The 72,089-nt window shown below is 38.3% G+C and overlaps 2 long non-coding RNA genes and 2 pseudogenes across 2 annotated transcripts; 2 read left to right on the forward strand and 2 right to left on the reverse strand.

Annotated features, from left to right (window-relative positions):
- Window positions 1-17,154: 17,154 nt before the first annotated feature.
- On the reverse strand, window positions 17,155-44,615 carry LOC108172969 (uncharacterized). Its single transcript, XR_011572521.1, has 2 exons — window positions 44,371-44,615; window positions 17,155-17,835 (listed from the first exon to the last, which is right to left on the reverse strand). It is a non-coding gene; the product is annotated as an uncharacterized lncRNA (long non-coding RNA).
- Window positions 44,616-44,667: 52 nt separating this feature from the next.
- Window positions 44,668-46,467, forward strand: LOC139189046 (uncharacterized). The gene is made up of 2 exons (XR_011572522.1): window positions 44,668-45,744; window positions 45,923-46,467. It is a non-coding gene; the product is annotated as an uncharacterized lncRNA (long non-coding RNA).
- A 10,404-nt stretch (window positions 46,468-56,871) lies between these two features.
- Window positions 56,872-58,075, forward strand: LOC103439237 (aspartate aminotransferase, cytoplasmic-like; annotated as a pseudogene).
- Window positions 58,076-59,902: 1,827 nt separating this feature from the next.
- LOC103439179 (probable carboxylesterase 12) lies at window positions 59,903-61,135 on the reverse strand (annotated as a pseudogene).
- Window positions 61,136-72,089: the final 10,954 nt, after the last annotated feature.

A 72,089-nucleotide genomic window follows, 5' to 3' on the forward strand; every position in this document is an offset into this window, starting at 1 on the left:
AAGACCTAGGAAAACTTTGGAAGAGACCCTAAGAAAAGACTTAGAGTACTTGGATCTAACGGAGGACATGACACAGGACAGAACACAATGGCGTTCTAAGATTCATATAGCCGATCCCACTCAGTGACTTGGATTTTCCAAGTCTCCAACCGAGAAGTTTTCCTCACTCGGGAAATTAAGGGAACACTACCTCAACCTATTTGCTCCACTCACAAAGCTTCAACATACAAGCTTCAACAAAAGAAAATTCAAAGAACTTAGCGAAGAAGGCTTTGGTGTATTTAACACAATACGTTGAAATGAAGGAAAGCTTATTTATTGATATCCCCGATAAGTTACAAATATGTACATATACTTGAGTCAAAATAAACAAACAAGAGGGAGCCTTCACAAAGGTTGCTTAGGAGAAGTCTCAGCAGTCGGTAGAGCCCCAGAAAGAGAAGGCACCGGAGGGGGATCATTCGGAGCCTCAGTACTGGACAAAACCCTAGAAGGAGGAGGCATCAGAGATTGATCATTTGGAGCTTCATTACGCGGTACAGCCCCAGAAGACGAAGGCAATAAATGCCTTTGGAACAAACCCACAAATCTCTGATGATCAAGTAAAACCTGACCATCAGATTCCTTCATCTGGTCAAGCTTCCTCTTCATGTTTGTAGCATAGTCATGTGCGAGCCGGTGCAACTGTTTATTCTCATGCTTGAGCCCTCTAATCTCCTGTTTGAGACTCATCACTTCAGCCGCCAATGATTCAACTTGGCGAGTTCGAGCAAATAGACGTTGGGCCATATTAGACACAGAACCTGCACACTGAACACTGAGAGCCAGAGAATCCTTAACAGACAACTCATCAGACCGTTTGGAAAGTAGTCTGTTATCTTTGGGAGTGAGAAGGTTCCTGGCCACTACCGCAGCGGTAATATCATTCTTCATCACGAAATCCCCAACGGTAAGAGGACCAGTAGGGGAGACGAAGGATGGGCGCCATATGTTGTCTGGAGAAGGCGGGGCTGCCTCTTCAACAAGGTTCAAGTCAAAACGACGGTCGGAGGGGCCAGACATTTTCAAAGGTGTTGAAGAGAGAAGAGGTCGGACAAATCAAGATCTTAGAAGTGCAAGAATGGAGCTTCTACTGGTGGATATTCAAGTGTGCTTTGGAACTTAATGTCAGCCCCTATAAAAATCTGCACTCGACGAAGCTTCAGAAATCGAAAAGGTGCCTGCTCAGAAATCGAAAAGGCGTTTGCTTTCTCAAAAGCTGGGCTGCTCAGAGACCACGAGGGTCGATCTCAGAAATCGAAGAGGTGTTTGCTTTCTCAAAAGCTGGGCTGCTCAAAGACCACAAAGGCCGATCTCAGAAATCGAAGAGGCTTGCTTTCTCAAAAGCTGGGCTGATCAGAGACCACGAGGGCCGATTTCAGAAATCGAAGAGGCACCTACTTTTCCAGCCTTGTCAGCACCTGTCACACGCACACTCAGCTTTGCGAAAATTATGGGCATTCTGTCAAAGATTTCTGGCGAAGTAGAAAGCACATGAATCGTACTGTTCAATCACCCACTTCCCACACGCAACAGTAGCTCATGGGTACCACAGATAACTTTTGCCAAAGTTCTCTGACAAAGTTGAGACACGTGAAGCTTGCAGCTCCCACTACATCGCTCTGACCAAGAAGGGTAAAAGAATTGCAAAGAAACAACACTAACAAAGTTTAGACACATAAATTTTGAAGGTCTAGCTACCATATTATTACCCACAAGGGTAAAGTAACAGTACCACTGCTGGATAATTGGAAAGTCCCGGTGTGTCAACCTCTGTGCTTCGTGGCAAGGTAGACTAGCAAACATGCCCAACCTTTACTCACATTCGAGAAAACACTCCTAACAAGATTGCTTGCTCCAAAATCGAAGAGGCACCGCCCTCCGAATCTCGAGAGCCAGACTCCCAACATGATTACTTTCTCAAAAATCGAAGAGAGGGTAAAGGAACAGTACCACTGCTGGATAATTGGAAAGTCCCGGTGTGTCAACCTTTGTGCTTCGTGGCAAGGTAGACTAGCAAACATGCCCAACCTTTACTCACATTCGAGAAAACACTCCCAACAAGATTGCTTGCTCCAAAATCGAAGAGGCACCGCCCTCCGAATCTCGAGAGCCAGACTCCCAACATGATTACTTTCTCAAAAATCGAAGAGACACCGCTCTCCGAATCTCGAGAGCCAGACCCTCAGCAGGATTGCTTTCTCAAAAATCGAAGAGGCATCATTCTCCGAATCTCGAGAGCCAGACCCCCGACAGGTCTGTAATTTTCACACGCAACATCAACTTTCCAGATACCACAAACCACTTTTTCAAAGTGCTCTGACAGAGTTAAAACATGTGAAGCTGGCAGCTCCCACTACCGTGCTATAACCAAGCAGGGTAAAGGAATAGCATTATTACTTGATGTTAGGGATACTCCTATATATGTCGACTTCCATCCCTAACGGACAGGCAGACCTGCAAAAATGCTCAACCCTTTCTCTTATCTGAGAGGGCACTCCCAACAAAGCCTTTCGAAATATTCAGCTTTCTTTCCCCCCGATAATACCTCTGTAAACAAGCTATACTAGAGCAAGAATATCTCATATCATCAGGGTTAAAAGCAAGAGTATCCCATATCATGCTTTTTCCCTATCTTTTCCTTTGGCCTTGTTCTTACCTGCAAGACAAGGAGAAAGAGAGCAATCAGTCAGCACTTGGAATCAAGCTTCCAGCCAGGAACTGACTGCCTGGAACCCCTTACCTGATTACTTACCTGGCATTGCTCTCGAGTACTCATCTTCAACATCTTATGCTTCCCGGGAAGATACCGCATCTGCCTGAGGAACAGATAGGGCAAGTGAGAAGGATACAAGGAAGCATGTGGAGACAAGCGTAACAGCACACGTGCCGATACATCCACTACTCTATCAAAAGCAAAAGTATCCCATATCAGCAGGGTCGAACGTACTCTAGATTTGATGGACTTGTTTTGACCCTCAAATTCTTCAGTCGGCCTTATACTCTGGAGGAAACCAGAAAACCCTCCAGCCCAGTTCAAGAATAAACCTGTGGAAAGTTACTTCTTCAAAAGCAAAAGTATCCCATATCATCTCTCCTCATTTTTCTTCTCTTTATCCTTCATGCTGCCTGCAAGATAGGGAGAATGTGAACAATCAGCCGGAGCTCTGATTGCTTACCTTGTCTGTCACCTCTTTCAGCAGATCCCCCAGCTCGGCAACTTGGGGGACTCCTACTACATGGTTTGTATCTCGCTTGACCAAGCATGAAACTACAAGTAAGCTTCAAGTGAAATTGATACATTACCTTGTGCATCTCCACCAGTTACAGATACCACCCCTGGATGGAGGAAGAGTACTTCCAAAGAAGATGCCACATCTACCTATGAGACAGATAAAGGCAAGTCAAGACGATACCACACTCCGGTCTTTAGAAGTTTCGTGGCTACGAGATCATTCTCCCACAATATTTCCTAATGTCATTTGTACTAAATCATTCACTTGTACTCACTAAAGGAGAGCTTGAACCTATGTACTTGTGTAAACCCTTCACAATTAATGAGAACTCCTCTATTCGTTGGACGTAGCCAATCTGGGTGAACCACGTACATCTTGTGTTTGCTTTCCTATCTATATCCATTTATATACTTATCCACACTAATGACCGGAGCAATCTAGCGAAGATCACAAAAAGTGACCGTTTTCGCTACCTAGGATCTATCTTGCAAGAGAACGGAGAATTAGATGGAGATCTCAACCATAGAATACAAGCTGGATGGATGAAGTGTAAGAGTGCATCCGGCGTGTTGTGTGACCGTCGTAGGCCACTAAAGTTCAAGGGAAAATTTTATAGGACGGCAATAAGGCCAGCGATGTTGTATGGCACAGACTGTTGGGCGGTGAAGCATCAACGTACACAAAATGGGTGTAGCGGAGATGAGGATGCTTCGTGGGATGTATGGGCACACGAGAAAGGATAAGATTGGGAATTAGGTTATCCGAGGTAAAGTAGGAGTAGCCAAAATTAAAGGAAATATGAGAGAAAATCGGTTCCGGTGGTTTGGACATGTGCAAAGAAGGCCTACTGACGCTCCGGTTCGAAAATATGACTACGGGACAGAGGTTCGGGACCGAAGGGGTAGAGGAAGACCTAGGAAAACTTTGGAAGAGACCCTAAGAAAAGACTTGAGTACTTGGATCTAACGGAGGACATGACACAAATGAGCGCAATGGCGTTCTAGGATTCATATAGCCGACCCCACTTAGTGGGAAAAGGCTTTGTTGTTGTTGTTGTTGTTTGAATTGGACACGTTTGAAACGAGTCAGGTTAGGTTCCGTTTTCAAACTCAAAATTCCTATACCCGGCCCGGCCTGCTCCGTTACATTTTAAAACGGATAGGGTCCGGTTCCTTTAAATTTGGGCTTGGCCAGGCTCATGCCCAGCCCTAGATTAATATGATTAGTTAATTAATGAAGGGGTGATTATGAACCTAACATCATTGCTTTCTTAAGGTCCTCATTTTGAAGACCTGTGAAAGACTAACTTATCCTAACAGTCAGATCAATCTAACAGTTAAAATTATTTTATGATTTAATCAAATGCATTACACATGATTAAGAAAAAAAACCGAAAAACCCAGCAATCCAATGAAACTCTCGTCGCATCACAGTTACTTTCGTCTCACTTCCATAGCCAGAACATTTGGTGGGGGTGGAGCGTTGGAAACCCTAATTGGCTTGATTAATTAAATGGGTGTTGAGCCATTTCTTTGTTGCAGCGCACAAATCGGGGACTGGAAAGTGAAAATCTTTATTTAATTTGATTAATATTTTTCCAAAATCAGATTGGATTCTTGGAGTGATTGAATCCTTGAACATCTTGGAGTGATCTATTGAAAGTTTCAGTTCAATATCTGGGTTTTATACTTTTATTAGGGCTTCAAATCATCTAGAAAACTAAGTTTTGAAAAATGGAAAACTAACCAAAACCTCCCAAGAACTTTCATTTTAACCATAAGGACAAAACATTTCAATAATACTCAAAATGGGCATGCAAAAGAAGACAAGGGAGAGAGCATTTTAAGGGAGAAAACATTTCAGGATATCACATGCAAAAAATTGTTCACCAGGAAACAAATTATGCAGCAAATTCACATGCAAAAGAAAATGTGGCAAACACTGCAACAACCAAAACAATATGAATTCACATGCAAAAGAAAATGTGGCAAACATTGCAGGAACCAAGACAAAATAAATTCACATGACATTCAAGCAAAGACAAGACAACCAGTTTTCAGAAACATTGCTGACAACTTTCAGAAACAATGTGTTATCACTATCCAAAAAGTTGTAAATATTGGAACATTATTCTATTTTAGGATTTGTATATATGAGAGCTTTTCCTCCCATACAGAGCACCACTACCTCAACCACTCAACATCTAAAAACCCTACTCTCATACTCACACGATCTTCATACTCTCAAGCATCTGTAGTCTTTATAGAATCCTTGTAAATACTTCCTTGTAAACACTTTCTTGTAAACAACTATCTTTGTAAACATTCCATATATCAGTAAAAGTTCAAGTGTACATATTCAAGCAATCTCCAAGTCTTAAGTAAGCTTTCTTTACTTTCTTTAGTGTGTTTGTTAAATTAGGCTTCTATTCCAAAACAGGGAAACACTATTGTAGTTATATTATTAACCTGTTAAACTAACGATCATACTTTGTTTGAGCACTCTGTTATAGTTGAATGCTTGCCATACAAATAATTGGACATTAACTAGGGTACCTCTGAGTTCTTTGTACCTTTGAGTTCAATCTTTAAAGCCTTATACTTGTACTGTGAGTGGCCATTATGATGAAACATGTCGAGTTCCATGTGCAAGGTTTTATGTCTAGTTGTTATAATGGTCATCCGACTATTTAACCGGGCTTGCGTTGCGAATTTGGTATCAAAGCCAAATTTAACATTTTAATAGTATAATTATAATAGTAAAGTACCTTGAGGACGGAAGTCATTAATACAACTGATATCACACTTATTTATTTTGTATGAACAACATATATTATTGTCCTTGTAGACCTTGTCAGCCATAACCACCAAGTATTTATTGTCCCAGACATCCAACTATAAATAGCATAAAGAGAAGATTAGCAAATATATCCAAAAGAATTACCAGTACTTTGAAGAAGCAGAAGTTTTATCTTGGTTATCTTGAACATCCTTCACTTATTCATAAATATAATAATACAGAAGTTCAGCATAAAGTTTTAGAAGCAAAAAAAACAACATATCAAGTTTTAGAGACCGTGAGAGAAGAAAGAGAGTTTCTAAGAAACCAATTAGCTGTAACTTTAGAGAAAGGTAGATTGTAGTTTATGATAGACTATCTTAATTTAGAAATTAGTGAACCTCAAAAAAGAAAAATAACCTTAGATCAAAATAGTTTAGTTAGTTATTTTCCATTCAGAAAGCATAATCATATTTTGCATAGTGAAGAAAATCCACAAGCCAATAGTATTGTAGATCTTATTATTAGTCAAGCAGAAAACATAAAATAATAAGCATAATTATTTGTTAAACCAGTTGTTAGGGCATTTTCAGAAAAATTCCATAAAAATAATTAGACAAAATTTAGATTATATTACACCTCAGTTAGAAGATAATAATAAAAATATTCAAAGGTTTCCTAGCAAAAGAGAGATAAAAAAAGCTTGTTGATCTCATAGATAGTAAGCCGAAGCAAGTATAACCTAGATCATTAGAAATAGTTGAGCAGCTAAAATTAGAAGCTCAAAAAATTCAATTAGTACAAAAAGAGTTAAGTGAACAAGTAGATAAGTTACATAATAAAATAGATAAATTATTAGTTTAATGACTGATTCTAGAACTAGCAAAAAATATATCCAAGCTTTGAAATTAGTAAGTTAGATAAAGAACCAGTAGGTTTACTAGATTTTTCAACACAAGTATCCAGTGGTAATATTCCCATTAGGCAAAATAATTTGATTATTCAATTAGTTTTAAGTTTGGCTGAAAAATTAGATTAAGTTGAAGAACAAATAGCAGAAATAAATTAAGTTTTACATAACACATCTTCATCACTTCCACTGTCACAACCCGTCCCGAAAATTCAGTTATCATAGATGTGATTTGACAGAATTGCCTTTAAAGGTTACTAAGGTATGTGTGACTTGTTTATTTGAATAATTCATACATTCCTAAGTTTTTGGAAAAATTGAGTTGGATTAAAAAAAATTGGTTTGCATTTTGTGTGGTTAGGGGAAGGACACACACTCAAAACAAACCTCACACTCTCTCCCCTCACCCCGTGCCCTCTCTCTCTTCCCTCTCAGTTCACTCTTCCTCTCTCCCTCTCGAACTCGTACGGACAAGAACCAAAAACCCTCAAATCTTCACGGATCGACGTCAAAAAGGTGAGTTCCTTCATCATTGCAAGCTTGTGAGTTGATTGGTACCATTTTTAGAACTTAGAACATTCGAAAACTCCTGAAATCCGAAACCCCAGTTTTGAGTACTGTTCATGCACACGTGAAATGTTGATTTTCAGGGAATTCTAAGCTTACAGGGAGCTTAGTGAGGTCCCAAGGAAGCTCGGAGTACTTAATTTGAAGGTTTTGGACGTCGGGATCATAGGGTTTGAAGTTGGTCGGTTTTCTTGGATTTTCTCCGGTGAGATTTCGTGTGTTTTTTAGCCTTAAATTAGTATAACGTGATTCTACATGCTTAGGGCTTCATTTTGATGTAAAATGCGTAAAAAATGGTTGAGAATTGACGGAGAAAATGGAGTTTGAAAAATCTCCAGTTTTCCGACGCTGGCGAAACCAGTCCGGCGACTGGAGGTAGGGACGACGCGCGTGGGGGCGCGTAGGTCCGTACCATTCCTGGCGCGTGGCAAGTCAAAAAAAATTTCTAAAAATTTTTGTGATGATCTTGAGGTTGTGTAGATCACTGTGGTATATTCATATACCCAAATTGAGCATCGTATGAGAAGTTATTACGTATTGTTGGTTATATGCTTTAAATAACGTTTTTATAGTTGTTTTGCATATAGGTGAGACCTATCCCGAGGACAAGCGTGTTCAAGGGCGTCACGAGGGTTACGACCCTTCGACATACAAGTGAGTGGGCAGTTATTTTTTGTTTATACCTATATACTACTGATTTTCCCAGAAATTGAATATAAATGAAATTATGTTTTAAAATGCCGTGCATGCATATTATATGAAATATATGAGTTAGTATTTGATGCATATATGTGAAATGGTGTTGTGGACGCACATGTGAGTATTAGGTGAGTTTTATGTTCATATGGTTTATTGATGATGTGAATTGTGTTGAGAGCTCATAACCTACACCCTTGGTGTTAGTGTTTATATTATTCACCCTGCACCACACGCTCACCTTGGATCCAAGTAGGTACATGTCGTACAGATCACTAGAGATGATTCCGACATGTCGTACAGACCATTAGAGGTGGTTCCGACTTGTAGGTGACTTTAGATTATTATACAGTTGTTGATGAGAGAAGCACTAGAGCGTATTCTTACACCATTCTTGTCGTACAGACTACTTCAGGTAGTTCCGATTTATGTGCAGAGTAGTGCCGTATAGGTCACTGTGGTGACTCCGGTTGGTTGGATATTGAGCTATAGAATTAACCATACATGACAGCTGCAGGGTCTCCAGTTGATTCATTATTTCACCTGTTTTATTGATGCATCCTTATCATGTTTTAATTCATGGCATGGCATATTCTTGAAAAGTGTTAAAGACTTGTGATTTGAGTTTTGTTGTGATATATGATTATGTATATACTATTTTTCTGGGAAAGTATACAAGTTTTACAGTGAAGGGTTAGAAGTGTTGTTAAATGAAATATTTTTGAAAAGCTTTGTTTTACTGACCCACTCAATCTTGTTTTGCGCCCCTCTAGGTTCTAGTTAGCAGTGTTGGAGGCTCACGAGGATTCCCACGACATTCTGACAGACTACTTAAATGTAGGACTCACCTTCAGGTGTTGTAATTTAGTTATGGTCCTACTTGACTACACTTAGTATTTATGCTCTGAATATGTGTGTTTCACACTTAAAACTTACTCTAGCATGTTAGTTGGATATTATTGCTAGTAGTTGGTTTTTATTCCTTTGTATTTCTTTTATCCTTTGCTTTCGCATCGCACTTTTGGTTACGTCACGCCCACGTGACGGCCAGCATACCTTGATTCTAGGATCGGGGTGTGTCATCCACCATCTTTGCTAGATAAATTAGAAAATTTAACTTTAAGTGCAAATAATAATATTAGAAGACCTAAGCTAAATCCTTTTGATAATAGAAAGTGGAATTCTTTAGGAAAAAAGGAATAGAAGTAGTTAGAGCTAAGATATTTATCCAAATAAAGAAGAAGCACAAGAATTTACTCGAAGAGGTTTTGAGAGAACACAGAAAAATAAATATAACTTGTATCAATTAGGTTTATTTGAAAACAGAAGTAAAATTGTAAGTAGCATCAGTCAACATGAAGTTAGCCGTAATGATAAAGAAGTCACACTTAATCTAATTAGTAAAGAAGCAGTTACTCATTTGAAAAAATCACATTTTAGTCAAATTCATATAGAAAAAATATTAATTGGAATAACATGATTAACTAGAGCACAAGTAGGCACAAAAGCATTAGTATACATATATGATGATAGATGGGATAATCACCAACAAGCAACAATAACAACAACTGAAGTAGACTTAAGTTCAAACTTAGCAGTTATAGGTTGTGTTCCAAATTTTGTTATGACGATTAATGAATTTAGTAAATATATTAAAGTGAGCATAAGAACAAAAAATTATAATATGAAAGGAGTATAAAAATTTGTGTATTAGCTTAATATATATAGGTAAAGTGTCTGATAGATATAATCATAAGTTTAATTTAGAGTTTCAAAATTTAGTTCAAACATTTGATAGTACACATGTAAATATGATAGAAGCAAAACCCGTAAATAATAATTTTTTAGAAGGAACTCAGTGGACATTGCTTAATTTACAAGTAACAACAAATATACAACCAGATAAAGTATAAATATATGAAACTAATACATGTCAAGCAACAATTAGGTTTAGTAATTATAAGCAACTAGAAAAAATAGAAGAGGATGAGAGTATACATATGCCTTTTGATAATTTAGATATTAATTTAGTTGAGCAAAATTTTGATCATATTGTAGATAATCTTATAGAAGATATTGATCATTTAGATGAAGAACAATATTTGGAAAAATATAATCTAGGACAACATAGAATTTCAGATGAAGAGAAGAAAAAAATTAATCTTAGAAATAGGAGTAAAACATATTTTAGGATCAAAAGAATATAATAATTTATTAGAATTGAAAGCAGAATGTAATCCAGCAAAAGAAAGTAGTACATCAGGAGTAGAAAATCCAGGACACGCAAGTAGAACTGATCAACAATTTTTAAGACTAACTAATGAACAATATAATGAAAAAGCAAAAGTAGATTATATAGAAGAAAGTATGATAAAACCTAGAAAAAATAGGATTCCATATTTGAGAGGGTTAGGACAAAGTAATATAGCTGGTAATATATTAAATTTAGATAGTGTGGATCCACAAGATTGAGAAAGAACGATTGAGAGATGGGAAAAAGGCTGCGTACATGCAACATTAATGTTAGATTTTAGTAATTCACAAAATATGTTATTACTTTGAGTATACTTTGGATGGTTTAGTTTTTTATTATTTCTAGTCATGGAAAGTCCAAAATCCAGAACAACATCAGGCAGCTAAAACACATTTGTGATTTACAGAGGCGAACAAGAGTTTTTAGATCATAATAGGTTAGATGGCAGAGGCGAACAAGAACAAATAAGAGCAATTAGAAATTTAGAACAATTACAAATTTGTGATTTACAGTATATAGCTGAGTATACCACATATTTGTTTAAATATTTAGGAAGAACATGTAGAATTAGTGATATTAATTTATTAGATACTTACATGACAAAAATAAAAGGACCAATAGGAGTAAAGATTTGGAATGAATGGCAAAAGCACCCAAAGAAAATTGATATTGCAATAGGACCTAGAATTCAACATTTGTATGATATACTTAGATAAGAGTGTAGTCAAATAAAAGCTAAGAGACAAATTAGGAAGCAATTTTACATGAGTTGTAAAAATATAGATTTACCACAACAGTATGGTTGTCATAAGAAAAATAAGCATAAGAAAATATACAAAAAGAAATATAAGTCATATAAACACTACAAACAACATAAGAATTTCAGTATAAGACTTTCAAGAACATATAGGAAAAGAAAATATATTCCAAAACAATTTAGAAAAAGAAATGGCAGACCTTGGATTAGAAAATATAAAGCGCCAAAAGATAATAGTTGTAAATGTTATTCAAGTGGAGAAGCTGGACATATTAGACCTAAATGTCCAAAATTAGGTAAACAGTCAAAAGAAAAAGTACATTTGATGGAGTTGTTTAAGTTAGAAGAAGATTAGAATATTCAGTCAATATACAGTTTAGATGATTTAAGTGATAATGAGAGTATTTATAGTATAGAGAGTATTAACATGATAGATTCGGACTCGGATTCAAGTAGCACAAATAGTGATCTAGAAGAGTATATGTGTGCATTCATAGAAGAACATCATGAAGAAGAATATAAATACATTAATTTAGGTTGGCCAGAAAAATGTCATAAGTGTAGTAAATTAGTTGTAAATAAATACTATAATACATATTCAATATTATGTGAAAAGTGTTATAATAATAGGTTATTAGAAGTTAATTCAGCAGAATCACAAGAAAGTAATGAAATATTAGGAAATATTGTTCATAGTATAGAAAAACCAAAAAATAGTTCTTTAATTATCATATATTGTGAAATAGAATTAGCAAAAGAACATAAGATACAAACAACAGCTATGATAGATACAGGGAGTACAAAGAGTGTCATAAGAGAAGAGTTAGTACCAAAAAAATATAGATAAAAATTAGCAAAACTAGTGAGAATAACACAATTTGATGAGAGACCAGTTTACTTAACACATTATATAAATAATGATTTATTAAAGTAGAAAAACAACAATTTAATTTACCATTAACATTTGTTTAACAAGTAGGATCATATCCATTCATTTTATGTTTCAACTTTTTGAAAAGTTTACAAGGTTTTTTATTTATGAACTCTAACATAACATTTTTCAAAAGAGACATTACAATAACTGACCAAAGTAATATTGTAGAAGCATACAAAAGCATAAGTATAGAATAGTCTAGTGACCAAGATAGTTATCATTTAGAAAACTCAAAAGAAAATGATAAGCATAATAACGTAGAAGAATTTGATGACGACATATTTGAACATGAATATCCGATTTTAGAATAAGGAAATCGTATAGAAATACTACAGTTGAGTAAACCAAGGAGTTTAGAAGAATTATTACAATTAGCAGAACAAACTAGAATTATAGGAGAAGACCTACAGTTACATTGGAGTAAAAATAAAATACTAGCAAAATTAGATATAATTAACCCAGATTTAACCATTAAGACGACTGATATACCCTGTAGTTTAATAGATAAACAAGAGCTTGAGCAGCAAATACAAGAGTTGTTAAATTTAAAAGTAATTAGACCATCTAAGTCTAGACATAGATCAGTAACATTTATTGTGAGAAAACATTCAGAATTAAAGAGAGGTAAGGCTAGAATAGTTTATAATTACAAGAGATTAAATGATAATACATATGAAGATAGTTATAAGTTACCAAATAAGGATGAGTTTATAAATAAAATTCAAGAGAGTAAATATTTTAACAAATTTGATTGTAAATCGGGATTTTGGCAAATACGATTAGTGGAAGAATCAATTGAGTTGACAACTTTTACTTGTCTAGAAGGACAATTTGAGTGGCTAGTTATGCCATTTGGACTTAAAAATGCTCCTTCAATCTTTGAAAGAAAGATGGATCAAATTTTCAAAATATATGATAATTTTTGTAGTGTTTATGTAGATGATATTTTAGTACATAGTAAAAATAAAAATGAACATAGGAAACATTTAGAGATAGTATTACAAGAATTTATCAATAATGGAATTGTGATTAGCAAAAATAAAATAGCATTAGAAAAGTAAGATATAGAATTTTTAGGAATGTATATCAAGTCAAGTACAATACAATTACAAGATCATATAGCTAAAAATGTGTTAGAATTTCCAGACAAATTAGAAGATAAGAAATAGTTACAAGCATTTTTCGGATTGTTAAATTATGCAAGAAATTTTATCCCTAATTTAGGAAGAAAAATAGCAGTATTAAATAGTAAAACTAGCAAAACAAGACAAAAATATTTTAATAGTGAAGATATAAAATTAGTTCAAAATATAAAGGAAGAAATTACTCAATTTAAACCATTAACATTACCATTAGATGATAGTTACAAGATAGTTGAAACAGATGCTTCATCATTAGGATGGGCATGTATACTATACCAGAAAAAACATAAGGAGTCACCAAAGTCTGACTAACAAGTTTGTAGATAATCGTCAGGAAAATTTAGTGATGTACTATCAAGATTACCATCAATAGATTTAGAAATTTTAGGGATAATTAATTCACTTGAAGTATTTTCTTTATTTTTACATAATGAAGTATTTACGATTAGAACATATTGTCAAAATATAGTTTCTCATTATAACAAGATACATGCTAATAAACAGGCAGCCCGAAGATGGGTTAATTTTGTTGATTCAATTACAGGAAATGGTTTTAAACTAATTTTTGAACATATAAAAGGTAATGACAATACATTGCCGATATCTTATCAAGATTAATTTATTGAACATGTATGAAATATCGTGGACTATCATCCTCAAATAGCTTAAGACCACAAGGCAGAAGAGCATCTTTCAGTAGCATAATGATGCACCATCAACCTCCACCATTTAGTGGATTCCAAAATAGCATAAGCAGACCAACATCACCACCAGTACCTACTTTCAACTTTAATGGCAAGAGCACCAGGGCTTTCTGATATGCAACATGTTCTTTTAGATAATTTTTGGAATATCCAAATCAAGCAGCCAAGCATGAGGTTAGGTCATGAAAAATTAATTATAGCCTTGGAACAAGAGTTTGATAGTTTTAATTTTAATTTACATCAAAGCCAGCATCATATTCATTCTCTTGAGCACAACCTTCAAGTCCTCTTTAGGGACCATGAGTCATTACTTGGTAAGTTTACCAAAATGAACCAAGAACTCCAATCTCTTAGAATGCAGCAAAAGGCAAGTGACACCTTGAAAAGAGAATTGAAGATAGGTTTAGAAATTGATCAGCATAAGTATAAAGGAAAAGAGGTTATTAAACCCATAGAACAAGAGGCTAATGAGCCCGTAGAAGAAATTAAGATTGAGCTCTTAGAAAAAGACATTGAAATGGAGCAACATCAAAATAATGAGCAGCATTAGATTCTGAGTGACAAAGAAAAACAAGAAAAATATGAAAGTTTTCTTAGGAATATATCTTAAGACTTAATATTAGATGATATTTTATTAGAAGAAATTTCAAAAGCAAAATTGAGAATAATCCACCAGATATGCAAAATGAGATCTTGAGCAGAGCATCATAGTCTATGAAGGAGTTACAATTACAATTAGAATGTGCTTTGTATCAGTCCATCTTTGATCCAAAACCAGAGATAGATATTATTACAAAGATGTATCCACCATGTCTTTGTGATAGTACAAAGAATTGTATTTGTAAGCCAGAGGTTAACATAACTGTGGCCATGATTAACATGAGAGATTTTAGACCATGGCATTTTAGTTATGAGCATCAGAAAAAATATAATGTGGTAGAAGTTACCCCTGCCTTACTATTAAAGTTAGGCTATCTTGATAAAATATTCATTAACCATATTTCCCAATTAGAATCATTTCCTGAAAAGCTTATAAAAGTAGCAGAAGATTATCTAGAAAAGTGGAAAGAAATTTGCATAAGTTTTATTAGTAGCCCTCCAGATTGGTATGTACATATGCATAAGGAGAAAGCTAGGCATAGCCATGATTAATGAAGAGTCCTTTAGACTATCCCCTATCTCTCCACACAAGTGGACTCCTTCATACAGAAGTATTCTAAAATTTCGAGGGATCCAAATGTTTGTCTTAGATGAGTTTGAAGACTTTAGGTATGATATGGTATTAGTAGCAAAAGAAGAAGAAAGGTATATTTACAGCAAGACAAGGATCAGTTATCAGCTCTATTGGAAGCCTTAAAATTTCAAAGAAGAAACAGCAGAAATGTACTACAGGGTGAAAGAAAATAGAGAAAGAGATGCTGAGCTGGTAGAAGAAGATGAACAGTACTGGAACAATTTGACAGAAGAAGAGCTGCATAACATCGACAACATGATGGAAGCATGAGAAGATGGTAGCAAAATAGTATAAGTTGAATAGCATCATGTAAAATAATGTATTTCTAGACGGAAATGTCAACATCATTGTGGACCCCACTATAATAATAAAAATGGCATAAGAGTAAGTAAAGAAAACAGTTTGATCCATTATGGACTTTTCATACACAAAATGTCCTTTTGATTAAGAATGAATAGTGCCAAACCCTTTTCGTTAAAACTCCATTTGAAAAATCCTTCCATGTAAAACAAGTTTTCCTAATCCACTAGAAAACTATCATCTTGTTCTCCTCCATTGAAGATGACCTATCTAGTGTTTTAGTAGGGTGTGTGAAAAGGTGGGGTAGGAGAAAGAATAGAGCTTTGCCGTCAAACAATGCACAAAGTTCTTTTGTTTTTAATCGAGTGTAATGTGTTAAAATAAGTTACTAAGAATCTCAACCGATTGATTAATCTAACAGCTACGATAAATTAGTCCCTCACGAGACATCAAAAAGTGGTCCTTAGGAGAGCATCCTTGATTAACCTAAACCACGATAATTGAGCTTTGTAGTTGGCCGTCAATCAAAATTGTTTGAACCATAGAAATGTGTAGTTGTGGTTTTGGGTGTAATTTGATTAGATCAAGTATGTTGTGAAAGGGCATAAGCTTTTCTTTACTTTATATACTCTTTTAATGTTTTATTTGATATGCATGCAAATTAGAGTAGTTGGGTTCAACACCAAATAGGGAGACACAGTTTTATTTGATTAAAAAAGTAATTAAAATCAATCAATCTCTCTAGACTGAGATCCAACACTAGGCTTATGCTTGATCAAATCAAATGTTCATAATCATCTAAGGCCCTAAGGCAACTATATAAGTGGCCATAAGGCAACTATATAAGTCCATCATAGAATGCAAAGCTTTCATTAGTAGTACTATATACTCTCGCTTCAAAATCCATTTTACATAAATAAGGGGAGTATCATGATAGGGATTTTACCACTTGAAAAAGTAGGGATAAAAACACTTTAAAATACTTGCGAGATTACAAGGTTATCGTAGTATAGCAGCTCAAGCAAGGTCGATCTCCACATGGATTGAATGAATAATTTATGCTAAAACCAAATCTTAATTAACTATTTGAAAACAAAGTTTGGAAGAGGGTGGTTTTATGACCTAAAATATTAAAAACGAATTTAATTAAAAACAATTAAATAAATTAGCAACATAATAAAAAAGCAAAAGAAAATAGTTTTGAAAATAAATTTGAGCACTAGGGTTCCGCCGTCACCTTAACAATCCTACGCAGTTTTTCCAATTACTTATGAATTACACATGCATATTTGAAGGTTAGGTTTTCCTAAAGTATACCCTACTTGGAACCTACAACATAGAACGTATATCTAACATGCAACCCGTCCGTGGCGTCCAGATCGAATGTGAACATGCAAAACTCATTCAGTTTTGTGAAATCCTTTTGAAAAACTATACAACCCTTAAGACGTGTCGTCCATCCTAAGAAGTTACACATATTAATCACAAGAAGCCAGCGCCAATTTCAGCGACAACCCTCCGCCAAAATTGTATGAAATTACTTTTCTAAATACCCTAATGGTGGCCAATCATCAAGACAATTAGATAGTTTAAAGTACAGTAATTAATAATTCAAAACTTTCATGCATAATATCATAAGTAAATTGAAAAGAAACTACATATTCTTGCTAAGGCTTGTGGCCTCGCCCTAGCAAACAAAACTAGTTACGAACAATCATAAAACAAAATATTATTAAAGACATGGATAGAAAACACCTTGAAAATAAACTTGAATCCTCCAAAGTAGTGTGTGCGTTTTCCTCCTTTTTCCCCCTTTAACCTAATGGCTAAATATCTTACTTATACTAATACAAAATAAAACCCTAAAAGGTCTTAGAATAAAACTAGGAAACATAATAAAATAATAAAACAGAAAATAAATGGTTTCCTATTTAAACTGAAATTCGGACTTCTCAGAAAATAAATCTTTTGACCGACCACATCAACTCCAATTTGGTCCCAAAAGATCTCTTTTAAAAGCTGAAGAAGTCCCCTACAAATCCTCAAAAGGAATCTTAATCAAAATATGCTCTCTTGACCTTTCAAATACCCAAAACGTCTAGTAACGTCAATCTGGGAAAGCTGTGCGCTAAGCCTTAATTTCATCACCACGGTCAAACGGCTAAGTAGAAAAATTTGAAACTTTGACACAATCATCTTAAAAGACTCACAAACATCCTCCAATTAGAATCACTCCAAAATTCATCCGTTTGGTTACTTTTTGCTCCAGAGGAAGTCGAATGTCCTATGTTAAAAATATAAAGCAAAATATCAAAATCATACCAAAATAACCAATAAATTATTACTAATATTAGGATAAAATATATAATAAAATATTGACTCATCATATCATATGCTACTAAATCAATCACATCGCCCAATAGTTGTGATAGGACCAAATTGTTTTAATGCGATTAAAATGCAAGCTTATATGTGGTGAGACAAAAAACCCTCAACCAAACTAAAAGTAAGTTGACAAACGTGAAGGTGCTTTGAACACTCTTTGGTTGCCTTCCACCATCGGTAGCCCTCTTACGAAGGTTAGATGGTGCATAGTGCTTCACCCAATGATGGGGAACACATGGTATCACACTTACTGAAAGAGTCTACTATTATACATTTGATGTTGTGAAGGTAGGCAACAGTTATGGCCAATATGATATTATTCTTAGGTCATTCTCGAACCCCTATAGAAACTAGCATGGTGAAAATGACTTAACTAAGTGAAACAATGCCAATATGATATTATTTTGAGGCATATATTCTCTAGATGCCAAATAAGATGGATACTTAGAAGAGATGTAATGAGCAAGAGTTACTCTCTCATTATTATTAATGATAGCCAATAAGATATTATTCTGAGGCGGGCTTAGTAATGGTGAGCCTACCATACCCTACTAAGAGTTTCCTCCAAAACTCTCAAATTCCAAGTGAGGGATATGGAATTTGCCAAAATAGTGAGCAGTGCTATTTTATTTAACCCCTATACCCTGCTAAGAGTTTCCTCCAAAACTCTCAAATTCCAATTAAGGGATATGAAATTTTCCAAAATAGTGGGCAATGCTATTTTATTTAAACCTAGATCAAATGGCTTAAATCAATCAATTTATATTCATTATGTAATTGTTTACCGATATATTTGCAAACGCTATCCAAAACTTGACAAAGAAAAGCCGAAGACTAATGTTTCCTAACTTGGTATAACCATCCCATAAATTGTCTTGAAAGGATTGTAAATGTACTCAAGTAGTCTCATTCTCACCATCTTTATAGTGATAATGTATCTATGGAAGAACATGTTAGATATATCTAATATAAGGTGTTAAATAATTAAGTGTTGAAGTGTTAAATAATTAACTTCATAAAAACCATCACAATGATATTTGTTAGATATATCTAACATAAGATGTTAAATAATTAAGTGTTGAAATGTTAAATAATTAACATCATAACACCATCACAATGATATTCATATAATAACAAACTCCTTCACTCCAATATATATGTGACGAAATGCAATATTTATCCATAATAGAAACATCCTATGCCAACACCAAGAGTTAAATAATTAACTTCATAAACACCATCACAATGATATCCATCAAGGATATCAATTCATAATTCAATAATATAGTATAAGCAAATTACTCAATCAATAATAGAAACATAAGTACACGAATTTATCAATGTAAGTAAATAATTAACTTATATCGTTCTACTTAATTATTAATCTCTAAATCCCCTACCTTGACTCCAGACAAGCTAAAATATCTTCCTTAGCTTTCCCAAGCTCTAAGGCACCGACGAGTCTAAAGCTGAACGTTAGAGTAAAAGGACATGACAAACAAACCAAACATTTATGTTGAGAGATGAAATGTGAGAGACAAGTTGTCCTACATTGGTGAAGGACAAAATTTGCTATGGGCTTATATGGTCTTTGGTTACTCCCCATATTGCCAATTGGTTTAATGGTGGAATCGCAATTTCATCATGCTATCAGAGCAGGTTATTTCTCGTGTGAAAGCTCAAGGCCCACACGTGCTCATGCATCATCCAGTTGTTGTTCACGTGTAGGTTTAAAAATCGGCCACACGTGCGAGGGCATGTTGAGAGTTGAAATGTGAGAGACAAGTTGTCCCACGTCGGTGAGGGATAAAGTTTGCTATAGGCTTATATGATCTTGGGCTACTTCTTATATTGTCAATTGGCTTAATGGTGGAACCCCAATTTCATTAATTTAGTAGTAAGATAAAATCACTTTTCAACTTCCCTAACAAAAAGAAACTGCAGAAAACAAAAGTTTGTTTTAGTTTGTGGACACAAAACGAGCAGCTTTTTTCCTAATCAAATCTCGGTGAAAATTTATGAATTTATACTCGTTTTAAAGCTTCAAGAAGAATCTTTCCAACGCTGTAAAGTTTGTTAAAAGCCGAGCTCCGAAGTTGAGAGATAAGTTCGGAATTCGACCTTTCCTTATACGCGAGTCATGGACAGAAGTCATGAGTTAAAACAGAAGTATGTGCAGAAAAAGAAAAATTGCACCAGTTCACGGGTTCAAAGACACCTTTTTGAACATGGTTTTGACTCGTCACATCTCAATGAAAATCTACGGGTAAATACTGGATTTAAAGCTTATGATTCTGTTTAGGTCCAAAACATTATTTTGGGCTAAAGGTAACAAATGGGCCGAGACTTTTGACCCAACGGTTGTAACAGGGATCATGGGCCGACTGGGTATTGGGAGTTATCAAGACCTTTGTCGATCGAGTCCCTTTGTGAGAATGATTGATTTAGATGAATCCTTGAACCTCGAAGAGTGTTAAAGCTAAGGGCAATAAGGAACACAGAAAGAATCTGGTTCATTGTGGAGATGTGTTCAAAGTCATAATTAAAGTAGGCTTGGCCAAGTCTTAGTTAGATCAGGATGAGGAGTCCTAGTCCGGGTAAGGTTCTAACTCAGCCGGAAGTAGGTTCGCTACTATAAATACAGAGGATGAACACATATTCAGGCCTCTCCAATTCAACACACAAACTGCCCTGCGCAAACCCTCGTTCTACGCGAAACTTCTCAACAACCTTGAGATGTTTAGTTTCTTTTTCGCCAACACATCTTCAGTTTGGATAAACAGCACTGAGAATGCAATCGGTGAACATTTTCAGTTTAGATATCAGCATTGTGAAGGCAACTGGTGAACATATTCAGTTTGGATAAACAGCACTGCCATTATAGAATCAGCTAACCGCGAAGCACCTTCAGTTTGGAGAAACAACATTGCGTCAAGGCCGACTGATTATCTATCCAAGTCTCGGTCGAGAAGGGTTTTCGAATCCTTTTTGGCAGAGGTCATCTCACGAGCCTTCTCGATGAACTGAGGTGTTACGAATCACTACACTTGGCTCATTGAACGCTGAGTGGTTTTATGATTAGATACTCACAAGTTGGGTTTAGAGTTCGGCATTCTGACGGCCGAACCACATTTATGATTAAGACGTACATTTGTTTTGAATATTTGTGTCCATATAGTTTGGTGTCGATTCGGCGTGCTTATACTCTTATAAATATAATCACCGTGACTGAATCCGACACCGACGATTTGTGAACTTCGCAGAACTAGCAGCATTGTCTTCAGGCTCTGGAACCCGAAGGCCGAGGCGTGTTCCTTCCTTGGCCGCAATCACAAGATCGAGAAGTTAGCAGCGCATGCGACGCAACATCAACATATTTTAATCCTTAGTCGAACTCGGCCAACGAGTTAGCATGCCCGTATACAACCGAAGGACGTAGTTAGCTCATTAGTTACTTGGCCTGCGCGCCACGTAGGCTTGGTAGTTTTTAGGGTAAAAATTTTGGCACGCCCAGTCGGACCGAGTGCTAAAACTACGAAGTTCATGATCGTCGAAACACGAACGGCTAAAAAGAAAACAATCATGGGACAAGAAGTGTTACTTGCACAAAATCCTCTTATTGCTGTGACACTGGAGGCTGCAAGTGTGACACACCGAGAAAAGGAAGTTTGTCTCGGTACCCAGCCTCGGAATATAGAAGTCCCCAACAGAACCGCAAGTGTTTTCATTGAAGAGATAATGGAGGATTGCGACGAAGATGGTGGTGAAGGCTCTGACCCTCCAACTAGATCGTTTATTCGAAGACTACTTGATGAGCAATCTCGGCATGTTGAACAGACAATTATCCAAAAAATGAACAGTTTACTCACGGTGATATGAAGTAATGGTGATACACACACCAAATTACTCGAATTATTAGTTAGCAGAGTCTTCGAAAGGGGGTTGCTGGTCAGTCCTGCCAGCTTCCACTCAAAAGTTTCGCTACAGGCCGAAACAGGATCTACTCGGCTCAAAACGATTAACTTAGAAAAAAGAGGAGGATCAAGTAGTAGATCAGATGGATCCAATCAGAGAGTGGAGGCAAGATGGGTCGATATGATCGAAGTCCAAAGAAAGATCGATTCGACCTTAAAAAAGGGGCTAAAGTTCCCGAAATTCATCCATCCATACCCAACTTATGTAGAAAAGTTCGAATATCATAAAGGCTTTAAGATCCCAGATTTCAGCCTTTTTGCTGGAGAATCGTCCCTATCCTCATTTGAACATGTGGCCCGGTTCACTGCGCAGTGTGGAGATGTCAATAGTGACTTCCATAAACTGCGACTATTCAAATTTTCATTGACGGGCTCGACATTCGCATGGTACATCAACCTTCCACCTAGTTCTATCCAAAGTTGGGAGGAATTGGTCGAGAAATTCAACGAGCAATTCTATTGCCCGGGGATGGAAAATGTCAGTTTCTTCATTGGCTAGGATGACTCAAACGTCTGATGAGTCACCAATGAAGTACCTTACAAGGTTTAAATCGGCCAAGAATTGGTGCAGAGTCCCTTTACCCGAAGTCGAATTTGTTAGGCTTGCTTTGAATGGGCTAGACGTGGAGTACAAAAAGAAATTCCTAGGGGCAAAATTCCGAGATATGTACGAACTGGCCCAACACGTTGAGCAATATGATTATTTGCTCCGAGAGGAAAAGATCTCGAAGTCTCCATACTGGGGAACGATTTATAAAAATCCTATGGTGAACTACGTATCAGCCGAAGGTGAGGATCCCCAATATGTTAGTGTGGACGTGGCCGAGATATTGTCAGGTAAATCGTACATTTGCAAGGCATTGCTCACATTAACTCCAAGGATGCTAAAACCCGCTCGGTTGCTGAAGAGACGGTTAAAACATCAAAAGTTTACACTTTTGATATCACCAAGGCCGATGCAATCTTCGACCAATTGCTGATGGCAAAGATCATCAAACTTTGGCTAGAACATAACATTCCTAAGGCCGAAGAGTTGAAAGGAAAGACGTATTGCAAATACCATAATTCGAATAAGCATACCATAAACAACTGCGTTGTGTTTTGTAATGCTATTCAAAGTTGGATTGATACAGGCAAGTTAAAATTTCCTGAGAAAAAGATGACTGTCGACGTTGATCCTTTTCCTTCGACAACAATTGGCATGGTAGATGCTCATTTGCCCAAAAATAAAGGGAAAGGGAAGGCCGAGTTTGTTCCAATACAACACGTCCTAAAGCAGAACTCTTGGTCGTGACTCAAGATTGATCTATTTTCAAACGAGCCACCTATAGAGTTTTTAGGACTGGCCATAGTCGAATCCATGTCAGACAGCAGTGCAAAAGAAGCTAAGGGACCGATGGTTTTATGTAGCCGTTGTAAAGCATGCGTCATCCTAACTGAGCTAAAGGTGAAACTACCTCAGGCTTTGACACCACGACTACCATCCAAAGTCGCGGCAACATCTTCAAAGAAACTCGGCGGAGGCCAACGCCAGAAGGTGTTCGATAGGCTTAGCCCTCAAACACGAACGGACGCCCCCCTTCAGCTAGACGGCGTCTTGATTTTGACGTGCCATTTTATAATGAGGATTATTACTCACGTAACTCCACAGCTCGAGTTCATCGGCGAATCAGAAAACCCTCAAGCCACCTAAACCACGCGACCAAGGTTGGTATAGTTACAATTCTATTACTTGCATGTATATTGCATTATCTAAATCTCAGAAACATCGATGCCAGTGGATAGACTGCATAGCTTGACGACAGGCAGCACAAGCCACTTCGGCTACCAAATCGCAGCCGAAAGAAGCAGCAGGAAGCGAAAATTATCAACAAACCCCAACAATCATGGCCGAATTACTTCAAGGGAAAAAGGTAATTGATTGTGAATTTTAAACCACCATTGAAGAATCCGAGAAGCGAATCAAACTCCTCATTCGGCCTAGGGAAATGAAAGCTCGTTTTGAGCATTTCAGACAAGAAGCCGAAAATAAGCTTCCCTTACTACCCCAGCAAGAGCCGTTGATAAGAGTCTGACGAAATTTACATTCTCCATTCCTCGGAGAATCCTTGGAGTACATGTGAGAGTTTCACAAGACACATTCTGCCAATGACTTGTATGGCCTACCCAAGGCATCGCAAGAAGCCCTCGACCTGGAACTCACTTGCCCTGATGTTGAACAGATTATTCAGAAAACTACTGACCGAGCAATGAAGGCCAGGTTCTAGCACATACGAGAAGCTCGGTTCTTCTGCTTCGAGGTTGACCCGTATACGGACATAGACACCGCCGAGCTCCCTTTATTTTTCAAAGACCTTCAGTACTTACGACATCATTTCGAAGTCTTCTCAGCCGTATCTCTTTTTGGCCTTACGGCCGATGAGAAGGATCGTGTGGCATGTTTGGATGCCTACCTAGACACAAGGAACGCTCGAATCACCTATGAAGAATGACCCTGTAAAGCACTGCAAGGAAAAAACCAAGCCCCAGCAATGATCGAGCTCGAAGATGATAGCCAGAATGAAACAGGTTTAGTTGACATACCACAAGAGCAAGTACCCGATAAGGTGAGAGATGACCAGGTCGAGGAAGCCCAAAAGCATGATACCGTACTCGATAACCCAGCGGACGACGACCAAGACTCGATGGGCCATTCAGTCATCGACAATATGGAAATCAGCATGGTCCATGTCCTATCGGCTGAATTTCAACCAACTACACCCCAACCAAATTCCTTGGATGGGGATGTGGTTGCCGATGAAGCAACACAAGTTGATTTCATCGCTACCGAAGGCCATAAGCAAGCGAGTGAAGCTGACAAACTTAAAGCAACTTTGGCCACACTGTTTCCCCGCTCTTTTTCGGTTAATCTTTAACATTTGAAGCCGTTGTACGTCACGGCTCATATTGAAGGTTATCCAATCTTTAAAATCTTCGTTGATTGTGGGGCTACGGTTAATATCATGCCAGTATCCATCATGAATGCACTACGACGGTCCAACAACGAACTCATCCCATCAGGAATAACTATTAGTAGCTTCGTCGGTGACAAGTCTCAGACCAAAGAAGTGCTTCCTTTGGAGGTGAGCGTGGCAGGTCGCAATCACATGACCGTATTCTTTTTTGTCGACTCTAAGATCGAGTACAATGCATTGCTTGGTCGAGATTGGATCCATCAAACAAACTGCATACCCTCTTCACTATATCAGGTTCTCATTTTTTGGGACAGTAAATCTGTTGTGGTGCATCTGACCAACAATCAACCTTTTGAAGCCAATATGATTCAAGCACGGTATTATGATGATCACGTTGGCTACATTACCCTACAAGGTTTGAACGAGGAAGGACGACCGACTCGAATTTCAGTATAGAAAGCAATCGAGATAGGCGTGGAGACTGATTGGCCGATTGATCACATATATTAATGTCTGACGACCGTGAGGACAGATGACAGGCCGTGGTTTCTTCTACCATGGAACAACTGCTGGCCCATTGGTATATTATCTCCAAACAACCAAATTCGAGTGTCAACTTAGTCGAAATTTTGGTCGAATGAGACAATGGCCCAGTATTTTCACTCGATAAAGTTCAGGTTGCACCAGTCGAGCTTGAGGATTGTCAACCTCAAGTCAAGGATCATTTAGAGGAAATCAATGTTGGAATGGCCGAAGACCCACGGCCTTTGTTCATTAGTGCATTATTACCTCAACATGTAAAAATCAAGCTTTGTAACTAGCTTAGAGAATTTCAGGATTTTTTTGCTTGGAGTTATACCATGAGATGCCTGGTTTAGATCGCACACTAGTCGAACATGAATTGCACATCAAACTTGGGTGTAAACCATTCCGCCAACCACCTCGACGATTCTCAACTGAAATACAACTCGACATAAAAGATGAACTCGTTCGACATTTAAAAGCTGGGTTTATTCAAATAGCTCGATATGTAGAATGGCTGGCAAACATCGTCCCCGTTTTAAAGAAAAGTGGTGCCCTGCACATCTGTATTGATTTTCGAAATTTAAACTTGGCAACTCCTAAAGATGAGTATCCTTTATGGATGGACAAGCTGGTTATAACCAGATTTTCATCGCCAAGGCTGATGTTCATAAAACTGCTTTTCGTTGCCCGGGAGCACTCGGCATATACGGATGGGTCGTCATGCCATTCAGCCTCAAGAATGCTGACGCCACATATCAACGAGCCATGAATACTATTTTCCATGATTTGATTGGTACCATTGTCGAAGTCTACATCAACGATGTTGTAATCAAATCAAAACATCAACGGACACATCTGGATGACCTTCGTCAGGCTTTCCTGCGTATGTGCCAACACAACCTTAAGATGAATCCTGCCAAATGTGCTTTCGGCGTATTAGCCGGTAATTTTTTAGGATTCCTTGTACATCATCGTGGTATTGAGGTAGACGAAAGAAAGGCTTGAGCAACCATCAACGCTCCACCCCTGATGACTAAGAAACAACTATAGTCATTGTTTGGCAAGATTAACTTTCTCCGTCGATTCATTGCCAATTCGGCAGGGAAAATGAAAGCATTCTCCACGCTCTTGAAACTTAATTATTTTGACACCTTCGAATGGCATGCAGAACATCAGGAGGCATTTACGCAAATCAAGGTCTCCCTCACAACTCCACGCGTCCTGGTTCCGCCACGATGTGGCAGACCTTTTAAGTTGTACATTTTGGCAGCTGAAGAATCCATCTGATGCCTTCTTGCACAAGACAATGATGCTAGGCAAGAACAAGCCATTTTTTATCTTAGCCAAAATCTCAACCCACCAGAAATTAATTATTCTGCTGTCGAGAAGCTTTGCCTCACTTTATTTTTCGCTGCATCAAAATTCAGACATTACATGCTCCCATCAGTCACTCAGGTCATCGCCCAGACCGATGTCATTCATTACATGCTCACTCGGTTGATAGTAAAAAGCCGAATCGACAAGTGGAAAATGGCACTGTTCGAATTTAGTTTGCAATATGTGCCTTAAAAAGCTTTCAAAGGCCAACCGTTGGCTGATTTCTTGCCCCAACATCCCTCGTGGTATAAGTTTGGGGCAATGACGTTGAAATCGGCATGGTGGAATCACGTCATAATTACTGGATGATGTAATTTGATGGATGTAGTACTTCAATCTCGGTTGGCATTGGGATCATTATTCAATCCCCAAATCACAGCCGCTGGTATTTTTCTCTCAAGCTCGATTTTGATTGGATGAATAATTAGGCTGAATACGAAGCCCTTGTCATCGATCTCGGTGTCTTACATGATTTGCGGGCCACTCAAGTCCTTATTCTCGATGATTCTAAACTTGTGATTAATCATCTTAATGAGACCTTTTGTTGCATGAGTTGTACTTTGGCACCCTATCACATGGTTGCTAGCTATTTGGTCGAATCTTTTGACGGTGTTACTTTCAAACACATTTCATGAGTTTTCAACACCGACACCGATGAATTAGCTCAAATAGCCTCCGGAGTACAACTTATGGGGGGCAAACTAGGTTGAGAAATACCTGTGTCATGACAAGCACACTCGGCCTTGGTTAATCAGCAAGTTATCCAACGTGATTACGTGATCCGTACACGAGTCATGTCTTTACCGTCGTTGGTAGAACGGAATGACCCTATAGAGGTTTGTGTTGTCGAGGCATTACCAGATGATTGGAGAAGGGTGATTATTGGATATCTCGATAACCCAGGTGAAAAACACGACCGACGTACAAGGGTCCATTCCACAAACTATGTATTATACCAAAATGAGTTATATCGAAAAGGTGAGGATGGGCTATTGTTGTTATGCCTCGGCCCACAAGAAGCTGCTCAAGCAATGGTAGAAGTACACGAAGGAATTTGTGGGGCTCATCAAGCTGGACGAAAGATGTGTTGGCTACTTCGATGACACGGTTATTTCTGGCCAAGCATTCTGAAAGATTGTATCGAGTACACAAAGGGATATGTGCAGTGTCAAATTCATGGGCCTATACAGAGGGTTTCGGCCGAATCACTTCATTTGGTCACTAAACCATGGCCGTTCAGAGGATGGGCCATGGATGGAATCGGTAAAATTGCACCATCTTCTAGGATAAAAAAACATGCGTAGATACTTGTTACGACGAATTACTTCACCAAATGGGTCGAAGCCAAGTCATATGCCGAGTTAACATCTAAAGAAGTTTGTAATTTTGTAGAAGAAAACATCGTCACTAGATTCGGCGTACTAGAAACAATCATAATAGATAATGGTACAATCTTTACATCTGGCAAGTTTTAGGAGTACATGGAAAATCTAAAAATTCGGCTCGAGCAGTCTACGCCGTATCACCCGCAGGCGAATAGACAGGTCAAAGCAAGTAATAAGGTTTTAATCGGTATTCTTGAGAAAATGGTAAAAGAAAGGCCTAGTATGTGGCATTTAAAGTTAAATGAAGCATTGTGGGCTTATCGAATTTCACTCCGATTGGCAACCGGAACGACTCCGTACGCGTTAACCTATGACCACGAAGCTATGTTACCAATTAAACAAAGTAGCTTGTTTAGTGCCGAGTACAGTCATGCTATGCGGCAAGAGTTAAAAGATTTGGAAAAAAAATGGTTTGATGCTTACAATTTATTGATGGCACAGAAAAAGATTACCGAGCTAACTTATAATCAGCGAGTCAGACAAAAAACATTCGAAGAGGGTGAGTTAGTTTGGCAAACTGTGTTGCCCGTGGGAATTAAAGACCGCAGGTTCGGCAAATGGTTGTCGAATTGGGAAGGACCGTTAATTGTTCACAAAGTTCTCGGCAAGGGGGCATACCACCTCAAGGATTGAATTGGTTTAATTCACAAGTTACCAATCAACGGGAAATTTTTTAAGAAATATTATCTAGTCACTTGGGAGATGTGAGAATAAAAGATCATTTCATTGATTTTGTAAAGAAACGTCCAAGTGAAGTTACAAAAGATTCCTAGACCAAAATCCTAAGGGGTCGAAGGACAGAAGGCTTCAAGAGCGGCCTTCAGTTCCAACCACCTTACATCACCCATGGTGACTTCGGCTTTTCTCACCCTTCGGGATTGGACAATGCAGTGCCTTTATGCATTCAATATCCCATGACAGCTCAAGGAAAGACCGAGGAATTCGAGTTGAAGTCCAGTTTGTTGCATCATATTCCCAAGTACCATGGGTTGTCCATGGAGGATCCAAACAAGCATTTAAAGGAATTTGAAGTGGTTTGTTCAAGCATGACCCCAGTTAACGTCGATGGAAGCATATTGAAGATGAAAGCTTTTCCATTCTCTCTATTGGAAAAAGCTAAGGATTGGTTATACGAATTAGCTTCTTGGGAGAGCATGAAAAGAGCATTCTTAGAGAAGTTCTTTCCAACATCAAGAATCATTCTTTTAAGGAAGTGGATTAGTGGCATTTAACAAAATCAAGGAGAATCCTTTCCAGCGTACTATGAACGTTTCAAGACTCTTGTTGCATCATGTCCCCAACATCAAATGAAAGAAGAATTTCTCATTCAATATTTCTACGAATGACTTCTTCCCATTGAATGACAAATGCTAGATGCCTCAGTAGGTGGTGTGTTGGTTGACAAAACATTGTTGCCAAGACTTTAATTGCCAACCGCGCCTTGAATGCACAACAATATGAAGGAGTTGGACAAAGGGAGCCCCCACGGCAACAACATGTGAATGAGGTAAGTGCAATTTCTGAAATTCAATCTCAATTGGCTAATCTCACTCTTCTTGTGTCATAGGTTGTTGACAAACCCAAAGTGCAAGAAAATACAATCTGTGGCGTGTGTTCCATGCAAGGACACCAATCTGAAAAGTGCCCTCAATTGATCGAGAATGGAGGATGGGAAAGGGCAAACGTTATTGGATTCCAACGCCAAAATCAGCCCAAATATGATCCATACGTAAACACGTACAATCCGGGCTGGAGAGATCATCCAAATATGAAGTGGAGGGAGCCTCATCAACCTCAACAAGAAGGATTTTGGCCACCACCCCTTGGGATGTTTCCAAGGTCATACGCAACAACACAACCCCAACCACAATTTGCCCAACAAAAATCAGGTTCGTCCATGGATAATGATCAAATTGTTCAATTATTAACCACTATGGTGTAAGGAATGCAAAATCAAGCCAAAAAGATGGATGAGTTGGATAAGCAAATAGGGCAAATGGAGGAATTCATGGGTCAATTCAGAGAGCAAGGTAGATTGCCTATTTCAACCGTTATCAACCCGAAGGGAGGATTTAAAACCGCCAAGGCAATCACGTTGAGAAGTGGAAGAGAAGTTGGAATTAACCCAAAACCATCCAAATCAAGCCAAAGGAGGATGAGAAACTGCAATTCGAGGAAGAAGAACAAGATAAAGCCACGACATAGATTAAACAACCTTTGTCGCAGCCCCCTAAACCTTCCAATTCGGCCAATTTAGGTAAGGTTGGTTCAAATTCGGTTAATTCTAACCCTATTCCACCCAATGTAACTTTCCCTCGCAGATTAATGCAAACACAGAAGGAAGAGAGTGATAAGGACATTCTTGAGACATTTAGGAAGGTATAAGTCAATATCCCGCTCATGGATACAATCAAACAAATTCCGAAGTATGCTAAGTTTTTTAAGAAGCTTTGTACAACAAGGAAACGGATTCGAGATAAAGAGGTGTTTCTCACTGTTTTTAAGTGATTTTTCATTGATTTTTGTGGGTTTTATCACCTATCCCCTCTAGAGTTGTTTCTCACTGTTTTTAAGTGATTTTAGTGTGTTTTGAAGTGTTTTAGTATGTTTTGAAAGAAAAATACGAAAATTTGAAAAAAAATTAGAAAAAGTTTTGAAAAACAAACCAAAAAGAGTCGTTTTTGTGTGTTTGTGTCTTAGGGTAGCTTTCAACACAATGATGAGGATTTGGTTTTTAATTACATGACTGTTAACGAAAGTTACAAACATGGGTGTAAGTTTGATATGCTCTTTGGTTAATACTTGGTTGTAGTTGATGTTTATGAATTCACATGTAATCACAAAGAAAAAAAATCAGTTTTTGTAACATGCTTGAAGAAAGGAACTCAAACTAACGCTACAACCCTGGGAGACTTGAGACTAAACGTTGTTTGGAGAGTTATTAATCTGAGATTTCTTGTTTTCTAAAGTCTTTGCATGATTTCATTGTTTTTTTTGCTTGGTTGCTACTTGGAATGCGTTTTCATCATTATAGTTCCAAATACTAGAACTCATGCCTGTTTCATTCAAAGCTTAAAATTGAGTGCATAATATATAACAAGATGAAGTTGTTTAGTAGTTACCACCAGAGCCAAAAAGCCTTCATTCCATGCATTTGTTTTTGCAGGTTTAACCCATTTGAGCCTTATTTAGCCTATTTTCTTTGTTAGCCATATTATCCCTACCTAGCCTAGAATAGGACTATCCATACCCTTGTTCTTGAAATATAGTGGAGCATGACTTAGAGGGAATTCCTTTTGAGCAACATTATTGCAAAAAAATATGTGTGGGGGAAGGTTATTTCCAAAGAAAGAAAAAAAGAAAAGAAAAAAAATCGTGAAAAAGAAAAAGAAAAAGAAAGAAAAAGAGTTCTAAATAAGTGAGAATGAGCTCACAAGTTTTCGTGGTTGAAAAAAGGGTCCAAAAGTTTGAATCTGGCCCTAAGTGTTTTGTGAATCTTCCCTTTGTGCTTAAAGTGGATTTTTGCATTCAAATGTGAATTCTAAGTGTCAATTTCATTACTTTGCTTACTATTGCTTTAAGAACCTTTGTTTATCCTTTCCCTTTCCTTGTTAGCCAATACCCTTAGCCCCATTACAATCCTTTGACTTCTATCTTGATGTTGTGTGTTCAATAATGTGGAGGTTGAGATTGGTATGAGTATATGGAATCCCTGGTTCTTGCTTCTAAGTAGTAGCATTCCGTTCATGAGATCATATATACATATATATATATATATATATACACACACACATGTATTAATAATTCCAAAAATTGCCTTCTTTGTTTAAAACATATGTGAGTACTAGTCTACATGTTTACATCAATCTTCTCACATATACCTAGTATAGGGAGTGCAGAAAATCTGTGTGAAAATAGAGAGTATATCCGGTGAGAAATTGAGGGAATTCTCTAAGGCATGTTACTACATTCAAAATGTTGTTTTAATTGATTAAATGCGAGCTAGTAAGTGGTGACTGCAATTAAGTATGCGCTCGAGGGTAAGGATGGCTAAAATCTATGTGAGTGGTGATCTTTGGCATGTCATGTTTCATTGGAAATCCCTGAGGCAGATGTTGGAAGGTCTAGGTTATGTTTGGTTTGTTTCGTTTTGCTCGAGGACTAGCAAAAGCTAAGTGTGGGGGAATTTGATAGGAGCATATTTATGCGACTTAGTTAGCTTGTTTTCTTGCATTTATGTTGTTAGATCATAATTATTTTAGTATTTTAAGCTATTTTCGTGTGTTTGTAGGTCCAAAGAGCTAAAGTGGCAAGAAAGTGTATTTTGGTGCCTTTTGGAGCATTTTTGGGTCAATAATGGATGGCACATGCATGGAGCAAGGTGGATGGATGAAATTGAAGACTAAAGAGGCTAGGAATGTGTTAAAGAGAAAGAAGAATTAATTTAAAGAAGATAAGGAGCTCAGCAAGAAAAGAGGAAACATTAGTCAAGTTACCTTATTTTGTTTCAGCACTTTCCTAATCCTAATCCAACTAAGTTTCAGTTGAAAGGAGGGTTCCCAAATATATTAGGACACTTAATATTAGGTTCTAGAAGACCTAATCCCAGCCACAAAAGGATGCCGCACCAATGCCCTATAGAAACCCTTTCACTTGCACAGCAAGGGATTCCCTTTTCCCTTTTTCCTTGCCGCATCCTACATTCCCTATTCTTCTTGGATTCTGACATTTATTTACCCTTTTTCCTTGAGGATTTGGTGTACAAATCTGTCTCCAAAATTAATTAGGGCTAAGATTCTCTTACCCTATTATTTATACTTTGTGCCGCACAAAAGGGACCCCATCCACTCTCTCCACCATTCAACCACATTCCATACACATTCTGCCGCAACCATCCCATCCTTCATCACCCATTCACCAAACACAATATACACCATTCAAACCTTCACCCAAACCTTGTGCCGTAGCAAAGAAGGAGGAAGACCCTTAGACGTGCTTGCTAGTCAAGTTGGATTACTGGAACATTCTTAGGTGTAATTGATAGGAGCATATTTATCCGACTTAGTTAGCTTGTTTTCTTGCATTTATGTTGTTAGTTCTTACTTATTATAGTGTTTTAAGCTATTTTCGTGTGTTTGTAGGTCTAATTATCAAAGTTGGCAAGAAAGTGCATTTTGAAGCATTTTAGAGCACTTTTGGGCATTAAATGGATAACATACGTGGGGAGCACTTTGGATGGACGTTTTTGAAGCTCAAAAGGCTAGGAATCTAATAAGGAGATGAAGAAATTAAATTCAAGACAAAAAAGATAAGGAATCAGCTCAAAAGAATGAACATTATCCAAAACCTTATCCAACCTTATCTTATCCAAACTAACCTTATCTTATCTTATCCTATTCTAATCTCATCATACCTTAAATCAAGCTGCAAGGGGACCTAAATATCTATTTCTAGAGCTATTTCTAGAAGCATTCCCTTCAAGAAGTCTTAATTTCTGCCACAAAGCACATTGTTTCTAGAAACCCTACAAAAATGGCGCATATTCCCTTCTAGAAAGCTGTTGTCTTGCCTTGCACTCAACTCCTTTTCCCTCCGATCTGTGCCACACCCTTCCTTACCCAATTCCCTTTGGATTCTGATTTAATTAGCCTTTTCCTTGTGGATTTGGGTTATGCAAATCCTTTTCAGAAATTAATTGGGCCAAACCTTTTTCTTGGTGGATTTAAACCTTTGTGCCACAAACCCTAGGGCCTAATCCTTTATTTCTGCAAAGTTGAAACCCTAATCTACTTCCCCTAGGGTTTTGCCGAACTTATATATACATATTTTCAGCCAAAATTCGTCCACCACCCCCCATATAACTTAGAAACCCTCTCAGCCGCAAAACAGACCATTCTACACCTTTGCCGCACCCTTGGGAGAAGAAAAGAAGCTTGTTGTGCCTTCCATTGGAGCAAGGACCTTGTGCACAAGCCACCTGCAACCATTGGAGTTCTAAGAGTTCTTTCTTCCCTCGTTTTAGTTTCAATGTTTATTTCAGTTTGCTTTTCAATTGCTATGAACATGTGTAACTAAGTTTTTTTTAGTTAGAGGTGAATTCAAAGCCATGGACATATGTTTCGTAGAACATAGGTGTGATTTACTTATCTATTTGATTGATAACTTATTCTTGCGTGTTGATTAAAGATGCATACTTAGTTTGCATGCATTAATCTAATGCTAAATTATAAGGGAATTTCACCTAATCGTTATGAACTTATAAGTAAAAGTAGTGGAGATTGCTAGTCACAATCGTGTTAAGTAGATTCTTGGCTGGAGTATCATGTAGTTCATAGTTACAATACCTTTGTCAATGCTTATGATTTCCATGGAACTTAATGATCTTTGAATGTATCATGTTGTTCATATAAGGAACTTGAGAAGAATAATTTGGTTGCGATGCGTTGTCCATTCAATTCAATGAATTTAGGGAAATCTGAGAGTTAATTTGTGCATTCACGATTAATTTGGGGCATTGTCATTCATGGTTTAAAGAAACAGTACTGGAAATCGATTTATGTTGCATATGTTCATGAGTGGGGAAGGACCCTCTAATTTGCTTATTTCACCATTCAATTCACCTGATTTCATACCTAGTTTGATTTAGTTTTGCAATCTGTTCAATTTAATTAATTTCGTTCAAATCAATTCCCCATTTTATTAAGTGTGTTAGATTAGTTAGGAAAGTGTTTAAATCTGTCCAATTTAGTGTTTTGAGTCTTCATAGTCTTAAATTCGTCTAAATCACTCCCTAGAGTCTGTTTTGAGTCCTTTTAACTTAGTTTTGTTGTTTTGAGTCAATTTGGTCAGTTTTGAGTCATAAGAGTTTAGTTTGCTGTTTTTGAGTCTAGTTAAGTGTTTTAAAGTTTAAATTGAGTAGATTAGCATCCCTTCTAATCCCCATCCTAAAACGATCCCTACTTCCATATACTACAATCATAGGGTTTTAATTTGAGTGTTGGATTATTTCACATTAAATTTTGGCGCCGCTGCCAGGGATTAGCAAAATTGCTAATCTTCCCCTAGTAGTGCCTTATGTTTGTTTGTTTTTGTTTTTTTTTTTTGTTTTGTTTTCTGATTTCGTTTTGTTTTGGTTGCTTTGTTTTAGGTACTAGTTTATGACTCGAAGTTCACAACATATGAGTGCAAATATCTTGGAGTTTGACGACGATTTTGAAAGAACTTTGAGACGAAATAGGAGGCATCCAGAACCAAGTCCACCTAGTTCTGAATCCGAATTTGAAGAAGAGGAGGAGGAAGAACAAGCCATGGCTGCCGATAATCGAACAATCAAGCTCGGGATTAGACAATGCTGCACCCCTATGCATTCAATATCCTAGGGCAACTGAAGGCAAGACCAATGAGTTTGAATTGAAGTCAAGTTTGCTATATCAGTAATCCATCTTTTGTTTTCAATGTTTAAGTTTAATTATCTTTGTTTTGCGAACATGAGGAGCTAAACTCATTTTAGCTAGAGGAAAATTCAAAGCCATGAACATATTTGCAATATGAATTGATTACTTCCAGTTATGATTTCATGAATCATGAATGCAATTTACTTAACTGTTTGATTCAGAACTTATTCTTGTTTGTTGATTAAGGGTGCACACTTAGTTTGCATGCAGGGATTTGATGCTAGAATATAAGGGAGTTTCACCTAATCGTTATGAACTTATATTCATAAGTAGTGGAGGTTGCTAGTCACAATCGTGTTAAGTGAATTCCTGGCAGGAGTATCATGTTATTCATAGTTATGAATGTCTTGTCAATGCTTATGATTTTCACAAAGCTTAATGATCTTTGATTGTATCTCTATTATGATGTTCATGTAGGGAACTATTAAAGAATAATTTGGTTGCCAATGCGTTGTCTATCCAATTCAATGACTTAAGGAAAATCTGAAGGTTAATTAGTGCTGTTCACGATTAATCTGGGGCGTTGAGGTTCATAGTTTATTGGAAAAGCAACTGGTAATCGATTTGTGTGCAAGTGTGTCATGTGTGGAAAAGAACCATCTAGCTAGCCAATCACCCATATTTTCCCCCAAATTCGTGCTAAACTTGTTTAAGTCTTTAAGTTACTTGTCTTTACTTTAAATTCGTCAAAAACCCAATCCCCTGTACTTTGTTGAGTCAAATTAGTTGGAATCTGTCCAAACTTGTGTTTTTAAGTGTTTTGAGTCGAGTTAAAATCAATTTTCGTCCAAATCACCCTCTAATGTCTAGTTTGAGTCTATTTGATTGTTTTGTGTTGTTTTGAGTCTTTTTAGTTTGTTTTGAGTTCTTTAAGTCTAGTTAAGTGTTTTCAAGCCTAGTTTTGTATTTTTGAGTCAGTTTTAAGTAGATTAGCAATCCCTCCTAATCCCAGTCTAGAACGATCCCTACTTACATCTTTACTACAATTTTCAATAAGAGGGGTTAATTTGAATGCTAGTTTATATCACATCAGCTTCAGGCTCGACAAGGGGTCTTTTTCCACGGTCAGTTGCAGGAGGATCAACCTGGTCAATTGCCTCAACCATGGGTGGATGATTTCTAGTAGGAAGTTTAATTGGTCTAAGGGTGACTCGTCAACAGGGTTTCTTCACTGCCGTCGTCCTGAAATAAAAGTTGTTAGTATTCAAAATCTAACCGAAAAGAAAAAGATGTCAGCAACCTAATCATACCTCCTCTAGAACGACCACTAGTTTGGGTTTTGGATCAGGAGGGAGATTTTTCTCAGCCAAGGTGGCCACTTCCTCCAAGATAAGAGCAACGACCGGCTTTGTTGTTGCAGGTTCCTTGACCACCAGGTTATTAATTGGTTTAACCACGACTTGTTGAACGGGTTGAACCTCAGGTGCTCGACCGATGAGAGGGTTTGGTTGCGTGTCCGTCGAGGCTTGAGCAACATGAGCACAAGGAAACTCAGCAGTTGATCTTATGGTTTGGCTGAAGATGGCATGAATATGCTTTTTGGGATGGGGAGCATCACCAACCGTTACGACCTCTGGGCAAAACCGTTTGCTCGGTAAGGTCAGTGAGGCAATCGCGGTTTTCTTTAGCGAAGGAGCAGATTTTTTCTTGACCATAACCGCGGCTGCCATGTCTGTATGAATACCTAGAAAAGTTAAAGTTAAATCAGAAGGAAGTTTGAACAAACAACCAAAGGAGAATGATAAACGAAGACAAATACCTTGAGCCGACTCCTTAGATTTTGGGGTAAAGGCTTTCTTTGGGTGGTCGCCGAAAACTTTTTTGATGGCATTCTCGATCGATGTGTGAAAGAAGTCCTGAATGTATATTTCCCACCAATCAACGAAGGTGGCGGTGCTAAAGGTTTCAGGCACGTTAGGCCGGATACGGAATTTTTGGCACTTTTCTTGGAATTCACAAACTGTCTCCCTGCATTCTTTCTCCGAAGAACCAAAGAAGTGTCCCCGACTTAAGAGGGAGTGGGAAGTAAGTAAAGGCACCGGAAAACCTTGGAGGTAGCCGAGTTACCGAGCAATGAAATGAGGATGGTATACTTCCCAACTCACTCGACGAGTATCGCAGCCGAAGGGAAAGTCTTGTGTAACATGAACGACCCCCAATTTTGACGAAGATTAGCATCTTCAGCTTCACTCCATGCTGATGATGGAAGCTTGATGGAAGGGGGGTATTCTTGACGACGACATATCATAAACTCGTTGTCAGAGAGGTCTTCTAGGCCGAAGAAGTATTTGAAGACTTCTTCAGCCTAGTGAGGAAGCCCCGGTCGAGACGCTAACTGAGGGCTGAGCACTTCAGTGGGTTGAAAGCTGGGGATCTCTGGTTAAAGAGTTGCAAAATAAACCTGCAGCTAAAGTTAGAAAACCTAGAGGGGACCATTATGGTGCGGATCAATTTTGTTGATAGTTGTCTCGGCCAAGCAGCGTAGGAGGTTGGCAAGAATGGCCGAACTGAGGGCCAATGTGTGACCATTTGCCAGGGTTTCAGCAATCGGCATATTCTTGACCAAACACTTATTCGATTTGGTACAACAAATTTGTTGTACTAGTAGAATAGGAGGCTTCATGCTCACCCTTTCGAATGTTTTCTTCTCCTTGGCCAGTGAAATGGAGGATGAGAGTGTTTTAGTTGAACAAATTCTTGTGTAATTTTTGAATTTTTTCTCTTGAGGGTTCTTGACCCTCTTTACTCAGCACTTCGACAGCCTGCTCGTCGAATAGAGCTTTGAGGTCAAGAATAGACTTCTGCCTAAGAAGGGCGGCATCAACAGAGAGGCCAGAAGGAGAGGTCCCAAGGATAGCTGAGACATCGAGGATGATGGGGCCGATAGGACCGAAGGGAAGGATCATGATGTTGGTGGCTGAGCACCAAAAGCACAAAGCTACCATAAGAAGTTCTTTGTCCATGACGATTTCCACGGTCAAGAGTTTAATGATATCATAGATGCCAAAAGTCTTCCATTCTTTATTGAAAATTTTTTCCATTCTTTCGAACCAAGTTACTCAAGTTATGGTGGTTGAGGGCCAGTCTCCTTGGGGCTTGGTTAGGTCCCATTTTGACCAATCGAACCCTTGCAACAAGGGTGTCAGGCAATGATCCTTGAAGATAATGGTGATGGACGATGGTACAACATTCCTGAAAAGTGGCCCCAAGATCTGGTAAGAGGCGGTCAAATCACCTTCGAAGCGCAGAGTTTTGATGGCGCTTCGATCGATGAAGCCTTGGCATTTGTTGCATTCGTCAGAAAGCTTGGAAATGAAGAAAGCCATTGATGACGAATCGAATAATTTCTAGGTTGAGAGTTGTCTGGGTTTTCTAGGAACTCAAAAGCCAGAAGCAAAAGAGGTTCGGGAGTTAATGAACTGTAGAGTTTGAACGAAGAAGAGACGAGTATTTATAGGGTTTTGGGCTGAAAACCCAACGGTTTAAAGTTTCGAATAAAGGATAAGACTAGTCGGATAGTTTAACAATCATTATGGAGATTCGGGAAACCCATATGAAGAGGCCAAGAAATCCGCAGATCGAGGCTACACGATGACATGTGACGACGGATTCAATGATGAAGAGACGCTTGATTTTGTGCACGATTCAAACAGACCGAGAAATTCGCAGATCGAGGTTGCACGATAGCCTGTTGTGGCAAGTTTAATGATGAAGAGACGTTTGGGTATCTGCACGTAGATTACAATTTCGCAAATCAAGGTTGTAATGATGGTGTGTGGAAGGATAGGTGTTTTAGTGTCAAGTAAGGACAAGTATGCTAGGAAGTTGCCACATGGCAGGGTGTTTGACAAAATTAAGATCGTGCAATCATGCTTCATAATTGCGCCGGATAGATGGGATATTCGAATTGTTTTAGAAAATATACCCTGGTTTGGTTTCACTTCTTCAAGGTTGAAATTCGGCTAAAGGAATTTTGAGCCAAAGACCTCAAAAATGAGGGGCAATGTTTATGTCCAAAACATTATTTTGGGCTGAAGGTAACAAATGGGCCGAGACTCTTGATCCAGTGGTCGTAAGGGGGATCATGGGCCGACTGGGTACTGGGAGTTATCAAGACGTTTGTTGATCGAGTCTCTTTGTGAGAAGGATTGATTTAGATGAATCCTTGAACCCCTAAGAGTGTTAAAGCTAACGGTAATAAGGAACACATAAAGAATCTGGATCATTGTGGAGATGTGTTCAAAGTCCTAATTAAAGTATGATTGGCCGAGTCTTAGTTAGATCAGGATGAGGAGTCCTAGTTCGGGTAAGGTTCTAACTCGGCCGGAAGTAGGTTCGCTACTATAAATACAGAGGATGAACACACATTCAGGCCTTTCCAACTCAACACACAAATTGCCCTGCGTAAACCCTTGCTCTACACGAAACTTCTCAACAACCTTGAGATTTTTAGTTTCTTTTTCGCCAACACATCTTCAGTTTGGATAAACAGCACTGTGAAGGCAATTGGTGAACATCTTCAGTTTGGATAAACAGCACTGCCGTCGTAGAATCAGCCGACCGCGAAGCACCTTCAATTTGGATAAATAACACTGCTTCAAGACCGACTGGTTATCTATCTAAGTCTTGGTCGAGAATGGTTTTCGAATCCTTTTTGGCAGAGGTCATCTCACGAGCCTCTCAGCAAAGTGAGGCGTTACGAATCACTAGACTCGACGCATTAAACGGAAAGTGGTTTTATGATTGGATACTCACAAGTTGGGTTTAGAGTTCGGCATTTTGACGGCCGAACCACATTTACGATTAAGACGTACATTTGTTTTGAATATTTGTGTCCATATAGTCTAGTCTCAATTCGGTGTGCTTATACTCTTACGAATATAATCATTGTGACCGACAGTGGCGAAGCCAGGATTTGCCGAGAGGAGGGGCGAAATTCAAAAGAGTGCAAGGTTCAATCGAAACGGTTGCCTTCACATTGGAGAGGGCAAAGTTTTGAATCAATATTCATAACAGAAAACAGTCTATCCACCAAATCGGTTGTAAACGGTAAGATCAAAGCCATGTAAGAAGCTTAAATTGGTAAGAATTAGATTCTAAAAAACATTAGGCGCTAGTCAGGCAGCGGACTGGGGCCTACCAATTAGGCGCCTAGGCGAGATTTAGGTAGGAGCCTAGATGGATTTAAATGTCTTTTATTGTAAAATAAGCATTACACGATATTTACATTATTTTTTAAAAATTAATACAGCATTTATAGATAATGTGAGAGTTTAAGATAAATATGCTGGGGTTTTAAAAAGAGGGAAAAAAATACATACAAGAATAATAAATAAAAAAAAGAAAAGAGAACAGAGAAATGGGTTAACAAACCACAAAAAAATGTGTTGTCATAATTTAAATTTAGATCATTGATTAAGTTGATTCTTTTTTAAACGTTTGATTTGGATTTAATTTGTCAACATAAGTCTAGCGATATACGACTTGTTGGTGATTGAACTATGTAAAAAGTAGTTATGCTCATTTATAAGTGTGTTTACGCTAAAAGCCTAAAAGTGCATTCATTAGTTTATTCAATATCTAAATGCTTCTTCGTGAACAACTTCCTGAAGAATAATCTGACAAAAAGCACTTCGAGAACTTAAGGCTGGTTTGGTATTGCTGTGCTTTGAAAAGAAACTGCTGTGAGAATAAGCGGCTGTGAAATAAATCAGCAGAGTGTTTGGTAAACTTTTTTGTAAAAGTGCTTTTGGAAAAAAAAGCAGTCTGATAGTGGGTCTTTTCATTCAAGGTGCACTGTAGCTCCGTGTGCTTTGAAAAAAAACCAGTTTTCCAAAGCTGCAAATAGCAGCTTCAGCTTTTTCCTTTGATTTCAGCTTATTCTCACAGCAGCTTCCAAAATAAGCCTTTTTTTCAGTTTACCAAACACCTAAAACCCTCACAGCTTTTTGTCATGGGTGCTTTTTTTTAAGCACCTCACTTCCAAATCATCCCTTAGAAAGATATAAATTTTTATGGGAGATGTAACTAAAAGTGCTCTTTAGCCATTCCAATGGCATTGCCCAACAGGTCCATTATACATACATGCATAAAAAAAGGAAAACTTTGGGGGAGGAAGCCGAGAGGTAATGGGGACAAGTGGTCCTTCCATCATATTTTAATATTTGTTTTTCAAATTAAGCCCAAATGCCCAAACACACCGTTTCACTTATTTTAATATTAAATGTTTTTTTTTCAAGTTTTCCCTTCCCTGCGCAGCCATGAAGAACTGCTGCAGTTGTAGCAATTGTGAGCTGCAATCCGGCGAAACCAGAGGTGCTATGGGGCAGCAAACCATGATTTATGGGCATGTTTTCCTGTGAGAGGAGGGGCGGACCCCTCCCGGGCCTTAACAGCTTCGCCGCTGCACGCGCAGCGTTTGTGCAGCTGCAGCAAAAAACATGGATTCATTTCCGGCGAGAGGAGGGGCGGGTACTCGCTCCTGGGCTTCATTTCCGGCGAGGGGAGTGGCGGCCGCCACTCCTCGCCCTCACGTGGCTTCGCCACTGGTGACCGAATCTGACACCGACGATTTGTGAACTTCGTACAACTAGCAGCCTTGTTTTCAGGCTCTAGAACCCGAAAGCCAAGACGTGTTCCTTCCTCGGTTGCAATCGCAAGATCGAGAAGTCAGCAGCGCATCCGACGCAACATTAACATATTTTACTCCTCGGCCGAGCTCGGCCGACGAGTTGGCACGCCCGCATACAACCGAAGGATATAGTTAGTTCATTAGTTACTTGGCATGCGCGCCATGTAGGCTTGGTAGTTTTTAGGGTCAACAGATTCCCTCTATAATTCTATTGGACAATAATTTGAAAAGAAGCTTTGTAGTGAAAGAAAATAGGGACGAAAGAAAGGACCACGAAACTAAAAGTTCTGAAATCTGTACCAAGAAAATTATGTACACTTTGAAACTTAAATTCTTTTGATTTTGGCCAGAGCTTCTAACAAGATGATGATAAAAACATGAAATAGGTACTGAAAGGGTTTGTTTTCATATCAGAATAGAGAATATAAACATGGTAAATCAAATTGGAAAGAATTACTCAAGACACCCAAAAGTTAGAAAGATCTTACCCTTAAGCCTTCCTCTGCAAACTTAAACCTGTTTCTTTCTTCTTCAGGGTTCTCACTCAAATTCTCTCTATTAAGTGAACGAATACTTACTATGAAATTTCCTATTCGAAGTGCAACTATTTATAGAGAAAATGATCATGATAGGAACCTAAGCCTAGACCTTCCACCACCTGCTTCATAGCTTAGATTACTCAGCTATATAGACTGCTTAAAGAGCAATCTCAAACCACCATGGATAGCCACCTGCATCCATATACTCTCCACCAAACCCATAGCTCCTCCACCTCCTAGTTACATAGCCTACATTAGTCAGCAAAATAAAGTATTGGAAAAAAGATTATTAGGAAAGGATAAGAACAAATTACAAGAAGGGAAGAAAGAATCTCTCATTGCAGAATCGAAGATTAGAGAGACAGTCTTTGTCTTTTGTTTGCTGAGTTATAACAATATGCCCTATGTAAAAGGTTGGGCAAAGTGTAAAACAAAATGGGCTGAAACTATTTCCTTTTTGAAATTAAAAATAATAACTTTAAATTCTAGGTCTTAACAACCAAACTGAAGGTGGTGCTGGTTGTTGACATGATATTTCACAAAACTGAATATTTGGCAAGGGAAGGAGTTAATGTTTTCTTAGGGTGAGAGGGTTTTGCGTAAAGAGTTGATTTGTGTGTTGAGTTGAAGGTTCTTTTTTCGTTGTGAAGCCTCTTCCATTTTATAGGCCATGTGGTTTGCTGAGGCATAATTTTGATAGGACTTAGCCTCCTCGGCATTTCCCCTGAGTACCAACCTTTTCTTCCTTAGTTGAAACTTAACACACATCTAGTCTCAGATTTTCCATTCAAGCAAGGACTCTGAACCTAGTCTTTTCTTAACTTAATTTCTTCTTATTTGATAACCATGAATTTTGATCACAGCCCCAAACTTATCAGAATCGATTCCCAATCCTTAACAGTTTAATTCCATGTAGGACTCACCCAAACCCTGCTCAAATTTAATCCCTCAACTGTCCTTCAATCATAAGGACTTGGCTAGGCTATCGTTGTCTTGGACTAGAACACCTTGAACTAACCAAACCGATGCTGGGATAAATACCAGGCCTTCCATTGCGCTTTACTTGCTCTTGACCCAAACTTGTATTTTAGGCCGAAACACTAGTAGGTGAATTTTCTTTTGAAAACAAACCTACCCCTAAGAATACTAATAACACACCTAAGCATCCAAAAATTAGGCATACAATGGATTTGCATTGTTGATTTTGCAGAAAAGAAAAATTGTTCATATTTTAAGATCACAATTTATAATCTATGATGCATGGACACGGGAGAAGACCAACGTATCCTGTATTTGATACGCGGGAATACGGATACGAGGGCGATACGTGCGGATACGCAATCGATAAGTTCTGAGTCAACAGATACGTTGTTGACTAATGGGATACGCGTATCTTACTGTTGAGATACGAGTATCCTACCTTTCGGATAAGTTTTAAATTTTAATCAGAGGATAATCACAAAAAAAAAAATTCAAGATAATTACTCTTAATCCGCACAGAATTGTGATAGTTGACAGTTGATTGAGATTAGCTGAACCGAAACGATTCTGTGACAAAAAATCGAAACGATTTTGTGTATAAAATTCAGATCTACCTGTTTTTCCTCACTCGAACATCAGAACTGTCTTCGGCAACTGCTTCTGTCGTCTCCGTTTGCTACTGCTGCATCATATCTTATGCATCTACTGGCGAGAGCTGGTAACTGGGTTTCAGATTCCATGCTTTCTTGAAGCTTTCTTTTTCTTTTTGTTAGATTTACTGATTACAGTCCCTTTTGCTTTTCTGAAACCAAACGAAAAGCTTCTTTTGTTTTTCTGTTTTTGCATATTATAATAATATTATTGTTAGTGGTTTAGAATGATTTAGATTATAATATATTTATATATGTTTTATGTTGCTTTGTTGATCTCTTAACATAAATTTGACTTGTAACCTTTTATACGACTACTTTGGATTGATTCTTAAGATTTACATGTTGATAATTTAGGAAAAAAGCTAGTTCGAGAATGAGGGACTCTTTCGTTTTTATATTTTTGGTCATTTGGATGTTCTTTTTAGTTTTTCAAGTTTGAAGACTAATTTAGTTGTTTAGTGGATTATCTTTTTAAATGTTTGAAGTTTATTGAAATAAATTTGAACTTGAATAGTATAATTGAATGCTTATTTTATAATATTTACATATATTTATTTATTTATATTATTTTTAATTGCCGTATCCTTGTCATATCGTGTCTTCATTTTTAGAAATTTAACGTATCCCAGTATCATGTCATATTCCCGTATCCGTGTCCGTGTCCATGCATCACAGTTTATAATCCACGAAACATAAATAAACCTAGTAAAATATAGGAAAAAAGTAAAAATTCTTGCACCAATGGAAAGTAAACCATACCAACCTGCCATAAAGGCAATGGTCAGATTACCTAGTACACTTTTCTAATTCAAGAAATATGCAATCTTTTTCTCCTTGGCCACAGCATTCTCAGAACTTGGCTTAAACAAATGGAAAACATGCTCCTCCCCCTTTGCTTCCACCACCTCCACAACCCCACTCCACCCACTCTTTCTCAGTATCTCACCATAATACCACCCCCCATCTCTCAACCCACCTTTCTCTGCAACAAAAACCAGCAATTATTCTCTTATACGTGCAGGCGTGGACAGCTCATCCGCCCTAACTGGCTCTGTCCCCCAGAAATATGGATGGATCAAAACAACCCCAATCAGCTTAGCACCACCAACCAAGCCCTCAGAGCCTACTCTCAATCCCATCTGGTATGCTATATTAGCCCCAGCACTGTCGCCGGCCGAGAAAACACGATGAAAATCCGCAAGGAGGTTTAACCAATCTTCTGAACCGTTTCCATAGACATGGGAATCTGTAGAAATATATATTCAGAGAAAGAGCACAGCAAACATGAAGCAGTAATATTGGTGGAAGTCTTACTTTGCCATTACTCATAATCAGGTATAAATATACAAGTTTACAGAGAGTCCTAAAGGGATTGTGCAGCTCCCAATACAAATCCTAACGGGATTACAAATCTATAAGATAAAGTGATAATATACAGAAGATAATAATGGGGATTATGACAAGGGTATAGACTTGGAGGACTCTTTACTAACAGAAGCAACCCATTTGACAGCAGCCCACCAATCATCGTAGGCAGCCGGCAGAGGGTACTCGGGGTGAAGCCGGTAATTAACAGAGACTGCGACAACATTGGCTGCGGAGGCCAAGGAGTTGAGGTAGTTGTGATACATGGGGGAGGAGGAACTTTCAATGCAGAAGCCTCCACCGTGGAAGTAAACGAGAAGAGGGAGTTTGTTGGTGGCGGTGGCTTTGGTTGGAAGGTAGAGCCTGGCGGATACGGGTGGTTCTTGTGAGATAACGACGATGTGTTGATGGAATTGTTGGTGTATAACCCTTTAGCTGAAGCTTGGCAGCAAGAATCATGTCTCTATGTTTTGTTTCTGTTTGAATGTGAGCCATTGGATCATAGTCCACATGGCACTTTAATCTTGTATCTAGCCTAAGTAATAGAATAAGCATCATCTCATAGGATGATAGCAATGAATGGCTAAGATTGTATTGTATGTTGAAGAGTGAAGGATCTTCCTTCCTTCTTCATATAACGGTTAGATTGTATTGTGTGAAATGTGAATGAAAATTTGAAGAGACATCTTTGCAGCTTCCTCTCTCCAAAAACTCTCTCCATCTTTGAAGACAACCTCCATTGAAACACATATTGAAAACACACACAAACATTAACATGGCCTCAGAGCCTGGTTTCATCGTCTAATCTGGGCGTGAAATCTGTGCGATTGAGCTACATCTTTGAGCTTCAATCGAATCTGGAAATTGTGATTTCGTGTATCCAAGTCTCATATGGCTGGGTCCGGCAATGTCGAGCTTAGAGCTCACGTCTTCAATGGAGAGAACTATGAATTTTGGAGGATTCGTATGACAACTATACTGAAATCGTATGGTTTGTGGGAGCTGGTAGAAAATGGGTTTGAACCACCAGATCCGAAGTCTGAGAAAGCTGTGGTCGATGAGACGAAGAAGGAGACGACGGATGGAGTGTCGTTCAGTGAGATCCTGATGAAGGATGCTCGTGCGCTTGGAATGATACAAGGTGCAGTATCGGATCAGATCTTTCCCAGAATCGTGAATGAAGAGACATCCAAAGGAGCTTGGGATGTTCTAAAGGGTGAATTCCGAGGAGATAAACAAGTAAGAAATGTAAAATTGCAAGGTTTACGTAGAGATTTTGAATATACTCGTATGAAGGATAGTGAATCATTATCTGTGTATCTCTCTAGATTGTTTGATATCATGAATCAAATGAAAAGTTATGGAAAATAACTATCTAGGGAGAGAATTGTGCAGAAATTACTTATTAGTCTTCCGAAAACATATGATACAATTTGTTCTGTAATTGAGCATTCTAGAGATCTTGAAATTATTGAGGTTCAAGAGGTGGTAGCCTCTCTAAAAGGATTCGAACAGAGGCTTGATTTACACACTGAGTCTTCGACTGAGAGGGCATTTGCAAGTTTAAATGTAGCATCTAAGGGTGTCAAAAGTGGTGGATTTTCTGGGAATCAAAATTCTCAAGAGAGTTGGAAATCAAGGGGAAAAAATTGGGATTATAAACCAAACCATGTTAAAAAGCAGAGTAATACTCAAAGGAATTGGGATCACAAACCCAATTATCCTCAGAGACAGAACAATACTCAAAGGAATTGGGATCATAGGCCTAATTATGTCCAGAAGCAAAACAATGTTCAGGGTGATTGTAAGTGGTGTGACAGGTTGCACTATGGGAAGTGTTGGTATGAAGGTAAACCAAAGTGCACAGGCTGTGGTAAGCCAGGTCATTCTATGAGAGACTGTCATGAGAATAAAGGAGTGCAGAAAGTTAATTATGTGAAGCAAATGGGAGAAATAGGATCACTGTTTTATGCCTGCAATGCAGTGACCGATGTGCAAGTCAATAACTCATGGTACATTGATAGTGGTTGTAGTAACCACATGACAGGAGATGAGAGATTATTGGTCAATGTTCAGAGAGATTTGACCTCCAAAGTAAAGATGGGAACTGGAGAAATTTGTCAAGTGGCAGGAAAGGGAACCTTGGTGATTGAAACTAAATTGGGAAGAAAACATATACAAGAAGTAATACTTGTTCCTGGACTTGAGGAAAACCTTCTAAGTGTTGGACAAATGATGGAAAACGGTTATTATTTGTTGTTTGGAGGTGATGTAGTGAATATTTTTTATGGATGGTCACTGGATAATTTAGTAGTGAGGGTACATATGACCAACAATCGATGTTTTCCTTTGACAATGTTGTCTGCAACACAGTATGCACTAAGAGCAGGTATCACACATTGTTCTCAGATATGGCATAAGAGGTTGGGTCATTTGAATGAGAGAAGTCTCAAGGTACTTGAAGAACAGGGGTTGGTGCATGGATTACCTAAACTAGAAATGTCCCAAAGTGTGTGTGAAGGTTGCATGTTGGGTAAACAACACAGAGACTCATTCCCTTCTCAATCGACTTGGAGAGCTAAAGATCCACTGGAGTTGATTCATACAGATATCTGTGGTCCAATGCAAGTAGAGTCTCATTCTGGAAACAAATATTTTTTGTTGTTTACAGATGACTGCACAAGGATGTCATGGGTGTATTTTTTGAGAAACAAGTCTGAAGCGTTTGAATGTTTCAAAAAGTTCAAGGCAATGTGTCACGCCCCAAACCCGGGGTCGGTAGTAAAATAAGACCCCGCGCCCGAAACGCGAGTAAAAGTAAAAATAAATAAAAGGAAATCGACACGGGTTGAAAAATGAAATCCTCTTATTAAAATAACTCCATAATCCTTACAGGGTGTACAAAAGTAATAAATTAAAATCCTTAAACTTCTCCTCAATCACAACCTCAGCTCTTCTAACACATGTCTTGCCAAATAACATCTGACTTGCCAAATAGCTCATCTGTAACATAATAGGTGAGGAGTGAGCAACAACCACCGTCGCTCAGTGAGTAGAATATATAATATGCCAGTCAAGCTTGCCATTTTAATCATACTATAAAATAGGATAATAATATCAAATAATTATACACATAATGCCATATCACATCATCCCTTTACGTGTCCATTATATCCTTCATAAATTGTAACTCACCACGTGACCCCTAATGGCCATTTGCCCTAATGTCCCCGTGTGCAACTTACATTTATCCCTCGGATTAATGCAACACCAAAGTTTTCATGCTCCATGAACATTTCCAAATAATCCACATATCACGATATATAATAACTCCAAAACATTTCAACAAATCCAACATGCTTGACTTGAAATAGATAGAGATTTATAAATAGATAAAACCCACAATAGTTCGTGGTTTTCATTTATCGAAAATAAGAACTTTTAAACACATTACATAAACCACTCACCTTGATAATCCAAGCTTTGGCAAGACAACCCAACTAACATCTCCACACACCTCAAACTCTCTAACCCTAGCTCGCTATCTCTCTCTATACATATATACATACATACATATATACATACATACATACATACATATATACATATATACATACATACATATATACATACATATATACATATATACATACATACATACATATATACATATATATATATATATATAATATAGACACATATAGAAAACTATTGCATGCACTGCATGCTGCCATTCTTTCGCAGGATGTAAAACAATGGAGCAGGGCCTCCTATTTATACTAGAAATGAGGAGGTCAAGCTAACTTCTTATTGGTTGGCTTAGCGGCTAGAGATATAACAATTCAATTTACCTTCTCTTACAAGCTGCTGCGTGGTAATCTAAACAGGCAGTAGACTTAGACAAATGGCTGACCAATAACAGGTGGAAATAAAAGATAAGACACGTCCACTAAGTAGCTTCACATAGTCACTGTGTAGAGTGCTCACTAAGCAAATACACAAGGAGATAGCTATAAACTGTGGTGTGCCACGTTCGAATATAGCTTCCAACAGTAAGCAATCTAGCTATACTAATGAAAAGAACACCTTTTGTCCTCATTCTAACATTAAGGTTCCCCCTCCTGCTTGCATGATTTGTAAATGACAGCTCCTACTAATAAAAACATGAATTACAAGACACTTGTCCTATAAATGCAAACTAATGACACCTCCACCTTAATCCTTCCAACTCAAAACCTAGTCATGGTAATGGCGAGGTGTGAATATGCATAGCTACATGAATCACACGTGATGCGTTATGTAAAAACTTATCTAAGCTTCATTCTAACTATATAAAAATAATAATAATAATAACCACAAATACAACTAAAAATACGGGACCTTACACAATGACTGAGTTACAATGTGGATATAAGGTTAAATGTCTCAGGAGTGATCGAGGAGGAGAATTCCTTTCTGCAGAGTTTGACAAATACTGTAATGGATAAGGAATTCAGAGACAATTGACTATGGCCTACACTCGTCAACAAAATGGAGTGTCCGAAAGAAAGAATAGGACTGTGGTGGAGATGGCAAAGTCAATGCTACATGAAAAAAACCTTCCATATGCATTTTGGGCAGAAGCAGTGAATACTGCAGTCTATTTGATCAATAGGTGTCCTACCAAAGCTTTGAAGAAGTCAACCCCATTTGAAGCTTACAGTGGTAGAAAACCTGGAATAGCTCATTTGAAGATATTTGGCTCATTGTGCTATGTGCATATACCTTCCAATCTCAGACATAAACTGGAAGAAAACAGTCACAAGTGTATCTTTGTAGGCTATGGTTCAAGTGAGAAGGGCTACAGATTGTTTGATCCCATTTCAAGAAAGATTGTTCTCTCAAGGGATGTCACATTTGATGAGGATTATTTTTGGGATTGGAACTGCAATATAGATACTGGAGTGACATTTCCAGTTATCACTGAACATAAGAATGCTAATGAAATCTGTGAGGTTGATGAAAATTCTCAGTTTGAAGAATACAATGTTTCTCAAAGTGAGAATGTGCCTGAGAGATCTCCAACTTATGATGATACACCGAAGAAATGGAGAAGTATCAATGAAATCATGGATCAATGAAATCATGGCTCAATGTAACATGTGTGTTATTGAACCAGAAAGTTATGAGGATGCAGCTAAAGATGATTCATGGAGGAGTGCAATGAAAACTGAATTGGACATGATTGAGAAGAACAACACATGGCAGCTTGTTGAGAGACCATATGACAAGCCTGTTATTGGTGTTAAATGGGTCTATAAGACCAAACTTAATCTGGATGGCACTGTGCAGAAGAATAAAGCTCGGCTGGTGGCTAAAGGCTATTCACAAAAGCCCGGAATCGACTATAATGAAACTTTTGCCCCTGTGGCAAGGTTGGATACGATTAGAACTTTAATTGCCCTTGCTGCACAGAAGAAATGGAACTTGTATCAATTAGATGTAAAGTTTGCATTTCTCAATGGGGTACTGAAAGAAGAAGTGTATGTTGAGCAACCTCAAGGCTTTGTGAAGGAAAGTGAAGAAACAAAGGTGTACAAGTTGAACAAGGCTCTATATGGCTTGAAACAAGCACCAAGAGCCTGGTATGACGAGATTAATGCATACTTCAATAGTGCAGGGTTTGAGAAGAGTTCAAGTGAGGCAACTTTGTATGTTAAGACAAGTAAGGACTCATGTATCATTATTGTCTCTCTATATGTAGATGACATTGTATATACTGGTAGCAGTCCACAAATGCTTGAAGAATTTAGAAATGACATGATGAAACACTATGAGATGACTAACTTGGGCTTATTACATCATTTCCTTGGAATGGGTGTGCTGCAAACTGAGAACAGCATTTTTATACACCAAAAGAAATATGCACAGAAACTAATTGAGAAGTTTGGTCTGAAAGAATGCAAATCAGTTGCTACTCCACTTGCAATGAATGAGAGGTTGAGCAAAGTTGATGGAAGTGAACCTGCGGATGAAGGAGAATATAGGCAGCTTGTTGGAAGTCTGCTCTATTTAACTGCAACTAGACCTGATGTGATGTTTGCAGCAAGTATATTGGCAAGGTTCATGCATAATCCCACTAAGAAACATATGGGAACAGCTAAGAGGGTACTGAGATACATCCAGGGAACAATCGATTTTGGTATTGTCTTTGAAAGGGGAAAAGCTACTACCTTAATCGGCTATTGTGATAATGATTGGGCTGGAAGTGAGGATGATATGAGAAGTACTTCAGGGTATGCATTCACACTAGGATCTGGTATGTTCTCATGGGCTTCAATCAAACAAAACACTGTAGCACTGTCTACTGCAGAAGCAGAATATGTTAGTGCAGCAGAGGCTACATCACAAGCAAAGTGGCTGAGATTTGTTCTAGAAGACTTTGGAGAAGAACAAGTGGAAGGAACTCAGATCTTGTGTGATAATACATCAGCCATTGCTATGGCAAAGAATCCAGTCTTTCATCAAAAGACAAGACACATCAACAGGAAGTTCCACTTCATCCAAGAAGCAATTCAAGCCAAAGAGATTGAGTTAGTGTACTGCAGGACAGAGGAGCAGATTGCAGATATACTTACTAAGGCTTTACCTAAAGATCGATTTGTGTATCTAAGGGAGCTACTTGGAGTTAAATCAGCCAAAGGGTTAGAAGGGAGTGTTGGTGTATAACCCTTTAGCTGAAGCTTGGCAGCAAGAATCATGTCTCTATGTTTTGTTTCTGTTTGAATGTGAGTCATTGGATCATAGTCCACATGGCACTTTAATCTTGTATCTAGCCTAAGTAATAGAATAAGCCAAGTGGCATCATCTCATAGGATGATAGCAATGAATGGCTAAAATTGTATTGTATGTTGAAGAATGAAGGATCTCCCTTCCTTCTTCATATAACGGTTAGATTGTATTGTGTGAAATGTGAATGAAAATTTGAAGAAACATCTTTGCAGCTTCCTCTCTCCGAAAACTCTCTCCATCTTTGAAGACAACCTCCATTGAAACACATATTGAAAACACACACAAACATTAACAGGAATAATTGTGGATGTGCCTAAGGATCTCTCGACTCGACCATCTTTGTATAATTTGATCATCGGAGAAAAATCGTGGGCTAATTCTTCGCCGCTCATGTTTTTTATTCAAGGAACAGGTGCAGGGTGAAAGAGGACGGAGAGTATGTAAGAGTTAAACAAAGGCTTTATAGTACAAGACTCCAACACACACAGAGTCATGTCTCAACTAGGAACTACACCCAAATATCAAGAGATCTAACTAACTGATAATAAAAACTCTCTCCTCTAGTGAGAGCCTTTCTCACCGGCAGTGTGAGTGTCTCCGTTTTTTATTTTCTGTGTCGCCGCCAGCTCTTGCCATGGCAAGGCCAATGACAATCCCTTGATTTTCCTTTGTCTTGTTCTTTTTCTTTCTCCAACGGTTGTTTGTAATAACCTCAGCCCCGTTTCCTTCCACATCTTCCCACAATCTCATCCTCCTGGTACTTTGTTTGCCTCTATTTTCATCATCCTGAGCATCTGTTTTCATCATCCTGAGCCTCAAATCTACTTCACCTATTTCATCCATATCATTCAGTCATTTCCCCTATACCTTCATCATCACTTGGCTCCATTTTCTTTGCACCAATCCTAATTTCGATTCTGCTAGTTTCATCGCGATTTATCGCTGTTCCATGGGAGGGTGTGTAGAGCTTTGGCTCGAGTGTTCGCACCACCACCTTTGTTGGCCCTTGTAGGTTCTTCCCATTGTTTTCGCTTGTTGGCGCTGTCGTTCGTGGGATCTCTCCCGCGGGCTTCCTTGTTCTATGGCGGCGATCGTTTTGGTGGTTTGTGGAGGATGGAGCGACTTTCTTCTTCCTCAACTCTAGGGCTCGAGATGGTGTGATGGTAGGTCCTTGTGGCAAAGATGGCTTCGATTTGTTGGGAAGTTTCAGCAGCAGGAGGAGCTGCTACATTAATTGTCCTGATTTAGGGTTTCTTCTGTTGTGTGGTGTGTTTGTGTTGGGTCCCAAGGCTCGCTTTGGGCTTTGTAATGTGTGTTTTAAGGGTTCATTTTTTTCTTTTGTTCTTAGTGTGTATTTGGATCATTCTTGTGTTTTGTTTCTTTGTGGGTAATATACCTCCCTTTCTTAAAAAATAAAAAATAAAAAAAAACACTAACTGATAATTACATGAGAAAATATCGTATCATAACTAACAATTTTTCTAATATGCACTAGAGTTTTAGATCGTGGATTCTAGATAGTTTTGTGGACACAAAACGAGCAACTTTTTGCCTAATCAAATCTTGATGAAAATTTATGAATTTATACTTGTTTGGAAGCTTGAAGAACCATCTTTCCAACGATGTAAAGTTTGTTAAAAACCAAGTTCCGAAGTGAGAGAAATCATGAGTTAAAACAGTAAGTATGTGCAGAAAAAAGGCACCAGAGTTTTTCACGGGTTTAAAGAAGCCTTTTTGAACATGGTTTTGACCCGTCAAATCTCAATCAAAATCTATGGGTAAATACTCGATTTAAAGCTTATGATTCCCTCTTTAATTCTACTGGAAAATAATTTGAAAAGAAGCTCTGTAGTGAAAGAAAACAGGGACGAAAAAAGGGACTACGAAACTGAAAGTTCTGAAATCTGCACCTACAAAATTATGAACACTTTGAAACTTATATCTTTTGGTTTTCCAGAGCTTATAACTGGATGATAAAAATATGAAATAGGTACTGAAAGGGTTTGTTTTCAGATCAAAATAGAGAATATAAACATGGTAAATCAAATTGAAAAGAATTACTCAAGACACCCAAAAGTTAGAATGATCTCACCCTTAAGCCTTCCTCTATAAACTTAAACCTCTTTCTTTCTTCTTCAGGGTTCTCACTCAAATTCTCTCTATAAATTGAACGAATACTTGCCATGAAGATTCTTTTCTTGCTGTGAAGCTTCTGCTATTTTATAGGCAATGTCTTAAGGATGAGTAGGTTTGCCGAGGCAGAGTGCTGATAGGACTTAGGTGCAGTTTGGGATTGAGGTGCTTATAAAAAAAGCTAGGATGAAAACAAGTTGGTAGGGGTTTTGGTGTTTGGTAAACTTTCAAAAACAGCTTTCTTTCAAAGTTGGGGGTGAAAAGAAGCCCAAAACCTGAAGGAGTCCTGAAGCTGCAAATAGCAGCTTCCAAAAACAGCTTATTTTAGAAAACACGGGTGAACAGTGGACGTTTAATGAATTTTTCAATAACCCAAAATTGCCCTCCTTTCCCTCTCGCCTTCAGCTCTCGCATACCCGAACCCAGACCACTCACTCGTTCTCTTGTTCTCTCGTTCCAAAAACCAGCGATCTCTCTCGTTCTCTCGTTCTCCAGGTTTCTCCAGGTTCCCTTTGTAAGCTGCTCTTGTAAAAATTTGTTATTTATTTGTTTGGATTTTTCAATTTGGGGATGGGTGTCAGGAAAAACAACTGGGGATGGAGGGTATGTGCGCACGCCTCACTCAAAAAAAGCGAAATTAGAAAAAGAAAAAAAAATAAAAAATAAAGAGAGAGAGAGAGATAACTATTAAGAAATAAGAATCTCACGCAAATGCTGAGAGGAGAGGGAGATGGAGCAAAAGGGGAGGTTTGGCGAAAAGGGTAGCAGAGAAAGTGAATGGAATGGTTGCAAATCTGTGATTTTTTTTAATTGTTGGTTGTTTTTTGTTGGTGAGATCTTAGGGTTTTGATTTGGTAGAGTGGGAGCGGGTGATTTTTGTGATTTGGGGAAGTGGGTAATGGTGGGTTTGTTGTTAGGGTGAGATTTGTGAGCTGGGATTTGGTAATCTGAGTGAGTTGGGGTGGGTTTGGGGGGTTTCTGGGATGGTGTGTTTGGGGGTGAGATACCATTTGGATCTGAGACTTGTAAAAAGAAAGTGAGAGAAATGGAGGGAAAGGTTGGGAATTCAGTTTGTCTCTGGTTGATCTTGGTAGCTCATCCACTATGGATGACAATGGTGCTTGTTAATTGTTGAATTGGCTGCTGATTATATGTTTGTATTGACATTGAATTTACATGTTGCTACTTCAGTTGACTGGTTTGATCAATTCCCCGCTGATACTTTTTTGTTGTTGTTGTATTGCCTCACCTGCCTTTGCAATTAAAAAGGTAAAACCATACTTTTACTTGTATATATGCATATTGATTTTCTCCTGAAAGTTGGAAAATTAATCATGTTTTCTTTATGATGGTATATATTTGTACGTAGTCGCATATAGTGTACCTGGGATCACTTATATATATTTGTACGTAGTCGTATTTTTAGTTGGGATCACATACAAATACAACTGGCAAAAGTGTAATCCTCACTATAAAAAATGGAGAGTTTCTGAATTGTCCTGCAAACTTGGTTTGGTAGTTGTCTAACAGATCACCATTATAGTGAGGATTACACTTTTGCCAAATGTGTCTATTATGGTCTGTGTGTGTTGTTGGTTTACTGCGAACAAATGTGTCTATCTTAAATGGTGATGGCCAAGCTTAGATTGCATCTTTTTCCTCAACCTGAGCACCCAGTAAGTATATGTCACTGTTGTAGCTACTACAGTATATCTTAAATGGTGATTTGAATGTCTATCTGTATTTTGATTGTTCGTGCGTAAAATCCTTTTCGGTTTTCGAACCGAGGTGAGTCTGTTTTGGACCAAATTTAACATGATTACAAAGCTTTAGTATGTATTGTTAGCGAAATGTATGTTCTCTAATGTATGGGACTCGAGCGTGCCGACTCAAGCTGATGTTTGTTTCATTGTCAAAATTATGCACGTCTTCGTAACTGAAGGATTTTTATTTCAAAGGTAGTGGCACTAGTTTTGTTATCATCGTTTGCGAATTTGTTAATTTCTTAACCGCCTTTGTGTTCATGGAATGACAGGAGGGAAAACCACTTGTTCTGAATGTGGTGAGAAAAGCTGAATAGCTGCTCGTTAATGACATGTAAGCTATATCGTTGTCAGTAAATTGATTTTGCTATTAATTTAAGAAGCTAACATTATTGACGTTAAATGGCAGCAGGCCTTATAACGTGTCTATTCTTCATTATGCTTTAATACTCTTTTCATTTCGTTAACATGCCTCTTAGAAGACCTCAGTTCTGCCCCCGCTGGAGCAATTGTACTTCTCCATGTATGTGCTCATAACCCCACCGGTGTTGATCCAACTCTTGAGCAGTGGGAGCAGATCAGACAGCTCGTGAGATCAAGAGAAATTACCTTTCTTCGACGGTACTTATCAGGTAGACCACGTGTAGAGTTCCAATTTCTCTACACTCTAGTTTCTTCTTTTTGTTTAACATCATGTTATTCCAACTTCTCATGATGAACTGTTTTCTTGTATTTTTAGGGTTTTGCTAGTAGAAGTTTGGATGGAGATACACAGTCTGTTCGTAGGTTTGCTGCTGATGGTGGAGAGTGCCTTATTGCTCAAAGTTATGCAAAACACATGGGTCTGTATGGCGAACGTGTTGGAGCCCTAAGCATTGTAAGACTCATTCCATAAATTTCAGTTGCGAGTTACCTTATTTGGTTGCATCCCACTAAAATTTAATACGAAAAAACTCCATACTTGCCATACATCTTAAATTGTTCTTGATTATATTGGTTGTTGAAAATTCTACTTGAACATAGGTCTGCAAGAATGCTGATGTTGCAAGCAAGGTTGAGAGCCAACTGAAGCTTGTGATCAGGCCCATGTACTTGAACCCACCCATTCATGGTGCATCTATTGTAGCGACCATCCTCAAGGATAGGTACTCTTTGAATCTTGTTCATATATGTGCAAAATGACAATAATTGACTTGATGTATCATCAGCTAGTTATTGAACTCCGACCCAGAAATAGTTTTTCCTTCCCTATTTGATTTCTAATCATCTTATCACTTAATTCTTCTGTGGTCAGGGATTTGTTCAATGAGTGGACAATTGAGTTGAAGGAAATGGCTGATCGTATCATCAGCATGTGTCTTCAACTTTTTGAATCCTTGTATGCCAAGGATTAGCATGGCGGGTCTGAGCTCAAAGACCGTCCCTCATCTTACGGAGGCAATACATGCAGCTGTTACTCGCGCTGCCTAGTCATATGTTTAGAAGGCAACATTTTCTTCTTGTGAGCCGTCTCCAATGTTGGACTCTTCCCTTTCTACAGTTTTGTTGTAATAATTGTTTTACCTTATTAGATGAGGTTAAAGATTTCTCCGACTAAAGATAAAATGAAGAAAATCTAGAGGATTTTTTAGTTTTGTTTTCGACCTTCCCCATGTTACAATTATATGATGCACTCATGTCAAACTTTTCGTTCATTAGAAATATTCATGCCAAATTAAAAGTTTTTGGATCTTCAAATACATCTCTTTCGTATGCCATTGTTTCATAATTTTTGGAACTTTTTGGGTTTCAATAGTCCGGGAAGACGTAGAGCGATTTTGAAAAATGAATGGTGAAGATTGGTTCTAATATTGTTTCTAAGAAATTAAACGGTGAAAATTGTTTGTAAAGCTGGACTGTTTTTTAAAATTGTTTGAATAGCAACAAGTTTGATAAATGCATCTAATTAGACTACTTTCAAGGACATTAACAATATTGTACTGATGAATCCTAGCTATTCAGTCTAAAATATTTCAATTGAAGTAGTTTGTCATACTAATTAATATTTAAGATAAAGTTTATAAATATTTTTCTTCTAAAAATAAAGTATATTTAGTAATTCACTTTTATTTGTTAAGAAAACTAAATTATTAGTATTATACCCTTTTTGTCATTTCACACAGTCACAGCTGTTTTACATAAAAGTTTACCAAACACTATCATACAGCTTTTTTTTCTAAAAGCACTTTTACAAAAAAGTTTACCAAACACTATGCTGTTTTATTTCATAGCCGCTTATTCTCACAGCACAGCCGCTTATTCTCACAGCAGCTTTTTTTCAAAGCACAGTAATACCAAACCAGCCCTTAGCCTCCTCGACATTTTCCCTGAAAACCAACCTATTTTTCCTTAGCTGAAACTTAACCCTCATCTAGTCTCGGCTTTTCCATTCAAACCAAGACTCTGAACCTAGTCTTTTCTAAACTTAATTCTGAGTAATGCTATTCATACCATATTTTTGTACCACATTTTCATACCATCTTAGATGACATTTGATGTAGACAACCACGCCATTTGAATTAATCAGATTTAAATTTAGTTCATTATTTAATAAACTAATAATTAAGAAAAACTAGTTAATTAAATGATGATTGTGGTATACGAGGAATCTTTCCCTTTCCTTTCCTTGAGTTTTGCGAATTTTTCAAATGATATGGCTGTCCTCAAATGATGTGGTTGTCCACATCAAATGCCACCTAAGGTGATATAGAAATACGGTATAAAAACATGGTATGAATAGCATTACTCCTTAATTCCTTCTTATCTGGTTAAGCATAAATTTTGACCATAGCCCCAAACTTATCAGAATCAATTGCCAATCCTTAGTAGTTTTATTCCATGTAGAACTCAGCCAAACCTTGCTCAAATGTAATGTCTCCACGGTCCTTTAGGTACCGTTTGGTACGTGGGACGGGACGGGACGGAACGGGATGAGCCGTTCCGTCCCACGTTTGGTGCGCCTAAAAACTGTGGAACGGGTTGTCCCATGGGACGAAATTTGGCTGATTTTTCATTCCACCTCTTCCCCCTGGAACGACCCGTTCCACATCCGTGGAACACAAATTTATAACATTTTATGACAAAATTTCTTCTTATCTTTTTCAATATTTACATCATCTATTCCGTCTCGTCCCGTCCCATCCTGTTTCGTCCAGTCCCATCCCATTCCGTCCCGTCTGCGTACCAAACAGTACCTTAGTGATAAGGAATCAGCTAGGCCATCGTTGTCTTGGACTAGAACCCCTTGAACTTGCTGAACCAATGCTGGGCTAAATACCGTGCCTTCCACAGTACTATACTTGCTCTTGGCCCGAACTTTTATTTTAGGCCCAAACAGTAGTAGATGAATGTGTTTTTTTGAAAACAGACCTACCCTCCCTAAGAATATAATAACACGCCTAAGCTTCCAAAAATTAGGCATATGATGAATTTGCATTGTCGATTTTGTTGAAAAGAAAACTTGTTCATAGTTTAACATCACAATTTATAATCCACGAAACATAAATAAACCTAGTAAAAGATAGGAATAAAGTAAAAATTCTTACACCAATGGAAAGTAAACCACACCAACCTGCCATAGAGGCAATGGTCAGATTACCTAGTACACTATTCTAATTCAAGAAAGACGCAATCTTTTTCTCCATGGCCACAGCATTCTCAGAACTTGGCTTAAACAAATGGAAAACATGCTCCTCCCCCTTTGCTTCCGCCACCTCCACAACCCCACTCCACCCACTCTTTCTCAGTATCTCACCATAATACCACCCCCTATCTCTCAACCCATCTTTCTCTCACACCCCATTTCCCCAAACTTCGGATCTTTACCAGGGTTGAAAAGTCAGATCCACTACTCAACGGGTAAGCAAATTGCCACAAGGCAGCAAAGTACTCTCATTTAAGTGCAGGCGTGGACAGCTCCTCCGCCCCAACTGGCTCTGTCCCCCAGAAATATGGATAGATCAAAACAACCCCAATCAGCTTAGCACCACCAACCATGCCCTCAGAACCTACTCTCAATCCCATCTGGTGAGCTATATTAGCCCCAGCACTGTCGCCGGCGAAGAAAACACGATGAAAATCCGCATGGAGGTTTAACCAATCTTCTGAGCCGTTTCCATCGAAATGGGAAGCAACCCATTTGACAGCAGCCCACGAATCATCGTAAGCAGCCGGCAGAGGGTGCTCGGGGGCAAGCCGGTAATTAACAGAGACTGCAACAACATTGGCACCGGAGACTAAGGAGTTGAGGTAGTTGTGATACGTGGGGGAGGAGGAGCCTTCAATGCAGAAGCCGCCACCGTGGAAGTAAACAAGAAGAGAGAGTTTGGTTGTAGCGGTGGCTTTGGTTGGAAGGTAGAGCCTGGCGGATACTGGTGGTTCTTGTGAGATCACGACGTCTTTGGATTGGACACCGGTTTGGGGATGTGTTGATGGAGGAACTGTGGATGTGCCTAAAGATCTCTCGACTCGACCATCTTTGTATACTTTGATAATCGGAGAAAAATCGTGGGCTAATTCTTCGTCGCTCATGTTTTGGATTCAAGGAAGAGGTGCGGGGTGAGAGAACGGAGAGTATGTAGGAGTTAAACTAAGGCTTTACAGTTAAAAAAGACTCCCCAACAAAAACAAACCAGAGTCCTATCTCAACTAGGAACAGATACTTACATGAGAATATATATCATATAATAACTAACAGTTTTTCTAATATGAGTTTTAGATCGTTGGATTCCTTAAGACTTTTTGACCAAGCTGTAAAGAGAAAGATATTGCTTATTCAGTGTATAGTATTGTAGATAGCCATTTAAACTTTTAATGTTACAGTTTAATAATATTTTTTTCTTGTGATATATATACATCAGATTAAGGTTGAATTTATATGGATATGAGTTTTCACTTATGCATTAAAGCAGGGTTGAATAACTACTTAGTAATACGTTTTAGTGATATTGTTTTTCACTTGTAAGTGAGGTTTTAGGTTGGATTCTTGCCATTATTGCTAACCCATTATAAGGCTAAGCCTACCATAATATCGATTGTTTGAAAGAAAAAAAACAACAGGGTTGAACGGTGTTTTAAGGGGAATCTAAATTTTTTAAGGCTTAAAAAAATCCCTTTTTACATTATAATCTTAATAGTTATTAAAACCTAATTTAGATCCTTTTTAATACTCAGTGCCAGTGCTACATCACACTATGGCTTAGTTCTATTCCATTAATAAATCATTCAAAATTCAAAAAAATTAAACTTTGTTTAAGCCGTAAGATGAATCCCAATAAGGTAAATTACATTTACTAATATGTCGTGACCTATATTTAGGGATTATTGTGTGTATTCCTCCCTACGTAGTGGTTTTATTTATAGTAAATAAGAGGAGAGGATTAACTTGTCCTGCAAGTAAATACAATCCTATAGGTAAAAAATGACTAGACTAATAGACAATCTAGAAATCAAATTTATCTACGATTTACACAATCAGAATTAAAGAGCAGTGGTGTTATTCCTACCCAAATGTCTTATCTCCCCACCCACTTTTTAATGAAATTTTTAATTATAAGTTTGCTCATTTGTAAAATGACTGATAAAAACCTTAAAAGATAGCTCTCTGTTCACAAACTATTTATCTATCCTTAAACCCTTACCCAAAAAAATTCCAGTGCTACTCAACTTGAAATCGTTCTGATTCCACACTATTGCCTAGGCTGGCGCCTAGTGCCTAGGCGGCTAGGTGGGGTCTAGGCTGGCGCCTAGTGCCTAGGTCGCTAGGTGGGGTCTAGGCGGGCGCCTAGGCGGCCTAGACGGATTTAGGTAAATTTCTTGTATATCTTGTAAATAAGTGCATATTGACACTTACAAAAAATTAAACTTGTATGAAATTCATTGATAAGATAATAAAAGAATAATAAAATGCAAAAAGAGTATCCAACAAGTCCAAAATTTAAAAACACATTAAGCATATATGCCATAGAACCATAGTGAGGAGTATTGTAGGATAACGTATGTACAATAAGTTCATAATTTAAAAAGAAAAGTATATATGTATGAAAATATGTAAGAATTTAGGCTCTTTTTGTTAGTTTTGCATCATTTTGTAAGTCTATAAATAAAATGCAAGTTGGGTCATGTATTCCTTGTACATTTAAGTAGAAATGTCGTCCATTTATAGATGGGCTTAATGGACCCTAACAAAATACCCAAAGTCATCCAATACATTTATTATCCTATTAGAATAAAAAAACCAAAGACACTAGTTTTTAGGCATCCCGATTCCAATCATTGAGTCACTTTCAAAAGAAAAAAACCCTAAGATGCTTATAAAAAACCATTGCCGCCGTCTGCTTATCACCATATCTGCAATTGCAGATTCTTTCTTTCTCTCTCTCTCTCTCTCTCTCTCTCTCTCTCTCTCTCTCTCTCTCTCAGACCATCGTCACACTGAGAGGAGACATCGAGACGCACATCGCCCAGATTTCCCAGTGTTCGCCTACTTCTGGGTAGGCTATCATATTTTCCCAGGCCACCCAGATCTTCCAGCTTCCGTATATCCTGCCTAGCGACCGTTTAGCCCACCTAAGCGTCCGACTTATGCCACCTAATAACTTTGCCAATTTAGTAAACGATTTCGAGATAATCGTGGCGGAGCACCGCCATCTAGCACCTAGGCGCCGCCTAGGCCGTGTTTTAGAACACTGCTATTTTCTACATTTTCTGAAAATTACTTCTCATGAAAATCTTGAAGATGAAGACGAACCCAAAAACCAAGCAACCAGCGTTTGCTTCTTCTCTTTTTTCTTCAGCTACTCTCCAGTTCAAATTTAATGTTTTTTTTTTTTTTGGTTGGATGTTTCAACAATGGATATCAGCATAAATTGATATGTAATTTGAACTTGTTGCTTATGTATAGATGCTAATATTTACACAAATGTGGAAGAAGAACTGAGGAAGGGTATTCTATAAAGGGGGTTTGACCAATAGAAAAAAAAAATGGTACAAAGTCTGTCACTGAGCTCTCTTAAATTATTTCTTACCGGTGCAATAATTATAGAGACAAGCTCGGAGCGAAGCGAGAGTGCTAATGAGGATATTTTATGAATAAAAGTGGGTGAGGAAAGAGCATTTTAATTTTTTTAACTTTTTATTGTGGGTGAGATTATAATGTAGGTGGAGAAATACGACAATGGGTGGGTCTAGTAGTTCTCTTAAAGAATATCCATAACACTCTTTCGTGAGTGTGTAAATACTTAAGTAGATTTGTCATCAGGTGAAGTTGAGAAAATTGACTCGTCGGCATTGATCTGGTAAAACCCAATATATAGCAGAAACTGATAGTCAAAGGAAAAAGTGAATTTATGCAAAGCCAATTTAAACGACTACGGGACGTACACAAGGGTATGACCAACCCAGGATGGGTGCCTTATTAAAACTTCATCAGGTAGCAAAAACTCAAAGGGAAAAATACTCCTAGCCGCTCAAAAATTTTACGTATACTAATTCCTTGAACAAGCTTCTGGAAAGTAGTCTTTGACAAAGATTTGGTAGAGAGGTCGGCCAAGTTGTATTAGGAACAGATTTGTTTGACTTCAATCTTCTGATGTTCTTGTTTCTGATGAGGGAAAAATGACTTTGGTGCAGTGTGTTTGGTGTTGTCTCCTTTGATGTATCATTTCTTTAGTTGTTTGATACATGCTATGCTATCTTCATAGATCGTTGTAGAGACATCAACGACGAATTAAAATTTGCAGGTGCTTCAAATATGTTCCATTATTGCTCTCAACCAAAATTACTCCTAATTGGCTTGATGTAAGGCGATAATTTCAGCATGGTTCGAAGAAGTTGCAACTAAGGTATGTTTGGTTGCCTTTCAACATCTAGCGATGCCTCCAACGATAAAAATGTAAGCAATTTAAGAATGTGTCTTGTGCCTGTCAAATAAGTAACATGTGTCAGCATAACCAATAAGGTTTGAATCAAGCCGAGAATTGAGGTGGGTTGCGACGTGCTTGTCTTTAACACCTATCCAGTGTTTGGGTTGTGGGCGCATAGTTGTATCTTGCCAAAATATTGACAACAAAGGAGATGTCCATTTTAGTGACTAAGCTAAGTACAATAAAGCAGCAATCGCACTTAGGTATGGAAATTCAGGCTCCAAAACCTCATCCTTATCCTCTTTAGAAGGGAAGTGATCTTGTTTTGCATCTAGCTATTGGATGACCGTATGAGTACTGGAAGGCTTGGTTTACCCTTATTAAAACAATGCAATACCTTTTGGGAATAGTTCGGTTAATAAACAAGAATTCCATCGAAACAGATGCTCAATCTCCAGGCTGAGATAGTATCGAGTTTTCTCAAGATCTTTCATCTCAAATTCGTCTTCAGGTGCACAACAGTTTTCTCAAACTCTTCAAGAGTGCCAATGAGATTCATTTCATCGACATAAATAGTAACAATTGCAAATATGGAATGTGACTTCTTAATAAACACGCATGGGCATAGTAAGTCCTTCTAGAACTTTCATAAGCTACATAACCAGTTTTTCTGAAACTACCAAATTGATAAGGTAGCAAAACGTAATGAAGTTCATTACGGGAGAGTAAGTTTCCTCATAATCAATCCTAGGCGTTGAGGGAAGTCTTGCGCTACAAGGCATGCCTTATATCCCACTATTTCATTATTCTCATTATGCTTCCTTACGAAATCCCACTTGTAGCCAACAAACTTCACATGTGGCAGTGTAGGAGCCATAGGCCCCAACACCTTTTGTTTTGCAAGCGAATCAAGTTTGACCTGGATTGCTTAATTCTAGTTTGACCAATTTGTTCAACGTCAACATTCTTCAACCGAACATGGTTCAATGTCGTCAGTCAACTTAATCACAATAGCTACCGCATATGCTACATCGTTGATTATCATCTTATTCCTATTCCAGACATCATCCAAGCTATCATAGTGGACCGAAATCTCTCAATTCTTAGGAGACCAACTCATCTCTTCCAGAGAGCTTTCGTAATCTAGAATATCCTTATGCGTTGGATATTAAGAGTAGGCGATGGTATGGTCGGGTTTAAGCTAGTTTCACTAGCTTGTGTCGTGGTTCTCCTCTTCTGGGATTATGAATCATTTGAACCAATGAGTTTACCACGCTTCTGGGTAGGAGTAGATGATTGGCTAGCCACCAATGTTCTATGATCAGCCACATTATTAACGTCTAATCCTTCTTGGATCAAGTTTCGACATACGTTACGTAGATCTATCTTTGTAGGCACATTTGCAACTGTTATATTTAATCTTGTCACTCTCGTTAGAGCGATAAAAGCATCTGACATACTTTGAGAACCGTTTTAAAGATCTAGGATCTATTACATTACAATTTCAGGTTGTGCGGTATGGGGAATTAAATGAGACATAGTGGGAGTTGTCCACAATAATGCACATCATTCTTCAGGAACATTGACGTTCTTATCTCCCCTTAATGTTGGGAAGACTATCTCATAGAAGTGACGATCTGCGAAACGAGGAGTAAAGATATCACCTATCAAAGGTTCTATGTAACAAATGATTGAAGGAGAATCATAACCAACATAGATTCTCATCCTTCTCTGAGGACTCATTTTGGTACTTAAAGGCTGCACAATTGACACATAGACCGTAAAACCAAAGATATGTTGATGCGAGATGTCGATCTCGAACCAACATGGCTACATGAAATATTACATGGCCTTAGACAGTGATTAGGATTTTGGTATGTATGACCACTGATCAAGCGATCATTTAAAGGCGCTTAATAAAGAATCTTGCCAAGCTGTTTTGGGTATAAACTTGGAGCATCAGATGTTCAACTTTAATCCCAACAGACATGTAATAGCCATCAAAAGTTTTTTATGTGAATTCTCCAGCATTATCCAATCAGATCGACTTAATCAGATAATCAGGGGGTGATCCCTTAGCTTAATAAACTAAGTTAACAATTTGGAGAATGAAATGTTTTAGGTGTACGAAAGACACGTGTGTGGCCAACACATAGAAGTATCAACCAATTCATAAAGTATTTAAATGGTCTATAAGGTGCTTGAATCGGTCCACCCTCTGGAGCAAGTTTGGCATGCAAGGTCCTGCTAGATTTCTTCTAATCTTTGGACTAAAGGATGCCTATGAGTAGAGGTGAAGATATAGCGCATCACAACTCGGTCAAGGTGTTCTAAATTGTCATACCAAAGAAAATTTTCATGTGCAATTTTGAGGGGGGCCAGGCATATAGTAGCATTCTATAGAATAAATGGTAGTAATACCTATTCCATTCAGGAGTAGCTCTATCTGTAGACATGTAAATTTTGTTGCATGCAAATGATACATCATAAAGCTCCACGTGGCATATGACTCATCATAAATGGACAAGTCGTCAATGACACGTGGCACAAATCAAGCAAAAGAAGTGTAAAACATCCCCAAAATTCGGCAAAAAGGGAAGAAATCCTTTAAAATCGGCAAGGGGTCCAAATTGCTCCCAAAACTGGAAAGAAAGCTAAAGCATCTTCACAAAACAAGCAAGAGTTGAAGAGTGCTCACAAAATAGGCATCAAGGCCTACAAATTTCGGCCAATATGAGGAAGGTGGCTGAAATTAAGACACAAAACATGCCTAAATTCTCCTATGGACGAATCAAGACACAAATCAAAGCCAAATCCATCTAAAGGCAAGCTTTGAGAAGTCTATAAATACCCCCAAGACAAGCATAAGGTCGACAATTTTTATATTCAAAGTTAGAAATTCTACATTCAGAAGAACTTCTGCACAAATCTTTGAAGACTATTACGCTGTCAAAGCCCTCTTTGAAGAACTCACAACCAAAGTCGAAGCTTTATTTCGACCAAAGTCGAAGCTTTCCCATGAAGAATCAGCAAGCACTTGTGCCGATTCCTTCAAGACTTTGTTGCGAGCTCAAAACTTGTAACGACGTTCGATTCAAGATCAAGACATCAAGACCCTTGAATAAAAAATCCTACATCAATTATACCTTTGCCTCAGCTTTGAGGTGAAGACCTGATGAGTAGATTTTATATTATATATTTTACCCTAATCTTAGTATATTTTGGTTAATATATTGGAAGAATTTTGATACTTTGAATTGTATTTTCAATATAGGACTTTCGACTTCCTCTGGAGCAAAACAGGATCAAATGGACGAATTTTGGAGTAATTCCAATTGGAGGACGTTCGTGAGTCACTTAGCTTGATCGTATCAAAATTTGGGATTTTTCCACCAAGCGGTTATTTTCTGGCGATGAAATAAAGAAGCAGTGCGCAGTGCTGGAAAGTGACGTTTTTGGGCTTAAATTGCGTTTTTGGAGCCCAAAATGACCTTGGATGGGTTTGTGGCCTTCTGGAAAAGTACTCAGAATATTCCAAACATTAAATCCAGCTATATTGGGCCAGTTTTGGAGCAGCTTATGGGCCAAAACGTGACTGTTCAGATTTTAGACGAATTTTATCATTTAATTTAGGGTTATGTTTCCTAGGGTTTTTGGGGTGGCTTGAAAAATATATTGCTTAGCCGTCTATAGTTTTAGACTACGCTTTCTTTTATGCAATTTTGGAGACAGAGAGAATTGTTAGGATTTTGAAGACTTTTTACTTGAAGGTGCTTTCAATCCTTTTCTTGAATATATTTTCTATGATTTCAATTATGAATATGCGGAACTAATTTCTTTTGCTAGGGTGAAGCCTTGAGCCTTATTATGAATAAGTGATTTTTATTTAATTGCTTATGAAAGATTGCATGCGTACTTTGAATTGTTAATCACCGGGATAAAAACTATCTAATTGTCGTAATGCCTAATCACCATTAGGATCTTTAGAAAAGTAATTTGATGCAATTTTGGTCGGAAGGTTCCCTGAAATTGACGCTGGCTTCTTGTGATTAATAATTGTAATTTCTCTTAGGATGAATATCACGTCTTAAGGATTGCATGGTTTTTCAAAAGATTTTCATAAAGCATAATGAGTCTTTCATGTTTAGATTTGATCCGAACGTTCGGACGGGTTGCATGTTAGATATATGTTCTATGTTGGAGGTTCCAAGTAGAATATGAATTAGGAAAATCTAACCTTCAAAGTGGCATGTGTAAATTATAAGTAATTGGTAAAAATTCATAGGATTGCTAGGTGATGGTGGAACCCTAGTGCTTTCTTAATTTTATTCTCCCAAAACTGTTTTCTTTTCTCTCTAGCTCTAATATTGCAGATTGTTTATTTTAATTCATTAATTTCGTTTTTATTTTAATTAGGTTATAAAATCAATCACTTCAATTTCTACTTTACAATAATTAAATGGAATCTGATTAGTTCGAATTATTTAATAATCCCTGTGGAGACGACCTTGCGAGATCCGTTTATACTACAATAACCTTGTGATTCTTGCAAGTAAAATAGGAGATTTAAGCCCTTTCACATGAGTAGTAAAAATCCTATCAAGACCATCTAAGCATTGTTTCAAGCTCAAAATTTGAAGCAATCGTTCAATCCTTCGTCCGAGATCAAGTCATCACGACCCTTAGATCAACAATCTACGCATCTACATCAAATTTGAAGACTGAATCAAAGGAAAATTGTAAATAGAGATTGTAGCCTACAAATTGAAATCAATACAAATCTTCTTTGTACACGTGCTCTTGTTCCATTTGATATAGAATTTTCGTGTTTACAAACTTGGCACGCCCTGTGGGACATCTCTGCCTCTCATCTCTGTCTTCAAATCCGCAAGAAGCACAAATGGCATCAAGAATGGATCAAATTGTTCCCGCTACCAATGCAAAGAACAGGAACATCCTTGCCATAAGTGGTGGCACTTTGGGCGTCACAACCCAAAGCAAGGCAATAACTCTCTACCTCTACATCAACTATGTCAAATAAGCAAGAGCACCCGAGGCATGAGCCCGTGATCACTTTGGCCTAGCTAAGAGCACCGAGGGAAGAAAGCTTGAGGAGGTACTTCGAGTCGTTGACTTTCGATACCGACTCAAGCTACAGCTCGTATCCCAAAGCCATGCAAGTCATGACTACTGGTGCAACTTCAATCGAAGAACAATTGGCACAAATGAACGAAGCAATTGCAAGGCTGACAAGGACTATAGAAGAGAATGACTTGCAAATTGCCACACTCGTCAACCGTCTGGAGGCACATCATGATAGGAAAGCTGACCCAAAATTTGATCAGCCAAAGGAGGAAACTGACGAGAAAGAAGAGCCTCTGGTGGAGAAAACTGAGGAGAGGCTAGAGATGGACCGAGCTGCGACACTCATGAGGTCTCTTTCTATCCAACAACTGCAAGAAATGATCACAAGCACAATCAAGGCACAATATGAAAAAAGCTCGCATGATTCCATGTTGTATTCAAATATCTACTCTAAGAAGATTGACACCTTGAGGATGCCCAAAGGTTATTGTCACATCCCGACTCGAGCTCCCACCACATCTTGGACTCGACTCCGCTGTAGCACAATATTGTCCACTTTAGGCCCCGACCACACCCTCACGGTTTTATTTATAGGAACTCACACGAGAACTTCCTAGTGGGTCACCCATCATGGGATTACTCTTGCGCGAACTTGCTTAACTTCAGAGTTCCGGTGGAACCCAAAGCTAGTGAGCTCCCAAAAGGCCTTATGCTAGGTAGAGATGGGAATATACATATAAAACTTACAGGATCCACTCCCCTTGACGATGTGGGATGTCACAATCCACCCCCCTTAAGGGCTCGACATCCTCGTCAGCACACATCAGGCCAGAGATTAGCTCTAATGCCAAATTATCACATCCTAGCCCGAGCTCCCACCACATCCCAATGTCGACTCTGCCATAGCATGATATTGTCCGCTTTAGGCCCCGACCACGCTTTCATGGTTTTGTTTCTGGGAACTCACACGAGAACTTCCCAATAGGTCACCTATCATTAGATTGCTCTCGCGCGAACTTGCTTAACTTTAGAGTTCTGATGGAACCCTAAGCCAGTGATCTCCCACAAGGCCTCGTGCTAGGTAGAGCTAAGAATATACATATAAGGATTAGATGATCCACTCACTTGGCCGATGTGGGATGTCACAATTATCAATTGCCCAAATTCATGCAATTCGATGGAAAGGGCAATCCTAAACAACATATTGCCTATTTCATTGAAACCTGAAACCATGTTGGGATTTAGGGAGACTACCTCATCAAGCAATTCGTGCACTCACTAAATGGTAATGCCTTCGATTGGTACACCAACCTCGAGCCCGAGTCTATCAACAGTTAGGACCAGCTTAAAAAGGAATTCCTCAATCGCTTCTACAACACTCGCCGCACCGTAAGCATGTTGGACTTGACAAATACAAAGTAGTGAAATGATGAACCTGTCGTCGACTACATTAACAGATGGCGTTCATTAAGTCTGGATTGCAAAGATCAGCTTTTTGAAACCTCCGCCATTGAGATGTGTGTATAAGGCATGCACTGGGGGTTACATTACATCCTCAAAAGCATAAATCCGAGAACATTTGAGGAGTTGGCTACTCAATCCCATGACATGGAGCTGAGTATTGCCAATCATAGGAAAAATGAGCTAATCACCAACTTCAAGAAGGACAATGTGTGTGCTTCGAAGATGGATAAGACTGGGAATAAGCCCGCCAAGGAAGCTTTTACTATCAACACTACCCCTATCAAGACCTCATCTGCACCCTTCAAGATATCCTCCAAGAACAAAATGAAGGAGATGAAGAGATGTGAGCCTTCTTGCACCCAAGACAGGTACAAAAACACTTTGAGGAAGCTGGAGCAGAAGACGTACCATTTCCTGACTCTGACGTGGCTGCAATGTTACATCATCCACTTGGTTGCTAAAGGTGACCAAGTCAAGTACATTATGTCTAAGCTGGTTCTCACAAGAAGACTAGCTAAATAGGCATTACTTCTCAACCAACATGAGATCATCTACGTTTCACCTAAAGCCGTCAAGGGACAAGCCCTAGCAGACTTCCTTGCAGATCATCTAATCATAGTCAATTGGAAAATCTTGAACGACTTGCCTGATGATAAGGTGTTCTACATTGACATCTTCCAAATGTGGACAATGTTCTTCGACGGATCCGCACGAGCAGATGGAGCGGGGGTATGAGTAGTATCCATGTCACCACAAAGGACAAATACTACCCTATTCCTTCCGATTAAGCGAGTTGTGCTCCAACAACGTCGCTGAGTACCAAGCGCTGATCATTGGATTCCAAATGGCGATCGACATGGAAATCACAATGCTAGAAGTGTATGGCGACTTCAAGCTCATAATCAATTGACTCTTGACTGAATATGAATTGAGGAAATATGATCTCATCCCATACCTTCGGCTAGTAACTTAACTACTACAAACGTTTGAGGCCGTGAAGCTAGAACATGTGCTAAGAAAAGAAAATCAAATGGTGGACGCTCTTGCTAACTTAGCCTTAAGTATGGCGCTAGGAGAAGACGAAGTTGTAGACGTGCCTGTTTGCCAAAGATAAGTAATCCCACTCGCCACTGAAATGCTACTAAATGGCACAAACGTCATCTCAGTACTTCCAATTAACATTGAAGAGTAGAGACAA

The sequence above is a fragment of the Malus domestica genome, chromosome 10 (assembly GCF_042453785.1).
Source record: "Malus domestica chromosome 10, GDT2T_hap1".
NCBI lineage: Eukaryota > Viridiplantae > Streptophyta > Magnoliopsida > Rosales > Rosaceae > Malus > Malus domestica.